Consider the following 71,056-nt stretch of genomic DNA (forward strand, 5'->3'; position numbering starts at 1 on the left):
TTTTGGACCACCGGCGAGTAAATTTATATTTACGCGTCTGGCTCGGATGGTGTGCTCGGAGGACACAAGGGTTTATACTGGTTTAAGCGGAATGTCCCTACGTCTAGTTCGTTGCTGCTAATGTTACAGACACTTGGTTTGCAGTAGGGGTTACAAACAGGCGAGAGAGGGAGAGGATCCCAAGTCTCCAGTGGACGGACTGAACAGGTGCTGAGAGCTCGCCTGCCGCTCAGTCGTGTGCTTGTGTCATGCTCTTGTGTCCAGATCCCCCCTTTTCATGGGGTGCCCTGCTTCCCTTTTTATAGGCAAAGGGAAAGCGTGGGTTACAGAGGAGGAAAAGGAGAAGAACAAGAGAGAGAAGAAGGCTTCTAGGGTTGCCGGGTCCTTCTCCTTCATGTGGGTCTCGCCGATCCTATAGATGTCAACAGGGATGGCTCCATGTCATGGCCCTATTCGTCACTGGCGCCATGCGCAGGCGTCATCTGCCGGTCATGGCATTCCACTCCGTCCCGACAGACATCATGGTGAACTAACGCGCATGTCAGTGTTCATACGAGAATTAGGCAGAACAACAATGGCACGCCCTACACTGTTCTTGATGTGAATCCTCAGGTCTGGCCCGCCATGGCCACAGGTTACATCGAGGCGCGCCAGCCTCTTCCCTGGCATCAGAGTTTTGACCCAGGGCCATACGCTTGGACTTGGAGTGGTTGGAGGCGGTATGGGACCCCGTCGGACGAGATAGAACCCACATCCTCGAGGTCGGGCGAGACGAAGCCCGTGACCTTGGGCGAGACAGAAACCACGTCCTCGGGGTCGGGCGAGACGAAGACCGCACCTAAGGGGTTGAACAAGACAGAGCCCGCACCCAAGGGGTTGGGTGAGATGGAGCCCGCAGCCTCGAGGTCGGGCAAGATGGATCCCATGGCCTCAAGGTTGGGCGAGACGGAACCCGCGTCCTTGGGGTCGGGTGAGACGGAGCCCGCACTCAAGGGGTCAGGCAAGATAGAGCCCATGGCCTCGAGGCCAGGCGAGACAGAGCCCGTGGCCTCGAGGTCGGGCGAGATGGAACCCATGTCCTTAGGGTCAGGCGAGATGGAGCTCGTACCCAAGGGGTCAGGTGAGATAGAGCCCGTAGCCTTGAGGTCGGGCGAGATGGAGCACGAGGCCTTGGGGTTGGGCGAGACCTTTTAATAAGTCTCGAGCCATTCGGGGAAGTCAGCGTGGGTGCTAACTTCCTTGCTTTGGGTATCCCTAATATCAATACCCGATAGTAGCCCCCGAGCCTGCGGAGGAGTAGAATACTCCTTTGAAGGCTTTTTCAGATGGGAGGACTCTGAGGTGCTTGGCCTTCTTTTTATAGCCCGTAGCATGTCCTGGTAGGATGGCGATTCCCTTTTGTCGTGATCGGTCTTCTTGGGGGCATGTAACCGTAGGATTTGGAAGGTTAGAAAGATTTTTCTTGATTCTGGTCCCCTAGGATCCGATCAGTCCGCCATTGTACTATGACCGCATGTTTGGTCTTCTTGCAAGTCCAATTTCCCTCGAGCCCCCAGCATAGCAGGGGTCCGATCGAGAGTCGGCTCGTCTTTGTGATCATCATCCCTCAAGTGTTTTTTCGATAAAACGGAGGGACTGAGCCCTGCCATATTTTTCCTCGATGGACGAAACATGGTGCTCGGTGAGCTGTTAGCGGGCTAGTCTGAGTGGGGCCCCAACTTCCCGTTCAGGAGGGTTCAGCATGGGTCAGCTGGTGACCAACTCTAGATTCTCAGTGGCTAATCCATATAGTTCTCGGGTCCATTCGACCAGTGCTAAGGGCTCGTTGCCTTTCTTCGAGGAAAAACCATGAACTAGAACCAACCAAGACTCGAACGTGGGCCAGGATGCCCACAACGCTTGTGCGCCTAGGTACTAGCACTAGTGGGCTCATTCCTTTCCACCCCTCACTCTAAGGGTGCCTCAAAGTGGCTGTGACTCCATCGGAGGGCCAGCCTTCGAACTCCTAGGCCTAAATGGGCTATAGGAGCATTTTTAGCTCTGTATCCCTCCTTAGCTGTGACGGTTCTCGCGCCTGTCTATACCGATGCCGAGCTGGACGACATCGAGAAGGAGATGGCCTCGCTGGCATAGGACTTACCTACTGAGATAGAGGATGAGATCATCCCCCAAGAAATTAGTTAGGTAGATAAGCAAGGCGACGAACTTGTAATAAGTGGACAAGCTCTTAAATTTCGTTATGGCCTAACAGATTTTTAGCTCTTCTCCCCTTTTTGTATAAAAAGGTTAATGCGTTCTGACCCTTTCCATCGTTAAGGCTGTAAAGCTCGAGGTGCGGGTAAAAAAACTCTGATCACATTGGTGAGCAAAAATGCCATAGCCGTTGGGGCATAGGTTTCTTGCAGTCCGACCAGTTTTACTCAGCGTTCATTTCTGCAACCCTTGCTTCTAGATCTTAATGTGAGAAAGGGTTAGGCACAGAGAATGTTTGTCGGGTAGATATACTCTTTAATGCGTTCTGACTCTTTCCGTAGTTAAGGCTAAAAAGCTCGGGGTGTGGGCAAAAAACTCTGATCACGATGGTGAGCAAAAATGTCGTAGCCGCTGGGGCGTAGGTTTCTTGTGGTCTGACCAGTTTTACTCAGTGTTTGTTTCCACAACCCTTGCTTCTAGATCTTAATGTGAGAAAGGGTCGAGCATAGAGAATGTCTATCGAATAGATATGCTCTTATCAGCCCTCGAGTGAGGCCTGACCCCTTGCCGTTGCCGGGGTTAGGTGTCACTAAAGATCGAAGAGTCGATAGCGAAACCGATAAGAGAAAGCGTGCGTAGATTAAGGGTAAAAGCGACGTAGCTGTTCGATGTTCTAGGCATTGATGAAGACTTTGCCATCGATGTTCTTGAGCTTATAGGTGCCTGGTCGGAGCACCTCCATGACGATGTATGGTCCCTCCCACGGTGGAGAGAGCTTGTGGTGGTTCTTGTTGCGCTGGACGAGGCAGAGCACCAGGTCCCTGACATTGAAGGCCCAACCCCGTACTCGATGGTTGTGGTATCGGCGCAACGCTTGCTAGTACTTGGCCGAGCAGAGGAGGGCAACATCATGCGCTTCATCTAGCTGGTCCATGGCATCCTTGAGGGACGCCTTGACTCCCTGTTTATCATACGCCCTGACCCTCGGTGCTCCATAATCAAGGTCGGTTGGGAGGATAGCCACGAAACCGTAGACCATGAAGAATGACGTGTAGCCGGTGGCCCAGCTAGGGGTCATCCTTAGGCTCTAGAGCACCGTGGGAAGCTCTGTGACCCATCGTCTACTAAACTTGTTCAACCGGTTGAAAATCCTAGGCTTGAGGCCTTGTAGGACCATATTGTTCGCACGCTTGACCTGCCCGTTCATGCGGGGGGTGCCACGACAGCCCAATCGACGCGGATGTGGTATTCATCGCAGAATCAGAGGAACTTTTTTCTAGTGAACTGTGTGTCGTTGTCCGTGATAATTGAGTTTGGGAATCCAAAGTGATGGACGATGTCCCAGAGTTGCTTCGTGACAATCGGCCGCGTTCGGTCCTACATGACCGGACTCGCCACAGAGTCCGACAAATTATTTCAGAGATAGAGAGCGACCAAGACCACACCAGACATATCCGATGCCTACGTCCAGTCGTGACCTTAGCGTCCGGTCCACTCTGCCTACGCGTGCCTAAAAGTGAACAGTGGCTAAGTCATGTTCAGTCATGTCCCTAGGCCAGTGTCCGATCAAATCAGCTATCACTGCCGCGCTTCTAGTCACTAACCGAACGCTTCTGGTCATCTCGGACCAAGCGTTCGGTCACACCCAGTGACCCCATCTCTTCTCCAAACTCCGTCCCTTGCAAAAATGTGTTGACTCCACCAAGTTCCATCACTTGTGCACATGAGTTAGCATTTCACAAACATGTTTTCCAAGGGATGTTAGCACACACTAGGTCCTAATGCAACTACAAGTGTTAAATCACCTAGTGGTACTTAGACAACCTTATTTGTGTTGAGATTACCCCTCTTAATAGTATGGCTATCTATCCTAAATACACTCACACCCTCTACGATGTCTTGAGTGCCAAAACAAAACCTATTTAATACCTTTGCCTTGATCAACACTTGGGTTTTGTTTTCCTTTCTTCTTTTCCAAGTTGGAGCTTGATTACCATCATCTCATGTCCATCTCCACCTCCATGGACTTCATCACCATGCTCCATCACTTGGCATGTACCAACCTTGCTCACATGACACTCATGATAAAGGTTAGTACTTAGGTTTCATCAATTAGCTAAAACCAAATTAGGGCTTTCAGACATGAGTGATTGCATATGAATTAGTCTCATATGGAAAGCTTGTTATATCAAGAATTATGATATGAGATTGTGTATCCATCAAAGGACAATGATTTGGTTACCTAATCAAATTGGTAGTGTTCATATCCAAGAAAGGAAGAAATTAAAGATTGATTGATCTCAAGATTTATATCAAAGAAGATATTCAAGTGAGATTTAGAATACTGAAGAAGTGGTCTTTAATGTGTGCTCAAAGTTGGTTCAAATCATTATGTGGCTTTGGGATGGATTGAAGGTGAAGATAGCAAGGAAAGGACTTCAAGGGACTAAGCAAAGGTGAAGGGCAAGCGATGGCTTAAGCGCCGATTGACCAAGGATAAGGTGAAGAAGAGAGTACTTGCATTGAGTCTTGCACAAATCAAGCTATGAGAAGTCATATCGTGAGGAGGATCAAATCATTATTATATCATAAATGGACATGACTTGACTCCATGGATGGAACTCACATATGTTTTGAAATGGTTCAAGTCACAAGATCAAGGCGTGGACTTGCTCAAGAAGAATGAAGCAAAGATAGTTGCAACCCATATAAAGTTATATTATGAAGAATGGCATACGAAGACTATTGCAATCTCAAGAGGTTGACATGTATTTTATCTTTGATCTTGAGTATAGGTATGTTGTAGTATCAAGAGGGATACAACATTGAGTGTGTTGACAAGTCTTGGTGCTCAAACTAACTAAACCCAAGTGCTAACTTGAGAGAGATACCTATCACAACACTTGCACATTGTGGTCTTGGAGATTATTTTAGTTGGGACGGATAGCCCTCTGAATAAGCTTTTAAAAAATTCCAAGATCATCAAAATCAGAGTTGGAAGTGAGAAGTTATAGTTGTTTTAGTTGGGTTGTGTTCCGATTGGAAATCCTGAGCCCTAGATGGTCAGAATTTCTAACCATGGTGCTCTGGTTAGCTTGTAGTTTCTGGGTCAAAAATTCCAAACCCTAGTCAGAACTTATGAACTGCTATTGACTTCTCTCATGAAACTCTTTGCACATATTAAAAATCCTTATGGTGTCAGAAATTTCGAGCCCTGTCATAATTTTTGAACATGCAGAGTAACAACCAATTTTTGGGGCTTGGGTATTTATACCCCTTCTTCCCCTCACTCCATTCAGCTCCTTAGAACATGAAGAACAATTCCATATAAGCCATAGAAGCTCTCCCATCTCCCTCTTTGTGAGGATTGATTGATTCTTGTGACATCTAGAAAGTTGTGTGTTTGATGAGAGTAAGAGAGAGCAATCTCACCCTTAAGCACTTGTGGAGCTTGTTCATCATTGTAGGTCGAGATGGCGACTAGAGGGGGGAATAGTCATTTCTAAAACTTAATCGTGTCGGTTAACCGAAACAAGTGTAGAATTAAAACTATCGGTCTAGCCAAGACTACACCCCTCTATCTATGTTCTCTAGCACCTTGCAAAGATCCTAATTAAGCAACAAAGGTGCCGGGCTAACTAGAGCTCACCTAACCAATTCTAGGAGCAAGGTCACACAAACCTATGCCACTAGTATTTCAAGCAATGAGGGAGCTCCTACACATACTAGTAAGAAAAAGCACAAAACCAACTAAGCTCACTAGCAATGCTCAATAACAAGGCAACCAATGCCAAATTAGAGAGCGCAAATACTTAGCTACATAAACTAAGCAAAGTGACTAATAAGGTTACACAAACTAAATTAGCCACGCAAGGGAGCTACTTCTATGCTACACAAGCAAGAAGGTAACTAGTGAGCTACACAAGCTAACTAATTACAAGAGCAACTACACAAGCACAATATATATAAAAGTAACCACAAGCTTGTGTAAGGGGATTGCAAACCAACGGGAAGAACAAGGTTGACACGGTGATTTCCTCCCGAGGTTCACGTGCTTGCCAACACGCTACGTCCCCGTTGTATCGACCGCTCACTTGGTGGTTCGGCGGCTAATTGGTATCACCCACCAAGCCACACGTCGGGCACCGCAAGAACCTACCCCAAAAGTGAGGGTAGCTCAATGACATGCTCAACTAGAGTTGCTCTTTGTGGCTCCCGTGGGGCGAGCACAATGCCCCTCACAAAGCTCTTCTCTAGAGCACCGCACAAGCTTCTTACGGGCTTCGACGGAGACCACTACCAAGTCATCTAGGAGGTGGCATCCTCCAAGAGCAACAAGCACCACCGGCTTGCAACTCGATCACCTATTAACACTCGATGCAATCTCACAATTCAACGCACTAGAATCACACTCACTCGTAATCGATTCGCACTCTTGCAAGCACAAGTGAGTTAGAGGGCATCCAAGCACTTCTACACAAGCCACATAGGCATGAGGGTGCTCTCCAACTAGCCCAAGGCTGACTACACACTCCTTTTATAGCACCAAGGGCTAAAATAGCCGTTACCCCTTCACTAGGCAAAGCGCGTACCGACCGAACACGCAGGTCATAACGACCGGACATTGAAACCCAGTGTTCGGTCACTTACAGAGAGGTTCCAGCGACGTTTTTCAGCGACCAGACTCTCCCAGCGTCCGGTCGCTTCTGGACACGCTAAAAACACTGACTAGACTCGTAGGTGCTGACCGAACGCTGGACCCTAGCGTCCGGTTGTTTTTCGCTTCAGCGTCCGGTCACAGACCTTTCAGCGCTAAAATGGCTATAACTCTTAGCTCTGAACTCCAATTTTGATTATCTTGGACATTTTTGGAAAGCTTACTCAGAGGGCTACACATCCCATATGCATACTTGATCCAAATCATAATGGATCAAAACAATATTGGTGCTTACTTAGAGTACACCGAAAAACCTTTTTCTCTTCTCTAAGTTGATTCACGACAACTCTAACTTCTTCTTGTAAGGAAAATGGACCCTAGGCCCATTTACTCTGGATTTTGGTGCTTGATGACCAACACAACCAAATTTAGACTAATGAATTTGCAAGTGATTGTTTTGTAATTCAATAGGATGCAAGACGTGACTTAGACAAAGGCAACGTGATGATCCGATGATCAACACCTCAAGCAAGACCTTAGGAGCACAAGAGAAGACCCAAGATATCAAGCAAAGTCCAAGCACGAAGATAAGAACCAAGTCGTACGCAAGATCGTGAAGAAATGAGCTCACAAAAGCGATCGGACGCTAGCAAAAGCGATCAGACGCTGAACCGGACGCACCGGTGAAGAAGCTCGGCAAACTGGCGTCAGCAGCAGCGACCAGACGCTAGATCGGACGCTGGTGGCAGATCGACCAGACACAGGATAGCAGAGTTCGGTCAAGTACAGAGAGGTTCTAGAGCGGCGAAACTACGACCGGACATGTTCGGTGGCAGGTGACCGGACGCTGGCAGCGTCCGATCAGTTGATCATGGATCTAACGACCAGGACGACCGGACACGTCTAGTTAGGATGATTTCAGCGTCCAGTCAGTAGCAGAAAAGCGGGATTTTATCCCCAACGGCAACTTTCTCCATGGGGCTTATAAATAGACCCCCCTACCGGCCATTTGGAGGTGTGGAGCTGAGGAAACATACTAAGGGTGTTGATACACCATTTTAGTGATCTCCACCTGCATAGAGCTTAGTGATTCATTAGGTGATTAGCGTAGGTGCTTTGCGAAGTGATTAGGTTGATTAGACCATCGCTCATGCGCTTACTCTAGGTTTAGGCCTAGTGTTTAGTGAGGTTTGCATACCTTTTACCACTCGATGCTTGCGCGCACCATTGTTGTACATTAGAGGGGCTTGAAGTCTTGTGAGATCACACCAACCGCGTTTATGGTGTGGCCGCCACCGTGTACCAGAGGGAACAAGGCCCGCGGTGTTTCAGTCGGAAGCTTGATAGTGAAGACGGCGGGGAGCATCCGGGAGAGGCTTGCCGGAAGGCGAGTCAGAGACCCACTTGCGCGTGGGGAAGACCCGAGGCTATCCATGGAGTTACCCGACCGGGAGCTTGGCCCTTGCGAGGGATTCCTTGCGAGGGGCTCCAACAAGGACTAGGGGGAAGCTTGCGTACTTCTCGATACCTCGGTAAAAATACCAGAGTCATCGATAGGAGTTTGTATATCTCTACCTTGCTCTTTAGCTTCCGCATTTACATTGATTACTTTACTACGTTTGCGGTAAAGATAGCAACACACTAGCAAAACCATAGTTGCACATCTAGACAGTTTATCTATTGCATAGGTTTTGCTAGGGTTAGAAAAAGAGGCCATAGTTTAGAGTTAGATTTTTTAAGTTGCCTAATTCACCTCCCCTCTTAGGCGTCACGGTCTCTTCAATTGGTATCAGAGCCGATTGGCTCAATTTGGACCTTTGGCTTAACCGCCGTTGAGCCGACGCTATTTAGAGTGGTTGGGATGAATACCGCTAGGCCTCCGTACTTTGATAGCACTAACTTCCCATACTATAAAGCTAGAATAGCTTGCCACCTTGAGACAGTTGATTTGGGTGTATGGAGAGTCACTCGTGACGGGATGAAACCCATCAAGAATCCCGAAAACCTCACAAAGAGTGATAAAAAAGAAATGCACTTCAATGCTAGAGCTAAAAATTGCTTGTTTGAATCACTTAGTATGGATGTTTTTAACCAAGTATTCACTTTAAATACGGCACATGAAATTTGGTTAAAACTCCAAGAGCTCCATGACGGCACAAGCAATGTCCGTGAGCAAAAACATTGTCTAGCAAAGCAAAACTATGATTCATTTACTATGAATGATGATAAGCTTGTTCGTGATATGTATTCTTATTTGAATCTAATTATCAATGAGCTCCATTCTATAGGATTATTAAAGCTAGATGATGCAGACATCATGAGGAAGATCATCTCCGTGCTACCATAAAAGAAATATGCAAGCATCATCACCATCCTTCACAACATGGAGGACTTGAGCAACATAACCCCAGGCATAGCCACTGGCAAGTTAGTGGCATTTGAAATGTCACGTAAGATGGGTCAAGAAGAAGTTTTTTCATCAAGCAAAGGCAAAGCTCTCACTTGTAGCGAGAAAAAGAAGATGAAGGGCAAGCAAGTTGAGATAAGCTCAAGCTCAAGTTCCTCAAGTGAAGATGAAGAAAAAGATGAGGACGATGATGATGATGATGAAGATTCAAGTGATGATCAATCTTCCTCCTCCACCTTCGATCTTGATGAAGAATTAATCAAAGTGATCAACAAGGTGGAGAAGATGATCCAAAGGCTCAATGTCAAGGGTGTGCCCATCCAAATTCAAGATTTCATTTTCACAAATCAAAGAAATGGGCAAAGAAAGAGAGGATGCTATGGATACGGCGAGTTGGGGCACTTTGTGGAAGTTTGTCCAAACAAGCCCACACCCAAGACAAAGAAGAATGCATGTAAGAACCAAGCCCTCACATCAATAAGATCATGGGATGATTCTTCAAGTGAAGAAGAACCCCATCACAAGAGGCGAGGCCATAAGCACTCATCATCAAGCTCTTCTCGTGTGTGCCTTATGGCACGAGGTAACGAAAGCTCTTCCTATAGTGAGAGTGATAGTGATGATGATATGTCTTCTTATCATGAACTTGTGCAAGAAAATCTTAATTATGCTAAAGCTTGCACTAGTCAACAAAAGAAGCTCAAAAGTTTAAAAGAAAAGCTAGATAGTTCACAAAAAGCATACAAATCCTTGCTTGAACAATATGAGAACTTTGCTAATCTCAATGTTGAACTATCTACTAAAATTAAGAAACTTGAGACTAGTGCAACAACAAATGCATGCACAATCAATGATGAGCAACTCTTAAAGAAAAATGAAAAATGAAAAGAAAAGTTAGCTAGCTCACAAGAAGCGTATAATAGTTTGCTTGCTAAAATGGAAACCATGTGCAAATATTGTGATGAGCTAACTAATAAAGTTGCTAATCTTGAAGTCGTTAGCACAACCACCACCAAGGTATCTAAAAAGAAAAGTTCTATCTTTAACATGTCTAAAAAGGATGCCTCTACTTCTTGTAATGATTTATGTTTAGACTCACCTTTATGCAACCAAGTTTGTGTTGAGAAAGTTGTTGTAGATACATGCACACAAGAGGTTGCAAAGGAGAATGAGCAACTCAAGCAAGAAGTAGCTCGCCTCACCAAGGACTTGACTCAAGTGAAAGGCAAGGCGAAGCAAACCCAACTTCATCAAGATAACACCATCAAGGGAGTGAAGAAGCTTGATGAAGGACAAACCATGGTTTGTTACATGTGCCACAAGGAAGGTCACAAGTCCTATGAGTGCAAGGTGAAGAATGGGGGAGGAGCAAAGAAGAAGGAGAAAAAGCAAACAAGCAAGCTCTCCAACACCTACACCAACAAGGTGGACAAGAAGGTCTCCACACCTTATCTCTTGAAGAAGAAGAAAAATAACAAGGTGGTGGCCATCAAGGTGAACAAGCAAGCCAACAATAGGGTCAAACGCTTTTGGGTGTCAAAGGAAATTATTTCAAACATGAAGAGCACCAAGAAGGTTTGGATCCCGAAAGGGAAGTGAGAAGTCCGTCGGACTTTGGGGAATTTGGAGACTTGGCAAAGTATGGGTGCATTTCATGGGGTGCATCATGATGGACAAAATTATTGCCAAGTGGATTAGTGAATACTATGGATCCAAATTCCCCTTCCCATGTTAAGGTAACTAGATGTTATCACTTTTTAATTGGTACATCTTGCAATTAGATTATCCTACAATTGGTATCTTTAAGCATCTAGTCACTCTTCATGCCTAGGTTTGCATTTGCATGCTTATATCTTTTGTCATGCATACACTAGGTATATCTTATGGTAGGCTTGCTCGGTCTCATTTTTAACCCTTGGAGCAAACCTACATGGTTTAAAATTGCTTAGAAGCACGGCACATAGCTTGTCTTACTTTTGTTTATCCAATATGTGCCAAAGTCCAAATTGTAGATAATTTCTCCCGAATATCATTTTTGAAAATGATTCTCACATTCATGAGATGTCATCTTTCAAGTGGTATTTTGATTCTAAAATCAATGTGCATGATTCCTACAAAGTATTTTACATTTGTGTGCACAAATTTAGGGGGAGGATTACTCTACAAGTTGGATGCCTTGAGACTAACACCGTTTCAAGCTTATCATGTGTGTAGTAGTCTCATTGCAAAGAAAATGGAGTCCCCAGAGCTAAGCATCATACTTCAAATATCCACCACCAATTGCAAGTGGTAGAAATCAATTTGGTTTCCACATGTGGTATTTCTAAATCAATATTATCATGTTGATTTCATTTTGATATTTATATGCTTTCTCCATGCGTTATATAGATTAAATTCTCTTGAGCAATAACTTGCTAATTGTGCATATACTTTGCCTTCTATCATATGTATGCATATATTTAGGGGGAGCTTAATCTATATAATGTGAGAGTCAAACTTTGTGACCTATTCCACTTCACATACAAAGGATCACAAAGTTTGACCCTCCCTTGTGCTACTAATGTCCTCCTTTTGGTGTTTGATTCCAAATGAGGAGAATTTAGAGGACCAAAAGCAAGCATTAATAATTTACAAGTGGTAATGGTTCGAGAAAGGGATGATAGTGGATTATGGATTAGCCTATGTGAAAGGTCCTTGTTTGGTTTTGGTAATTGAGTGACAACTTAGGTGGACTAATTATGTTTATGTGAGATACACAGGTGATTAGTCCACAGGTACATGTGTGTGAGCAACATATGCCATGAAGGTGAAAATGGCTTGGAGATGTTGCAAAGCTCACACATATGATGATGAAGGAGCTTAAATGCACATGAGACATGACATTGAGTCATGTGATCAAGGTGGAGAAGATCAAGACAAGACTTGGCTTGATGGACCGGTTGCAAGCGTGAAGGGCAAGTTGAAGGCTTTGGAGTGATGGACCGCATGGCGGTGAAGCTTGAGCAAGACTTGGCGCCGATGGACGATGGCAACGGTGAAGAGCAAGTAGAGTCAAGATCGATGAACCAATATGATCATGTGATGATATGAAGTGGATCATATCATTGTTGATCGTGTTGGTGCATGTGTTGCATCGACATTGAAGGAGATGGAATGGAATGCACAAGGCAAAGGTATAACCTAGGGCATTTCATTTCACCGGTCATAGGTGTGTAGAGAAGTTTATGACCGGGTTTAGGATAGATGGCCGTACTATCAAGAGGGGCAAACTTGTTTGCATATCGGTCATCTAGTGCCACTCGAGTGATCTAACTTTGCATTGTCGCTAGGATCGAGTGGCGTGGCAAGTTGAGTGGCTAACATCCTTTGGGAAATAATTGTGAAAATGCTAACACACATACACATGGTGGTGTACACTTGATGGTGTTGGCACATTTACAAAGGCGGCGGTGTTTGTAGGGGTGAGATCGGTGCTTTCGGGAAAATGAAATGTCTATTTTCTATTGCGCCGGATGTAAATTCTTGTGGTTAGCACACTTGAGCAAGGGTGAAGAGAATGGAGAAGATGCTGGCGTCGGTCAACTGACCGAACGCTGGATCTAAATGCACCGGACGCTGGTAGGCTACGTCCGGTCGCGCTGACGTGGAGTGTAGCAGTAGCTAGAGAGTGACCGGACGCTGGCTGCGTCCGATCGCGTTCGACCGGACGCATCCGGTCATGCTCGGGAGCTTACTGGAAACGACCGGACGCTGAGGATCCAGCGTCCGGTTAGTTATAGCTGCTGCGTCCGGTCAGGTCAAGTGACCATTGGAATCGGGACACGTGGTCGTCTGCGAGCGACCGGACGCTGAGGTCCAGCGTCCGGTCAACACGACCAGAGCGTCCGGTCGGCCCGACCATTGCCCAGTGAAGGGGTAACGGCTAGTTTAGCCCTTGGGGCTATAAATAGAAGTGGCCTTCGGCCATGGCTAGAGCTGAGCACCTTGGGGGAGTTTGTGTCCATGCTTGAGAGTGCTTGGGAGCCCTCCATCTCACACATACTTGATAGCGATCAGCCAATTGTGTGAGTGAGCGATTCTAGTGCGATTGCATCGTGAGGTTGCATCGAGTGGCACTAGGTGATCGAGTTGCAAGCCGGTGGTGCTTGTTACTCTTGGAGGTTGCCACCTCCTAGATGGCTTGGTGGTGGTCTCCGTCGAAGCGCGCAAGAAGCTTGTGCGGCGCTCCGGAGAAGTGCTTGTGAGGGGCATTGTGCTTGCCCCGCGGGAGCCGCGAAGAGCAACTCTAGTAAAGCGTGTCATTGAGCTACCCTCACTCAAGGGGTAGGTTCTTGCGGCGCCCGACGTGCGGGCTTAGCGGGTGATGCTAATTAGCCGCCGAACCACCGAGTGAGCGGTCGACACAACGGGGACTAGCGTGTTGGCAAACACGTGAACCTCGGGAGAAAAATCATCGTGTCAATCTTGTTCTTCCCGTTGGTTTGCATCCCCATTACACAAGCTTGCAATTACTTTTATACATATTAAGCTTGTGTAGTTGCTCTTATAATTAGATAGCTTGCGTAGCTTGCTAATTACCGTCTTGCTTGTGTAGCATAGAAGTAGCTCCCTTGCGTGGCTAATTTGGTTTTAGTAACCTTGTTAGTCACATTGCTTAGTTTGTGTAGCTAAGTATTTACGCTCCCTAATTAGGCATTGGTTGCCTTGTTATTGAGCATTGCTAGTGAGCTTAGTTAGCTTTGTGCTTTTGCTTACTAGCATGTGTAGGAGCTCCCTTGTTGTTTAAAGTACTAGTGGCATAGGTTTGTGTGACCTTACTCCTAGAATTGTTTAGGAGAGCTCTAACTAGCCCGGCACCTTTGTTGTATAATTGTTATCTTTGCAAGGTGCTAGTGAACATATATAGTGGGGTGTAGTCTTGGCTAGACCGTTAGTTTAAATTCCGCATTTGTATCGGTTAGCCGACGCGATTAAGTTTTAGAAAAGACTATTCACCCCCCTCTAGTCGCCATCTCGACCCTTCACTATGTAATGGGGATAATTTATAGGAGGCAAGGCTTAAATCCATAATACCACATGGGGATATTTGAAAGGGCAAGATAAGTTTTTATATAGTCTTACAAGTAGTATATTTTAGCATCATATAATCTTGCCCCTTGCATTGCATCCAAGCAAGTAGGTAGTTTTTTTAAAATTTCAAAACTTTATTATTTGCTTGCATTGGTCGTGTTGTCATCAATCACCAAAAAGGGGGAGATTGTAAGGAAAATGAACCCTAGGCCCATTTACTCTGGATTTTGATGCTTGATAACCAACACAACCAAATTTGGACTAATGAATTTACAAGTGATTGTTTTATAGTTCAATAGAATGCAAGACGTGACTTGGACAAAGGTGATGTGATGATCCGATGATCAACACCTCAAGCAAGACCTTAGGAGCACAAGAGAAGACCCAAGATATCAAGTAAAGTCCAAGCACGAAGATAGGAACCAAGCCGTACGCAAGATCGTGAAAAAATGAGCTCGCAGAAGCGACCAGACGCTGGCAGAAGCGATCGAACGCTGAATCGGACGCACCAGTGAAGAAGCTCGGCAAACTGGCGTCAGCAGCAGCGACTGGACGCTAGATCGGACGCTGGCAGCAGATCGACCGGACGTAGGACAACAGAGTCCGATCAAGTACAGAGAGGTTCCAGAGCGATGAAACTGCGACCGGACGCGTCCGGTGGCAGGTGACCAGACACTAGCAGCGTCCGATCAGTTGATCGCGGCTCTAACAGTCGGGACGACCAGACGCGTCCGTTCAGGACAATTTCAGCGTCCGGTCAGTAGCAGAAAAGCGGGATTTCATCCCCAACGGCTACTTTCTCCATGGGGCTTATAAATAGACCCCCCCCCCTACCGGCTATTTGGAGGGTGTGGAGCTGAGGAAACATACCAAGGGTGTTGATACACCATTTTAGTGATCTCCACCTGCATAGAGCTTAGTGATTCATTAGGTGATTAGCGTAGGTGCTTTGCGAAGTGATTAGGTTGATTAGACCATCGCTCATGCGCTTACTCTAGGTTTAGGCCTAGTGTTTAGTGAGGTTTGCATACCTTTTATCACTCGGTGCTTGCGCGCACCATTGTTGTACATCGGAGGCGCATGAAGTCTTATGAGATCACACCAACCGCGTTTGTGGTGTGGCCACCACCGTGTACCGGAGGGAACAAGACCCGCGGCGTTTCGGCCGGAAACTTGATAGTGAAGACGGCGGGGAGCATCCGGGAGAGGCTTGCCGGAAGGCACGTCGGAGACCCACTTGCGCGTGGGGAAGGCCCGAGGCTATCCACGGAGTTACCCGACCAGGAGCTTAGCCCTTGCGAGGGATTCCTTATGAGGGGCTCCAACGAGGACTAGGGGGAAGCTTGCGCGCTTCTCGATACCTCGGTAAAAATACCGGAGTCGTCGATGGAAGTTTGCATATCTCTACCTTGCTCTTTAGCTTCCGCATTTACATTGATTACTTTACTACGTTTGCGGTAGAGATAGCAACACACTAGCAAAACCATAGTTGCACATCTAGACAGTTTATCTATTGCATAGGTTTTGCTAGGGTTAGAAAAAGAGGCCATAGTTTAGAGTTAGATTTTTTAAGTTGCCTAATTCACCCCCCCTCTTAGGCGTCACGGTCCCTTCACTTCTCCTTTGCAAATGTGTCAACACCACCAAGTGTGCACCACCATATGTATGTGTGTTAGCTTTTCACAAACATTTTCTAAAGGATTAGCCACTCAACTTGCCACACCACTGGATCCTAGCGATGGTGCAAAGTTAGATCACTCGAGTGGCACTAGATGACCGATATGCAAACAAGTTTGCCCCTCTTGATAGTACGGCCATCTATCCTAAACCCGGTCATCAACTTCTCTACACACCTATGACCGGTGAAATGAAATACCCTAGGTTATACCTTTGCCTTGCGCATTTCATTCGATCTCCTTCAATGTCGATGCAACACATGCACCAACATGATCAACAATGATATGATCCACTTCATATCATCACATGATCATATTGGTTCATCGATCTTGACTTCACTTGCTTTTCACCATTGCCTTCATCCATCAGTGCCAAGTCTTGCTCAAGCTTCACCGCCACGCGGTCCATCGCTCCAAAGCCTCCGACTTGCCCTTCACGCTTGCAACTGGTCCATCAAGCCAAGTCTTGTCTTGATCTTCTCTACCTTGATCACATGACTCAATGTCATGTCTCATGTGCAATAAGCTCCTTCATCATCACATGTGTGAGCTTTGCAACATCTCCAAACCATTTTTACCTTCACGGCATATGTTGCTCACACACATGTACTTGTGGACTAATCACCTGTGTATCTCACATAAACACAATTAGTCCACCTAGGGTTGTCACTCAATTACCAAAACCACACAAGGACCTTTCAATCATTTGGTGAAGCGTTAGTTACTCTTGGAGCTTTGCTCCTAGACGTCTTAGTGGTTGTCGACGAGTCACCAAGGTGTGGTGCACGGCCGAAAGTTTGTAAGGGTTGGCCTTCCCATTGAAAGAGGAAAGAAGACTCCTTAGTGGAAAGGTGGAAAGAGGTCGCTTTGGACCTGGCCACGAGTTTACCTTTGTTGGTCACTCATGGCTTCCACAGCAAAGACGTACAACTCACTTGGTGAGGCCCGAACTTCTGTAAACAAATCGAGTGTATCATTTGTGTTCTTGTTGTTCATGTTTACTTTTAGGTGATTCGCTCCGATTCACTTGTTCTTGTGTTTTTGGTTATAGGTTTTGCAAGGAATCAACTCACTACATGTCTAGCAACCTATGGTAACAAGTAGAATCATATATATATATAGGCGTAATCTTTGTCAATTTGAGATTTCACGTTTCCTAGGTTCAGAAATTTCGACCCGAGATCAGAATTCCCGACCTTGGGAGGTTCAAGAATTGTGAGCCTGGTAAAAAATTCCGAACCTGTTCGCTGTTGCAGGTTTTATATTTTCATGAAACGTCTATTCACCCCCTCTAGGTGACATCTCGATCCTTTCAGTAAAGTATTTACCCGTCCATGAGCATACCCGCGGGTAAGATTTCATACCCACACCCACGCTCGACGGGGTACCCGCCACGTATATTCGAGAGAGATCAAATAATAAAATTACAGTGATATAAAATAATAAATTATATAAAACGACACAAATATGTCAATCTCACTCATGTAGAGTTCATTGGGACAATACACATTAGATCACAACAAAGATTTATAATTGGGTCCTTCAGCTCTTAAAAATAACACAACACAACTTAAGCAAGAAATAAAGTAACAAGTCAATAGCTCACACAGTCACTATATTCAGCAATTCATGAAAAATATCATCTTTATAGTTTGACAAGCTATGCATATGCTACAAAATACATATTAAATGAGCCAGTCGACATGATATGCATATGACATAATTTACATATATCCATATATATTCTCAGATTGCGGATACCTGTCAGGTACCCATTAATAAAATTTGATACCCGCACCCTACCTGCATCTTTGTGGATACCCGACCCTCATGTATCTACTGGTGAAATTTCGTGCCCATATCCACACCTATCCTGTATGAAACCCGCGGGTACGATTGTCATCCCTAGTTGTGATTTTGAAGGTATATGATATAGTTAATTTTTTTTGAAAGCCTTCCGGCAAAGCTTTATTGATTCAATAATGTAGCTGTATCGCTTACAAGTAATTGGAGGATAGAGCTAGGAGGATCATCTATCCAAAAAAAAGAGCTCTTTTCTACCGAAGCTAACCTTGTTAATTCATGGAAAACTGAATTACATTCTCTATTACAATGGCTAATGAAAATAGCAGCAAACTCTGGTTAACAATACCAATAAATTGGAATCTGAACCTCAGCCCTCTGGATATGATCCTGCAAGCCAAAGCAGATTTTGATAGTGTCATCTTTAAGGAAATTATCATAACAGCCTGTTGGGTCATCTGGACCACAAGGAATGCAATCATTTTTAATAATGGTCAGATTAACTCCAATGATTGGAAGAGGCAATTCAAGAACGAACTTTGTTTCGTGTGTTCCAAAGCCAAGCCGGCCAAGCAAGCTTCACGTAGTCTATGGAGAGATAGCTACATGTAACTTGAGAGAACTTTTCTTTTTGGGCCTAGCTGCCTTGTATTTTTCACCTTTTGTTTTCTTTGCTTGCTGTACATACCATTCTTTCATTAAATGGAAAATAAACAAAATGGTTAGGGGACTCCCCTGCTGATTCGGTCAAAAATAGCAGCAAACTCTTCCCAGTACTGTCAGCACTCGTCATAGATTGTAGCTGCCGCCGTAGCTGAGACCTCCTTCCTTCATCGTCGTGACAAGTTCCAAGCAGTCGGCCTGAATCTCCACGCGAGAGCAGCCAATTTGTTGTGCTAGCAAATGACCATTCCTGAAAGCAAAAGCTTTGGCCATAGCCGCGTCCACCATGTGCGGAATATAGTTGTGTGCTGCTGCGATGAAACCGTCAGCTGCATCTCTGATAACAGCTCCGGTACTTCCTGCTCCCTTAGCATCATTATAAGCGGCATCAACGTTGATCATTAGAAAACCCTCTGAAGGTTTCTTCCAATTCTTATTAAGCAGTCTGTTTCTTCCCCGCCAACGCATAATTTGTCGTGATTGCTGCTATTGAAATAGCCGAAGGATTCTGAACATCCTACCCATGAACTAAGTTGATTAATTCTCTATGAGAAGGTAGAACCACATTAGAACGCAGAGTTGCTATGGTTATGATTTATGAATCACACTACCACAGCAAGGGTTCTATACTAGATATTGACATGTTGAACCAGGGCGAGGACAATGGACGGAGCCAGCTTTGGTGTGTTTGGCGGAATAATTAACTTTTTATCATACTTATGAGGTGAGTGGTATATAAAATACCATGTCAGTGCCACGTGTTATGGTGTCATTCGTAAGAGTGGTAAAAAATTAAATGCCCCATGTTGACATGATCGTGTTTTTATCTAACCTACTAGGCAAACGACAATCCACAATAATTAATAGTATGAATAAAATTTCCGTAGACCCTGGGTCCAAACTCCCTCCATGCGACCACAGGTTGGTTATGCACCTCTCGCTTTTGTCGGCAGGAGTTCCTGACAATTTGACTAGGCCGAAGGCCGTATCCATTTGAGCACCATGACACGTTACCCCGTGTCAGCCGATCCATCGTGCCTTATGGACTTGTTGACAAATGGGCGAAACCCCTCTAGCTTTGTTGAGTTCTACGAATGTTTGTATGAGAAATGAGTTAGTCCATCGTCTTCTTATTTCTCACTTTCTTTTTATAGTTTGTGAAATGGAATGAGTTGATGCATCGTCACCTTATTTCTCACAAACTGATAACTATACTAGTGTGAGGAATGAAGTCACACCAAATTTAATTTGAAGAATGGACTTTCTTGGCAAAAATGTGCCAACAAAGAAATTGGGCTAATAAGTTCCTAGCATCAAGGATATATTGGAAAATATTTGGCGCGACAAAAATCAAAGCCGGACAAAAATTGGGCTTTGCCCTGCCCAAAGCCCAAACCGGCCAGGCCAATTTCCCTGCAACCGTTCAAACCAGCCAGGCCTGGTTCCCTGTTAAGTGGCTCGACCAGAGAGCCAGGCTCCATGAAAACCGACCTTCCTGCCTATCCCGGGTCGATTTGTAAATCGATTTTGAATCTATTTTCAACATGGGAAACTTAGAGATTGCATTTTGGACTTTCTACTGGGATAAGACCACCCTCTCTATTAAACATGAGGATCACGGCCAATTGAGGAATCCAATTTCCGATTATCAAAAAACACATTAAGCCCTAACTCTCTACCTTGTTCGTCATGTCTCTCAACAAGATTTGGCAACGTCCTAGGTGGTCTAGGTGACTTTAGGACAACCTCTACGTGCTCCTCTCCGATGAGTCTTCCTAGGAGATCTTCAGGAGTTTACTATGCGAAAAACTGGCTTCAAATCAGCCTAACCGGCTTGTTGATTGGTTGTCAATTCCCTACGTTCTTGCTGCAATCAAAGTCGTGTGCAACCTTGAGAGTGCAAGTCGTGCTATTGTGTGACCCAATTCGATGTCTTCAGACTTATGAATCAAATCTTTCTTTTTTGCCAACGAACTGTTTGAAGATGCAAGACATCGGCCGTGTGTTGAACTCTGTAATTGCATGAATCAAATTTCTTCTTTTTTTGCCAACAAACCGTCTCTCATCGTGCTAGAAAAGAAACAACGCATTCAGAGAATTCGATGCACGATGCTGTATCTTTTATTTACAAGAAGAGCCGTTGTGGCTACGGAGATACTCATTTCTCCTATTGCGACGTTACACTGTGCAGGCTGCAGAGCATACAGCCCTGACTTGCTAAGCTATTTGGATGCAGTCGTTCAAGACATGCACGCCATTCTCGCTCATCTGCTGTACTTCCGAAGGCGATAAGATCCGAATGCATCTCACACAGTTGATGAACTCCCTGCCAAGAGGTAGAAAGAAGCACAGTAAGGTTAATCTGTGCTGGGAGCAATTCAGGAACCAATGCATACACTATAGTTATTATTTCAAAAACGAACAACAATAAGTGCAAAGAAGGCTTATAGAGTACTTACTCCCATGGATCGTCTCCAACGAGAAGAACGTCGTTCTCGTAGTCGACATAAACAAGCTTCCAGTCTGAACTGCCAGGATGTTCCAGTTTCCCTTGGAGTCCAAACATGCATGCAATGGCTGACCTCAACTCATGGTAATCTCTGAACCGTGTGACGTCAATAGATCTTCCAACTGATCCTAACTTTTGAACCTGTCATCATGGAAAGCAAGATAGCATAAGCTAAAATAAAGACTAAGGAAAAAAACACATCGTTTCATTTTAAGAATCATTCATTTTAGTGTACCTTTGTATATGTCCGGACCGGTGGTTTCATTGGCTTCACGCTTCGATCCATGCTGTACTCGGCCGCTGCATCCATACTGCACGAAGGTGTTCCCATGGAACTGTTGTGAATCTCTTGTAGAGGCAAGGCTTGGCATTCTTTCATGTTTGACAGTTTTGAGAACGCCCCTGCATCAAAGCTCCCTGTTGCCAGTGGTTGAGAGCATGATGAGTTGTTTATATGGATAGCTTCCATGTGCAGGCCACTTAAGGATGCACTATGACTCTCCTCTGAGAAACTCATCTGCACATAGGAGTTGGATGTGCTCGGCAAGTTGCTGCCGTCGTGTTGAGCATCCAAATGTTGCATCTCAGGCGACATAAATGTCAGTGTATTTATATCAGGACTGCTGATGAACTCTTGAATGGAATTAGGAAAGCACTCAGACAGGCAAGAGGTTTGAAACGTCTCCATGCCATCCGTATTCATTGTGGAAGGTATACCTTCAGACGGATTAAAAATGTTATCCGATGCGGTAACTGATTGAATGCCATTGGAGTCTTGGTAGTAGGAAGGCGGAATCATCCAATCCAGGCCCTCAAAGAACTGTGAGAAACACCCTTGGTTTGGGAACGAGCTGACGGACTTCCCTCCATCAGGTGACTTTGATGATTCTAACTTCGGTGGTGAAAGTAGTTCATGCTGTTCAACCTGCTGAACTTGGAGCTCTCCCGCAAAATCACCTCGTGTAAGTGCACCAGATGAATCTTCATTATTCCCACAGGTAGCTTGTTCGGCTCCACAGTCAGCCGATGTTGGTTCTGAACCATGCCTCTGCTTGTCACAAATCTGAGAAGGTACTGAAGAAAGCTCAGATTTATCTGAAATGGTTTTGTGAGACGAGCTCTTCTTGCTCCTTCGAGTTTTTGTTCTAGGCTCACCCTTGTTGTTTTGATCTGAAATGCTTTGGCTTGAGTATGAATCTGTACTTCTTGGCCCTCTTGGTTTAACATTCATCTCCTGTGCAGAAATTGAATCAATAGCTGGCTGAACTTCACAGCTTACTTGATCACCTTTCTGAATATTAAGAGTATTCAACTGCTGCTGGGCTTCATTCGGAGGAATGCTTTCTTGCTTCACTGAACCAGTGGAAGCACCAAATGTCGATGGAGGGAAATAGCTGTGCTTAGCATTTTGAATAATGCTGGAAAATGATGATTGTTGGCAAGCAATTGGACTCCCGAGGTTCTGGCCAGATTGATTGAGAAGCAGCAAAGCTAATTCTGAGCCCATCCCTGGCATGTGTTGCAAGTTACCGAAAGAATTTCCTTGTGCCCTTGGAATTGATGACATATTTACAGATCCAATTTGTAGGCCAGCAACTGCAAATGGAAAAGGCAGAAATTGTTTCAGCTTACTGCTTGATCCTAAAGAAACCTACAGAATGGTAGAGAAGTACCTCCATAACTAGGAAGACATTGCCGCTTCGAATTCAATGGAGAAGAGAAAACCATGTTCTCTGGAGTTTCGATATCCCATAAACTAACTCTTTCAGGTCTTTCTCCATACCCATGTTCATCCCATTCTACCTGCAAGTTGCGCCATTTTGAGTTTGGCCATCGCATCGGGTCATAGTCGCTAATTCCCACAATTGTACCTGTGCATCTGCAGTATAAAGCAGTTTGGTTTGAATGGTTATGGTGCAGAAGTAGTCAACATATAGTAAGCTGAAATATGATTCTACAAATTCTAATTTAAATGGCACAGTTTACATTCAACCCAAAAACATAATTTTTTTTGAGGATGCATGAAAAGGTTTAATTTATTCTTTCTGAAAAGCTAAGGTTGAAGACACATTCCAGTAATATTTTGTTTTTGAACCTTAAAAGCATGTTCATTCACCTTGAGACTAACATTCATTTCAGATGATGCAGTTAAATTCAGAGCATATATAATATATATAGAACCAAAAATAGAAAATGCTACCTACATACAAAGTACAGAGAAGACAAACCTGCGCTTGATTGACTCTTCTGTCTCAAACATCATCGCGAACCTCATTCCGACTGATGGTTGCAGATATGTGGCCTTATTGTACCTTGCAAGAGGAATCACAAATGGCGATGGGCTTGTCCTATAGAGATATCAAGAACAAATGAATGTAAATATGCCTACCAGAACAACATACTAAATAACAAGTCAAACGGCTATATAAATTACATACCGAGGATTGTAGTAGATAGTAAATGAGCCACCACTTGATGCTGCATGAGCTGCTGCAGCAAGAACACCTATGTGCATACTGTCAGTAGACAGGACGGATGATGACAAAGCCGGTTGTTGTCGGGTGGCCCGCCTAACACCCACAAGGAGCTGTGACTTCTCATCCCTGCACCAACATTTTTCTTTCATTGGTGGCTTTGCACTGTAGAAGATTTATTATGTGGCAGATTATAACATGCAAAGCTAATTTTAGACTGAGTAAGTTCAGTTTTGGTGTCACTGTGGAGTAGGCATCAGTTGTTGCTTTCACAATAGCATTGGCAAATATTAGCACAGATTGGTTCATAGCTTGTAACGGCAGCATAGGCCTTGATAAACTATGAAGTTAAATTTAATTTGGTGGCTAACTAATAGGTAAGGCAGCAAGTAACATACAAATACACATGGTATTTACTTCATTACAGCAACATAAAACTAAGTCAACGAGAGATTTTATATGGTAATCAACTGTAACCCCTTGATATGATATCACTTGAGAAGTGTTATATAAAATGTAAGAGATTTAGTTTTTTCAACAGTACAATCTGCCTTTGCTTGAGACAAAGAATAGACTTATACATGTTACTCAGTTTAAATGCTGACCTGATAAATAAGACAGAGTCCCCAGCTTTAAGCCGCTTCGCTCCAACAAAAAGACTCCATCCGGTTGTTAGAAGATGACGCTTTGGCTGGCCTGAAAGGAACATCAACGAAAGGAAGTCTTAGACAAGGGGACCAAAGATATCTTGCACTTTTTTATGCAAGAAGACCAAGACAGACAGTGTCCGACCCTACCACGATAAATGTGACGGAATGTCCACATGTTATCATGCAAATCTCGAACGATAAGCTCCTGATTAGGAGGCTGCATTGAGTAATCCTGGGGGTTGAAAACATGGGTATGAGCTGAAGCTGAAAAAGAAAATAATCAACTATGCAAAAAGTAAGTCAGACAAGAGTCTCGTACCAACTGCGGAAACAATTTCTCTGCAGCTCTCCGTGGCACTGAGAAACCACCATGTGTACTTGTGTCACTTGCGGTTAAATTTTTGCAGAAATATTCAGTGGGATGCTTGCTTTTGGTATAAGCACCAAGAGTTGGAATTGGGAAGACGTCAGTTTCCTGGAATGGTCAGCAGGATTAAAAGGTTCATCAGCTTCTCGCAATACCATTTCTCACATTTACAGGTGCTTTCTAAAGGCAGCGCATGTTACTACAGTGCTTTCTGTTGGTAGCTACTAGAGGCAAAACTGGTGTGCACTTTTGTATGAAAAGTCTCGAATTACATATTTTCAGACAAAACTCTGAAACTTATAAGCAGTGCATCAATGCAGCATCGTTCACTTACCGTGTGTACTGGTTGCAGGGTCATCTGGGCATAAATCTCATCAGTTTCTTTGTCAGCCTGTGTAAGTCAAGCATTAACTGTTAGGGAATAGGCAATGGACTACCCAAACATTAGGAACAGAACTAGTATCATTCACACTTACATGCAAAGTGATGTTGTGCACTTGGCATAGCAGCTGCGACGGGAGACTCGGGTAGTTTGGGATGCGAGAGTTTGGTATCTTTTTAGTGGTAGCAGCAACCTACAAAAGAACAGCTTCAGCATCGACAGTTCGAAGAGCGAGCACTTCTGGAGTTAAGATGATCAGCGAGCTAGTATGTTTGGGTCATAATCCATATGCAGCACAGCAGTAAAAAGATAAATTGGTGCCCACAGGTCATAATCCATAGTATGCAGTGCAGCAGTAACATTTTTTCAAGCACAGAAAACACAGAAGCTAATGATACTGCTCGCAGTATATTCAGAGCCTGTTTGGTTTATAGGAGCTCCTAAAATTCCTGTCACATCGAATGTTTGATACATACATGGAGTATTAAATATAGACTAATTACGAAACTAATTGTTCAACTTGCGACTAATTTGTGAGACGAATCTTTTAAGTCTAATTAGTCCATGATTTGACAAGGTGGTGCTACCGTAAACACGTGCTAATGATGGATTAATTAGGCTTAAAAAATTCGTCTCGCAAATTAGCTTCTATCTATGTAATTGGTTTTGTAATTAATCTATATTTAATGCTCCTTGTTAGTGTCTAAACATTCGATGTGATGTGAATTTTAGGGGCGACTAGATAACCAAACACCCACTCAGAATCCTCGCTTCAGATATTCAGAATCCAATCCATTCGAACCTGCTCGCTGTGCCCCTGGGGGAAGTAGTAGACGAGGCTCCCACGCTGCGGCAAGCACACCAGCGGCCCCGCGCACGCGTGCCACAGCTCGGAGTTGATCATCTTCTTCGCACCTGACGGAAAGCAAGCACCGGGAATAAAGAACTCGCATCACGCTAAAACGCGTCGGAGAAATGCAGAATTCTGCATGAGCAAGCGACACTCACCCTGCGTCTCTCCCATGAGCTGCATTTCGTCGAGCAGCGCCGCCGCGTTCCTCAGCACACCCGACGTGGCCTTCTCCTGCGAGGACGCCATCATCTCCAGAGGCGCCGCACCAGACCGAAGCTGAAAAAAGAAATCCGCGGTTTTCTTGATGCCGAGACACCCGAGGCCCCCGACGAATCCAATCTCGGTTCCCAGCAGCTTATGCGCGCTTCATCATTGATGGCTGAGAACTCTACCACGCCTGCATGCCACTGTGAGACAGGACGAGCGTGTTAATTAAATGGCAAGCAAGGTGTTGCTGTTCGCGAGCAGCAGGCAAAGAGGAGGGGAGTAAAAGGCCAGGTGAAGAAGACGGCCCCAACCCACCCAAACGCATTCGCAGTCGTGGTACTACTACTAGCTGCTAGTGCCTAGTGCTGCAAACGATGGAAGCTAAGCTGTGGGGTTGGGTCCCCATGGCGACCACACCAGGACCCAGCCTTTTCCCAAGAAAGCAGGCGGCTTTTGTGTCCTCACGCCACGCAGTCGCAGCGCAGCGCATGCCATGCCCTCCTACGGCTACGAGGCAGTAGGAGTAAAGCCCAGCAGGGGCACAGGGCTAGTAGGCCTACCGCCTACGAATGCGCAGAGTGGAATGGCGCAAAGAATCTCGGTCATCAGCTAGCTCTAGCTACGTGCGTGCTCGAATGAACTCGACGGCGTGCACGCCACTTGGCGCCCGGCCGGCTCCACCTGATATGCATATGCTGAGAGCGGGCCGGCGGCCCCGTCGTCGCGAACCTGCTACGGCGCCAAGCTGAAGCATGGGCGGCCGGCCTCCCAGAGACCCGGAAGACAACATGTAGCTCTTCCCTTTCCCCAGGCGGTCAATGGCAGCAAGCAAGCATGGCCTCAGGAACGGCAACTGAGTGAGCACGAGCAGAGCTTTGCATCACAAGCGGCCGTGACGCATCAAGGACCGCTGCATTGTCCGTTCAGTCGAACTCGAAACCAGCAAATAAACCATGAGAAAAGAAGATAGCTCTACCCGTTATCAAGTGGAGGATGAAACCAAACCGGGAAAGTGACAAGGGAGTGCGTGTGACGTGAGACAAAGAGAGTGGGAGAGGGAGAGCAATGACAAGAACGGAAGCCGCACCTCGGCTTGTCTCCTCGCCTGGGACTGGGGAGTGGGAGGGAGCGCGAGCGCGAGCGCCACACACAAGGCAGCACAACGCCAACGCTTGTTGGTCTTGATGAACTGTGAAGAGCGAAGGCAACCAGCGGAGACGAGCAAGCCAAGCCCCAGCTCCACGCCCCGATAAATAAGGCCGTCTCCGATAGGGGATCCATCGCGGAACATAATAATATCTATACCCACTAATAGACTACCGGAAGACCCATTTTAAATATTAGAAGAGGATCTCTCTCCTAACGACTTATTCGTGAAAAGAGTTGTCTTTTGTGTTTATCGTTAGAGAAGACAAAAATAGATATTAAATATTTGTCTGTAGCGCTATCCAAAAACGAATATGTCTTGTATTTTAGGTCGTGGCTGTGGGAGCCGGCCTAAGCCAACCGCCCAGCAAGCCCTCTGCCTCTGGTAAAAGGGGACGGGCAAAGCGGGCGGGGGAGGGAGGGGGGATGGGGCAGGCGATCGAGCCCGTGGCACGGCACGGCACGCCGGGGCGGGGAGCACGCGGCCTGGGACTTGAGGACCGTGGACTGACTGATGGTGGCGGCGTAGTGTGAACAGTGGACGCAGCAGCAGCGGCAGCAAGGTGGTGCGTGTCCGGTGCGTATGGCGTGGCGTAGGGCTCGTAGCTGGCTAGCTAGACGGGCGCGGCAATGATACCATCATGTACGCGCGCGGGGTGGCCGTGCTCCGTGCTCGCCTTTCCTTTCGTCCCGTGCCTTTTTTCTCTGGCTGTTGCGTTCATCGCGATCTCTCTCTCTCTCTCTCTCCTCTGCGAACTGCGATGACTGCTCGAGTGGCGAGTAGTGGTGACCGCGCGGCTTTGGGCTAAAGATGCCGGCCTTTCGAAGGGAGCGATGCCATGATGCCTCATTTGCGCAGGCATGCTTTGCTGCCTGCCGATGCCGGCCAGCCAGCCAGCGTGCAGCGTGTGAGCGGGCAACGAGCGTGTCCTCCGAGCCCAGGCCACAGCCTCTCTCTTTCTCGCCCTTCGGTTCCTCCCCTCCTGCCCTGCGCCGCTGCGCGCGCTGCCTTTGCGTCTCTGCCCCCGTCTCGATCCCCATCCCCCACACCACATGTCAGCAACTTGGCGAGGCAGCAGACGGGGAGAGAGCAGTGCGCGCGCGTACGTCGTGCCTACGCGTGCTGCCAAGCGCGAGGCGCCACGCCACGCCACCCCCCCCTCGCGCGGTCGAGGACTCGAGGTGGTGGTGGATGGGATTTGATGGGACTATGGGACGGAGCCGCGTAGGGAGTCGTCAGGCTCAGCTCAGGCGTGGGTGGATCTGCCCTGCCCGTATCCATCCATTCAGTACGTGTCGGTCCTGGCGTGGACCGCTACACCCCGCGCGCGGCGACTGACCGATGGCCGATGGGGGTGAGGCCTGCAGCCCCGGCGGAGACCGCCGGACGAGGCCACCTCCCTCCCTGTTCAGTCGTGGCTGACGCGGCTGCGTCGATGGTGACCGTGTCAATGTACACACGCGCGCGCATGCATCATGCTGCATGCGCATTGTGCGTGCCCGTCTGCTGTACTAGCGTATAGGGTATCCAGCAGGTCGAGGCGTGTAGCCACGCAATACGTACTCTACTCCTATACTCCTACACTACAGTACGTCTTTGGCCTAGAAAGTGTAAACCGCATACGGACCGGACCAATGGATGGATCATAATGAGATTCGCGAGTGTGAAGAGCTGAGCTCGCTCTTTCCGCAGTGGCCGATAAAAAGTCGCTTTTTCACCTTACTTCCCATCGTCCCAGTACTCCTCCCAGGCCAGGAGATCAACATGCGGCATCATGCGCATCATCGCTGTACGTGGCTGGCGTGGCCTGTGATCTCCCCGTAGAAGGGAACAATGCCGATGCCGATGCGAATGCTTCGACCCCCAAATTATTCCGTTTCGTCACACTTTGAGCCACAGCCGTCAGTGTGCTATAGTAGTACTCCCTCCGTCCAGGAATAAATGCACGTTTCCGGTTCAAAAATTTTCCCATAATAAAAGGTCATTATGAACTATCAGCAACAGCTAAAACCAAGGCAATAAAAAATTAATTCATGTCAACATAAAAAAGAAAAAAACAATGGAAACGGCAGCTCCTCGTCTCGATCTCCCCGGAGGCTCTCCAGAAGCTCCTCGTCCCGTGCCTGTCTCCAGTCTCCAGGGGCTGCCCAGCGGGCCAGCACGGAGGGCGAGGCAGGAGAGCAGCAGCTGCAGCCCCGCTGCATCGATGGACTGATGTTCACCTAGCAAATATCGTAGGGATAGTTTTGTCATTTTAGCTCCGTCTTGGTATGCGTGCATAAACCTAGATATGCAAATATTATTGGACGGAGGGAGTACGCAAGAAAGAAAGAAAGGAAAAAGGTTCCCTGGCTTCGCTAGCTCGCCAATCCGCAAAAGGCGTGCTTGCTTGCTTGCTTGCATTGCATGCACCGTTCCTCCAGTTTGCAAAGCAGACTGCAAGGCAAGAGCGAGGATTTCTCTTGCACAATGAAAGTTCTCGCATGCAATGCAGCCATCTAATCCGAAAAGACACCAGGAAAAGCCTGAATGGTCAAGACTCGAGAGCGCCTTTTTTGACCTGGGCGTGCATCCTGTACGGACCCGGGGTGTGTTGGCGTGCCGCCGGCGTGACTCTCGAGTGCATGCGTTTTCAACGATGCAACGACCCTTTTCGCCTCTTACGCGTGTGGGAAAAAAAGAGTTGACAATGCTACTTAGTAGTACTACTCGTAGAACAACGCCAATCTAATCTAGTACACACCGCTTTCTAAACACATGTACTAAAAAGGAGAAGGATGTCATCGATGGCTGCAATCATCAATATTCCTACGGATGTTGTTATTATTGTATAGAGCGAATTGTTTAGCTTCCAATTTCCATTGCATTGAGAACTCGTCACTGCCTTTTGAACCAGCTTTGGCCTCACCTAACCGTGAAAAAATCGGTTCACCAAACAGTTCTTGGACTTTGGAGTAGGAGTGTATTTTACACAGCAGTTTTTCGCCCCCTTCAGTCATGTTTGTGTCCGCTCCAGTGCTTATCTTGACAGTTGACAGGTCATTACAAAAACTGGTGTTTTAAATCTTTACCCGTTTATTTTCGCACAAGCCGACTCAAAACCCTACCAGTATTAGTAGTGCACTGATTGGCTGGCCATGTGGCCATGTCCATGTGTTTTGGGTGTCCAAGCACAGGCAAGACAAAAACACACGGCCAGAGACAGTCGCCTGATGAGTCCGTCGTCGAGTCGAGTCGAGCAGCAGGGCAGGGCACTGGGCAGGCCAGGACAGGCCACCTCGGGGCAGACCGAATCCGATTACGATCCCGGCTCGCTGCTCAGCGCCTTGTCTCGGGCAGGAAGAAGCTCCAGCCCCGGCCCGTCCACTCGGTCCTCCGTCCGTCCTGCTGCTCTGCTCAGAGTCCGGCCGCCGAGACTGCCAGAGGACGAGAGCCGAGAGCTGAGCGCAGTCCCTGCACGGCTGCCGCACTGCACACACACGGGCACACGACGACGCCAACTGTACGTACCAGACCTCCCGGGTCGTCGCGTTGCGCGTCACCGCCGCCGCGACGCGCCAAGGCGTGACGAGGCCGCTCGGTGCGTCCGTACAGGCAGGTTGACAGCACGGCTCGACTGCCGCGAACGCTTGACGCTTCCAGGTTCCGGCCTCTGCCAGCTCCCGACGCGACGTCCGCCCGTCCGACGTCCGCACTCGCGAGCTGCTGCGGGCAGGACCGCAAGCTCTCCTCGGCCGCTACCGCAAATGGAGCCAGCGCGGCCTGCGCCTTTTGGGACGGCGCCAAGGATGGACATGGACATGGACATGGACGCGACGCTCCGGTCGCGACTCAGGGAGACCTGCTGGCCTGCTGAGCTGACGACCGCTCAGGTGCCCCTGCCGGAGCGCATGCAGCCAGAGCCCAGGCACAGTAGGCGGGCTCCAGATGGCAGTTCTTCCGCCCGGCGACGCTGCCCTCCCTCGCTGCAGCTGCATGGCATGGCGCATGCTCCGGCTGTCCGGCAGCGAGGCCAGCCACGGCGAGACGGGACGGGACGACGTGGGGTGGGGCCGGTGTGCAGGGCGCAGCGGGGGGCAGAATCCCGGGAATGTCGTGGTTTTCCCTCGTTATATCTACCTTAAAATCTGGGGAATTTAAGACCGAACCGGCTACCAAAAGAATACCAAGCCTGCAATTAGCACGTTTTCCCTCGTTGAGAACCAAACAAAAAAAAACAAAGTCAGTATATCCAGCAGACTGCTTTATTAGATATGATGATTATGATGTCTGAATTTTGGACGCGAGATTGAAGATTGCAAGAAATTAAACTCCTGCAAATTTCAACAGAGTACTATATGTTTTAAACTTGTATGCTGAGTGGACAGTTGCGACGCGTGCTCGCTCGATCATGGTAGAGAACTGGAGATCGATCGCCGCCTTTTCTTCGTGTGTGTGTGCTACTACAGTACCACCACTCTCTCTCTCTTTTTTTGAAAGACCCGGTACTACTATTCCTTTTATATGCCCCGTCGTCTCGTCAAAAGGAGCCACGCCACGATGGATAGACAACTTTGATGAACGTCAAATTGCGGCCTAGCTAGGCCATGCATGTACTCATTGTAACACCCCCGGTACACGGCGAATATTTTTTTAATTTTAACTCCTTTTTTAATATAATTTTAAATCTAATACTGTCGTTTTTTTTAAATAACATTTTTGGCCGCGTCTATTGCCCTGGCGCGGCCAAATGCTTGTGCCGCGCCATGCATGGTAGCGCGGCACAGGGCTGACGTGGCGTGGGCCGGCCGGGGGGGGGGGCGCTGACGTGGCGGTTCTTGCCACGCCACCGACCCTGGCGCGGCAGTGCCGCGCCCTGTTGCGTGGCGCGGCTGGACCAAACATACCGCACGAGCAGCCACACCACCTGGCGGCGGCGGCGTTTGGGCGTCGAGCGGGCGAGCAGGGCAGGGGTGCGTGCAGGCGGACGGGATCGCACACGGTATATATCTGGTCCTGCCGCACCACAGATTAGGGCGCGGCACTGCCGCGCCAGGGTCGGTGACACGGTAAGACCCGCCACGTCAGCGGCCCCCAGGCCGGCCCACGCCACGTCAGCCCTGTGCCGCGTGGCGCGGCACAAGCATTTGGCCGCGCCAGGGCAATAGGCGCGGCCAAAAGTGTTAGTTTTTTTAAAAAAAACCGACAGTGTTAGATTTAAAATTATATTAAAAAAAGGGGTTAAAATTAAAAAAAATTCTACACGGCACATGCTCACTCTACCGAAGGGTGGCCTCCACGTACATAGCAATCCACTTGCGTTTTTGTTCTCGCTTCGCGCAAAACGATTAACCGAAGATTACTATGCGTCCATGGCTCGGCTATTTAAGTCGGTCTGGTTGTCCTAAGATTCACAGTTTCGGACTAAAGTCTGGTTGCACAACATTCTGGGATGCTACAGTACTGTATATGCTGTAATCAAGTCGGTTTGGATGGGTTAGTGCTTTTTAAAAATCAGATTTTTGTAACGTACAGTCCGATTGGATCCAAATATGATCTTAAATAGATAAACAGTATGTTAGGCATTTTCCAAACAATACAACCAAGGCCCGATTCGCTTGAACTCATCAAACCATACTTAAACGATTTTTTCTTTCGCAACGAACCAGTCAAGTACCTTATCATCCCGAGAATCATCAGCCGGACAGCCCGTAGAATGATTCTGGCATGCAAGGATTCTCACCGAGCTTGGTTGGCCGAACCACGACTACGTACGGCGGAGAATCTAGCTACCAGTAGTACTATATATATACTTTGACGTGAAGAAGAGCAGAAGAAGAGAGATATAAAAACTTGAGTAAAGTGCATCAGCGCCCCTAAACTTATACCGCTGTGTTATCCTGGTCTCTACGTGAGTTTAAATTTTAGGATACTAAATGACTTCAAACAAAAAAAAATTTAACTACAAAGTTGTAGATCGTATTGAGAACTATAACTTTCATATATACCATATCAATATCCAAGATTGTTTGATAATTTTAAATTTCAAATTTCAAAATCTATAAACATACAATAATATTTTTGGACCCTAAACAGTTTTAATTTAAAAAACTTTTCAACTACAAAGTCGTAGATCGCGTCGAGGGTTTCAATTTTGATATAAAGTTTGTCTTCATTCAAGTTCATATGAATAAGTTATGAATTATTTTTTAATATAAAATTTTTATATCAACCTGTTTTGACTCAGATGAGACTCAAAAATAAGTTTAGAGACTGGGACGACATAACTGAACAAGTTTGATGACCTAAATGAGTGATTTGCAAGTTTAGGGACTGAAATGATACAACCAAATAAGTTTAGAGACAAAAAAAAAACACATATGAATAAGTTTAAGAACCTAAACAGTTGATTTATGAGTCTATGGACCGGAATGATATAGCGGTGGACCGCTGTGGCACTTCACTCTAAAAACTTTGAGCCGCCGCGGCACACGGCATGGAGAACAAGTACTTACACCTAGTATTATTATTATAGTAGTAGTATAGTCGTGTACCTAAGCGAAGTGGGGGCGAGACATTATCCCCGGGCGCGTCGCCGGTAATGATGAGCTTTTATAAGCCCAAGCCCTGAGCTCCAACCATTTTGTCACCCGGAAAGACGCGCCGCTTGCGCCAGGGGAATATACGTAGACAAGGCGCAGCAGCTAAACCCTGGAATCTCGCACATGATTAGGCTGCCAGGCCGCCTTGCGACGCTCTCAGTTTGGAATTGACAGCTGCCTATAAACATGGCAACAAGTAAAATCCGCACAGCACAGATACTAGCCCTAGATATCCATATCCACGAGCAAAAATCCGTGCCCACACCCGCACCCGTTAACCGTCACAGGTAGAAAACCACGTCCGTGCCCGCTATCCGCGGATATCACATGCCCACGGGCACACCCGTATACCCGCAAAAATGAAGCAACAAAGCACCCAACCATATCTTAATAGCAAGTAAGAAACAATATATCAAAAAATAAACGTCTATATCTCAACATTAGATAAAGTATGACACATTGACCATACAAGAGTAATCAAAAGTACGTCTACATTAGTGTATCTCAAGTCATCACAAATTAACACGAATAAAGACATACAACCGTATATAGACTTATAGGGTCATTGGCGCGGGTCTAGCGGGTTTACGGGTGCGGATATCATTTTTCCATGCCCACGAGCAAATATCCATCGGGTTTAGAATCACACCCATGCCCATGCCTATGAGCACAAACTTAAACCCATATCCATGCCCATCGAATTTTCTATCCGCGGGCACGCGGATATTTTGTGCCCGTTGCCATCTTTAGCTGCCTACTCCTCCTATATGTATAGTACTGTACTCCATATGCCTACGGTTCGTCATGGTGGAAACTACCAGCAGTTGTACAGTATTTCGTTACTTCCGTTCGGAGACGGAGACATTTGCAAGGCCCCTGAGCAGTGATGAAAACGGATCTGATACGGACAGATATCACTGATATTATATTTATTTTTATATTTCTATCCCGATTTGGATTCAAATATGAATAGTGTCAACTATGTCGGATAGGATACGATTAGATATCGACATCATAAATATGCGATTTGAGTATTCGGATATGAATACGGTATCAGATGTTGGATATCCAGACTTGGATACGGACAAATCTCAATCTCTCTAAACGGATTCGGTTTCGAATACGGTCGGAAAATATCCGTACCGAGAGTAGAGACGAGACGAAACGTGGAAAGCAAAGAACGGATTGCCCAAGCCCAAAGGGAAGGAGTGGAAGGGACGGCCGGCGGAAAAGGGAGTATTTTGTTTGTTGGCTTGCGTGCGACCCGACGCCCCGTTCACCCTGCCCTTTTGCGGTTTCGCTCCGTTTTGCCGACGGGAATCTGGGACGAGACGACGGTGCGTGCCTGTGCCTGTGACTGCGACGCCGGGGGGGGGGGGGGGGGGGGAGCGCATGGGCCATGGGGTGGGACGCGTGCTCGGTTGTCGCCACATGACACTGCAATGCGGTGCGCCTGCCCTGCCGGCCTCGTAGTCCGAGCGCGGCCACGGCGAGACCGCGAGAGGAGAGGAGCCGGGTGGGTGACCGGATGGGGTATGCATGCATGGAATGATCGGTCCATTGGTCCTCTGGCCGGCGTCCGATCCGGGCGCGCGGGCCGAGGAGCACGCGCGCTCCTGCGTGCGGCGGGGAAAGGCGGAGCGGAGCCCCGGGGGGAGGAGGCCCGGATCGATCGATCGATGGCGTTGGCGGCCTGGGCTCTAGGGCCATCATGCTGGGCTTCAAGGTCCTGGTGGCGTGGCAGTGGCACGGGCACCGCACGGATGGGACGCCCGCTTTTAGGGGCCATTTTCTCCCTCGTGGCCATCTCCTCCTCCTTCTCCTCCTCCGTGTCAGCCGGTCAGGGAATGCCCTTGCTACGGACTACTAGTACTGTTCTCTTCTTCCTTTTCTTCGCTGATGAAGCCTGAACAAAAATCTGGACGAGTAATGGCGGCACTGTGGTGTCCACTTCTGTATGTATGCTACTGTACAGCGTACTAGGAGTAGGTGTGCCCGCTCGTTGTTGCTCGTACGTACGTTTCTTCTTCCTGCCGGCTCGAGGAGCGTCACGAGCCTGAGCCTAGCGGGTTTACAATAGGTGCTCATGCCATGACTGACGTACAGTACCGTTAAATGGAGCAGAAACACACAGCCCGCCATAGTAATGACTTCATTTTCCCAGAACAAGTTAGTAACCAGGCACCTGACCCAGTTTTTTTTTTTTTTTTTTGAGTGTAACTAGTTCTGTGACGTGTGGTCCTGTGTCCTGTGTAACAGGGAGGCCCATGGCCATACAGGGAAACTCGAAAGGAAAAGCGAATAGAAACCTTGGTGGATCAAAGATGGGCCTTCGGGCTCGTACCAAGATATCGACCCAATATGTGGCATACGGGCCTCCACGACTAGACTGTCCGAGCCGTCTTTTTCTTTTCTCTTAAAATCACGAGGAATTCCAAACCACGAATACACGAGTCCAGATTGGTTATTAGTTTAAAAAAAAAGGAGAGTGTTTCTCATAAAAAAAAGAAGGAGAGTCCAACAAATGCCCCAAAACGGCGACTGACCCCCCGGCTCCGCACAAGTCTTGTTTCCTCTTCTTTACAGGACTGGATTTTTGTCAGCCTGCAAATTCCACTCCCTACACCACCCACACTACTGGATTCAGGTCGGCAAAGACTAAATTGCACTCGGCAAAAAATACACGACAAAAAATTGATCGGCAAAGCTCTCTTTGTCGAGAGCCCCGGAGGCACTCGGCAAAGAAAAGCGACCGTCACGGCGCCGGCTCCGTTGACGGTCGCTTTGCCGAGTGCCAACTCTGCAGGCACTCGGCAAAGATTTTTTATTTTTTTTAAAAAAAATTCTTTGCCGAGTGCCCTCTATCCGGTCCTTAGCAAAGATGTTTTATTTTTTTCTTCTAAAAATTCTTTGCCGAGAGCCCTCTGGCCGGCGCTCGGCAAAGTTTGAATTTTTTTTTAAAAAAAAATTCTTTGCCGAGTGCCCTCTGGTCGGCACTCGACAAAGTTTGATTTTTTTAAATTCTTTGTCAAGTACCATGGTCATGGCACTCGACAAAGCTGGAAAAATGGTTTTCCGAGCGCCCATATTTCCAGCTTTGCCGAGTGCTGTGACTATGGCACTCGACAACGGAGTTCTTTGTCGAGTGCAACACTCAGCAAAGTGACCCAAAATGGCAATTTTTTTACATTCCATCATGACAAATAAATTCATACAAGCATATATCACATATATATATATCTCATCCATCACATATATATCTCATCCATCCACATATCCATCCGCACATATCACATACATCACAATATATATCACATATATAATAATAAGTGCTCAAGTCCATCCAAATAAATCCACAAGCCCATCATAAGTTCATCAAAGTCCACAAGTGCATCACAAGTATATCACAAGTCCATCACCAAGTGAACAACAAATGAAAAAATACAACGTGCACTCATCTCGGCCACTGCGACTGTGGTGAAGGCACAGCTCTATCATTCGGAGGTGCATGAGGTGGATTATTCGAACCACCGTCAGATGGAGACTGCACAAAGGAGAAAAGATTGCATATGAGATAAAATTATTTGGATAGTTAATCTAGAAAGGTAGAGGCCATACAAGTAAAGCACAAGCGAAAGTAAAAAAACTTTCATAAGTAGCTGTAGCTGTAGGACACGGAGGCGGAGGTGGAACCAACAGCCCAGCTGGCAGAGAGAAGCCCAGACGTTGCCCAAGCCCTTGTAGGAACTCCGTAATGTCCGTTAGCCTCTGCGCCAGGGCCTGCCGCTCGGCCCGCTTGGCCTCCAGCTGGGCCGCCATCCTCTGCTGCCCGGCCTCCATCTCCTGACGTTGCCTCATTTATTGTTCCAGCCGGGCCTACAATATTTCACTCCAATATTTTAGTAATGCAAAACTAATTAAGGTGTGTAAAGATCAATGTATGACAAGTAAAATAGGAATAACCTCGAGTGCGTCGACCTGATGCTATGCAGCGGTCGGCCGTGTGCGAATGGCCGAGCTCTCGCTCATGTTCTATGCTCGGATCTAGGAGAGAGAGAGGGAGTAGAGGCCATGTCGATGACGCCGTCACCAAGCCAGAACCGCCCATGCTTCTTACCTTGCCCCTCCCTCATGACGGCCTCTCCATCGAAGTCCTGGGTGCTCAGATCGTGGTCTGGCCCATGGAGCGACCTCGCCACCTCAGTGTACTCACCGATGCGGGAGTAGATGCTCAGGTTCGTGTATGCCTTGGGCGGGTCCTCCAGGTTGAAGGAGACATCGGACGTCGCCTTGCCCTTGTGGGCCATACACCATGCCTGGAAGTCCGAGCAAGCCTAGCCACTATGTGACGCCGACTGTGAGAAAGACAGCACGATGATTAGAAATCAGGCAGAACTAAACATCACAATAGATAAATGAATTCACGTACCCATGCTTATTTGTATCCGGTGAGGCTGCGGCTGCCTTGATGGTGTGCTGGACCTTGCATCTGCAAATGATGGTCCCGGACATCCCTATGCATCTTGAGGTACTCCTCCATGAACCACCTCTCCACCATCATCGCCCAGCACTCGGGATACGCTTGGCACCACCATGGAATCATCTACACGTCATCAAGTATTGGACATATAAGAAGATCAAATTAAACCAACTTAATCTCAAAACGAATCAATATTGATGTTCTTCATTTACCTCAAGGTACTGCTTCTGGGTTAGCTGCATCTCTCTTTGCGTCTTTCTTGGTTTTCCTCTCTCCAAGCTTCGACCCGTAGTAGGTTACGATGGCCTAGATGCGCACCTCGTGATGTATGTCGGTGACGAGTTTTTTTATAGGCTTTGGTAGTCACCTGCTCCGCCCTGGCCTCAAATCCCTTCTCGCATCTGTAATAAGTCTACATACAAAAGCGATGTATCCATTCATTATTTCAAGAAAAGTCCAATGAATGCGACATATTGAGCAATGTTGTGCGTGTTGGGAGTATGCCCTAGAGATAATCATAGAGATGATTATATTGCCTTGTATCCATGATATATTATGAGTTCATTGAATTTCCATTAAAGACAACATGTATCGATTAGCAATTATGTGAATTATTTGTGAAACTCTTTTACTTGTATGGTTATTCTAATGTTGTCCCTGGTCAGAGTTCGTGTGAGAACACACATGAATAATGTATCAGCACATTATTAGTTGATGACTATGTTTCACAAGTCATAGACATGGAAATGTCAAACTAATAATGTGGGCACATGTATGACATGGGGCTAGACTGACCCAACGTGAGATGTCGTTATTATCTCTATTCACATCATGTACGTTATGTCCTTAGACATGAGATTGTTGTATGTATTCAAGATGTGAAACGACCTACTCAGGAACTATCAAACGCTACTCCGTAACAGGGTAGTTATAAAGGTGGTTTTTGGGTTTATCGGGAAACATGCTATGAGACATAGACAATCAAGATGGAATTTGCCCCTCTATATATGAGAGAGATATCACTAGATCACTCTAGTGATTAGATCAAGAAATGCATGACCGTGCTTGGGTTAAGTGTTAACCTATGAGTTGGACCAAATATCATGAGGCAAGGGAATAACAAGTATGTGGTTTTATGGTGGTTCGTCTGATATGATCTTTGCGTACACATAGGAGTTGACATGCCTTGCTAGAGGCCGCTATCAACTAATGGCTGAGTAGGAGTACTCGGGCCATGTCTATGTGTGCATGAACCCATAGGGCCACACGCTTAAGGGGATGGAAGCCTAATTCAGATTGGATCCGAATTAGACAAGGCTTAGGGTTACTAATAGGCCTCCAACTCAGGAGCTCATTAGGGACGCCTATAAATATGTGGGGTGGGCAATAGGGCTAAGGAATCCACGCCTTTTGGCAGCCATCGTCGCCCATCCTATGCCCGTGCCTGCTGCTCCTCGCGGACATAGCAGTTCTGAGGCGCAACGCTTCCTCCCTGTACGTGTGGATACCTCGAAGGTGCTACATCTGGAGCACAAGGACGAACCGCACGAAGGGGACGAACGAACGGATGACCTCGCAACTACACGGCACTGCTACGACGCGTTCGACTACGTCGAGTCGCTTCCGCTGTACCTACGCGTCTAGTGGTAATCCCGTGATCTATAACTAGCAGTAGATCCTGGTTTATGAGGTCAAATTTTTGTTTTCTGGCTAGCGTATCATCCTCATAACCCTTCAGTGGTATCAGAGCTGTTACTGCGTTGTTATAGGGTCGGATGAGTGTGTATGGAGATATACGCGGTTGTAGATAAGTCTCTGATCATGGTACGTGATTTTACCGTGTTGGTCTTGTAACGATCTACTCGTACCGGTCGGAATTTCGCCATCCGAGTTAAGTGATACATGTAAATCCAATCATGGCAAGATGGAGATCAATCAGATTGATCGAATCGAACCTAGGTAAAGAGCCGAGCGCATGTGATGCGCAATGGTGATATATTGGATCTACTGCCGAGGGCCGGGGTGTAAGAAAAAGTGCTGTTCGGTAAAACAGCCATAACTTTTGCATACGACCTCAGATTGAGACGAATTCTATATAAAAATTGTAGAAAAAAAATTTACATCTGATTCTCACCCGCTTTGCTGATTTCGCTGAAATTAGATTTGCGAAAAACGGCCAGGAAGATGGTGTTTTCAGCGTTTTAAGATTAGACGTCGGAATCGGTTAACTCTGTTTTGCAGGAATTTGTGACTGGTATAGTCCTTATGTGTATGTGATGCATGTATGTAATTAATTCATGGCTTACATGTCGTGAGTATGACAATATGGCTGGAGCCACTAAGATATTGTCAAATTGATGTAATGGCCTGCGTGCCAAACTGTGATGACGCCTTCGCATGGGACCAGTGACGAACATGGTTGCGACCCTGGAAGTCTTCTTCTCTCTCTCTCTCTCGTTCTTCTCCTTTTCCTCCGCTGTAAACCACGCTTTCCCTTCACCTATAAAAGGGGAAGCAGGGCGCCCCATGAAAAGGGGGACGAAATCAGAATACAAGAGCACGACACGAGCACATGGCTGAGCAGCAAGCGAGCTCTCAGCACCCGTTCACTTCTTTCACCAGAGACTTGAGATCCTCTCCCTCTCTCGCCTGTTTATAACCCATACTGCAATCCAAGTGTTGGTAACACAAGCAGTAGCGAACTGGACGTAGGAACGTTCCGCCCGAACCAGTATAAACCCTTGTGTCCTCCGAGCACACCATCCGAGCCAGACGCGCAAATACAAATTTACTCGTCGGTGGTCCGAAAACACGGACAATTGTGTTTTCATTTTTTCTGGAAGCCACCATGGTAGCTACCTGCATTAGTGATCCCAACATACTTTGAGTTGAAGCGTGGTGGGATCACACAGTTTGATTCTCACTCTCTATTTCATGAGTTTGGCATCAGTTGTTGGGTACTACTTGCAGAGATGAGACCTATCAGCTCTATGGTGCTCCTACTGTCAATCTTCGGACATTCAGCAAACATGTTGGTTTTGGATGGCCCTGTTACTTTGGTTGGCATATTAGATTGGTGCAAGTCCCCTAGATGTTTCCTACTGTTGAGCTCTATTTGGCCAGTTAAAAAGAAGCGCCAATTGCTTAGTTCCAGTGTGGTTCTGAATCTAGAGGATTACAGCAACATGAATATGCTTACTTTTAGGGTTCATTCTATATCGGTGCAACTCTCTTGGCTGTCATCTATTTGGGCATGCAGTTCAGTGGTTATGTGGTATCACCTACATCTATCAATCTCTGTTGGTGGTTCTGATGATTCTGATGGAGTCCATGTACCCGCTGCCTACAAGGTGCTCAAGCTGCAACATCAGTTAAGTCCACAAGGTGTGTTTGTCAAGTTGGAAACACTATGGGCACCATCGGCATGGATATGTTTAGTTGGGTCTAGAGCCACCAAAGAGGCAGTGATAAGAGTGGTTCTATACTCGGATTTAGCTCACTGCCAGATAAATGAGCTAACAGCTGGAGGTTATTCACTGATTAAAAATGTTGCTAGGAAGGACTCAGGTGCTGAATGGGTTTCATTTCAGAAACTATTTGTACCCTCCTAGCAGAAACATGCTTTGCTCTTTAGTGATCGTCTGCTCCAAGAAGCATACAATGAAGATTTACATACACCTTGGGACCCAGACGATTCAATGTTTTAGCATCAGATTGGGAATGAACCAAGACACAAGGATGTAGGGATATCAGATACTCAGGTCTGTTGTGATGCCGAATTGCTTCTCGGCATTATGGACTTGCAGTGCCATGGGATCCTGGTGGTACCGAACTGTCTCCATCGGCTTGGGGGCAAGTCGAAGCTCAAGGAGGGAGGAATGTTAGGTATCACCCTTGGTTGGGCCACCATATGGGCCTAGGCCTGGTCCTAGTCCTAGTTGAGTATTGCCTAGACCTATGGATGTCATCTACAAAAGCGTACGAGCAGCAACTGGAAAAGGATCAAACAATTATCAGAAGAAACCATCTCCTACCTACTGTTCCTCTTCCTCCTTCCTCTGGGACTGCTCATCTTATTCCTCAAGCCTCTATCTCTCTCTATACCCGGTTCCCCTTCATTCTCTACTCCGACCTCCCTCCCCTTGAGGTCCTGTACCCTAATTAGCAGTGAATCAAGTTATCTGTGAACCAATATACTTGGGGTTGCTAACAGGAAGACTATCCCTCTTCCTTGGGAGATTTCTCGTAAGGCAAGGGGCGTTTGCCGAGCAGATTGCTTATCTTTTTATCCGCAGGCTTTGCTTGGGCTATTTGGACTACAAGAAACAAGATGACTATTGAGAAATCATTTCTCAAAGCTCCTACTGATGTGTTATACCACGCGGTTTTGTTGATGCAGAGGTGGAGCGTGCTATTGAAGGAGAAGGAGAAGGAACACATCAATCAAGCATTGGAGTCGATCCCGGGATGGTTGCTAAAGTTCAGACCTACTACTTTGATGGCAACTGATGTGTTTGAAATTTAGTTCTTTTGTGTCGAGGAGATGTAATGCTGCTGGTATCCCCAGTGAATTTGAGTTTAAACTTGTGGTGTGGAGTTGTAATGCTGTTGGTAACCCTAGCGTTCCATGTAACTTGTTGCTTTCTTAAAAGAGTTTAATCTCGTTTAAAAAACAACACAACACAAATTTAAAGCAAATTATACCCGCTGAATACTAAATTAGGCTATCGAGTCAATTCTGGTAAAACTATCTAGGTCGGTTTGCCAATCCGACTAAAGCGGTTTTGACAGGTCTAAGTTGGAGTTTGGAAACATGCATATTTCGGTATCGTAAATATTTTCTAATGGGTATGATCGATTAAGGGTATCTACTAGTCGATCGAAATCAATCTACATCTACGTTTTAATGCATTCCAAACCCTAGCGTTGTCAAACCCATATCTTGTTGTCCTCCAAGTTTCTTGACTTGAATTATCGATGTTCCAGGCGACCATATGACTCTAGAACTAACCCTAGGTGCACCCTTCCCGACGAATCCTTTTCGAGAGGTGTTTGTAGGATTTTGCAGCCAACTCAACTAGGCAAACTCGGCTCGGCCCGACCCGAGATCAATGGGTTTGGCCTAGGTCGTTCACCTAATTGGTTAGGGCCTAAACAGAGGTATGACTGTCCAGAAATATTTTCTTAGCCTGAACCTGGCCAAAATATTATTTTCATTTATTTTTACACTGAAAACTCAGGTGCTGGACGCTCAGGCCTGGCCCGAACCTTCCCACTAGGGAGGCCTGAGCACGAAGTCTAGGCCCATAACTAGTTGGCCTTTTTGCAGGCCTAACTTTTGCTCAGGTTTTCTCGGACGCGTTGCAATTTGCAAGGTGTTCTTCAATCTGAGCATGCCAAGCTTATTCTCGTTATCTCGTATCTTCATTGGACCTTTCCGACTCTTGACCCTGACCCGGAATTCATCAACAGAGAAATTCTGATGTTAATGTGGAGACTCTAGCTAATATACTTGCCAAAGCTACATTATTCAGAGCATTAGATCACAAAATGGCCTTGTTAGGTTGTGTCCAACAGGAGACCCATCATGAGACTCAAATCCAAAATAGATCTCCAACAGAATACCTATAGCCTTCAACAGAATACTTATATGGAAGACACATTTTGGGTATCAGGAGAGGTATAACCCAAATCTGAGTATCCTCTCTCCTGGAGACCCATTTGCAGAAAGAGTTCTCTTTTAGGGTCATGTTGCTGGAGAAGCTCAAAAATAGATATTGAACTCTTTGTCTGTTGTGCTACCCAAACATAAAATAGGTGTTATATTTTGAGTAACGGTTGTTGGAGATAGTGTTAGGTAGTACTGTGCCACCGAGAGGACTACTATCCATCCATACATACATACGGCATAGGGCAGCGACAATGGGACGGACATCCTAAAGCTTTATTTTGACACACATGCATGCTTCACTAACGTGATGGTTGCCGTCTCATATATCTATCCAGCGTCATCCACTCATCCGACAGGATTCTGGAACAACCACGGGCGATTAAAGTGGAGCCACACGGTAGTCTTCTTCAACGTTGATGCTTGCCGTCCCTAGCTCCCAGGCCTCGAGCTTGGACACGGTCACTGGGTGAGCTCCGTTGTTGAACAGGTACAGGTGGCTACTGCCGCCTGCTGCCACGTGCTCAGGGTACACTCGGGCCGTGATGCACGTCCGGCCCCCGCCTCCGAAGCTCTCGATGACAGAGTGGTCAATCTGTTTTTTTGGTCAACGTGACGTGACGTGAGTGTCACCTTTGTTAATCCTCAGGGATGTACTAGTACTATCACAAAGCTTCAACTAGAGAATGAAGACAAGTTTTCTGCCGCTGCCACTGAAAATCTCACCAGTGTTCTCAGCGATATTCTCCTGTCCTTCTCCACGTCCACTCCAACGAATCCTGCATAGACTGGCTTGTGCACCCCCTCTTTTGTCGATGACCTGTACTTCCATATTTGCAGCAAAAATGATTGCAAAAGATAGTTGTTTTTATGTTTGTTTATTAGAATCTGAATTGGTAAACAAACAGGGGCGTTTGGTTTAGTTTGGCAGAGTTGCATGCAATATATACCTTGTCAGATCGGCACACATGAGGACCTTGTACGTGCCACCGTGCCGGAACACCCTGAAGAAGACGGTGGTCTGCTCCAGCATGTCGCCGGACGCCATCACGACCAGCCCGAACGGCCCGACGCCGCCAGGGCCCGGCGAGGAAGCGTCCTTCTCCGCGCACATCTTCTGGGGATCAAGCAGCCACTTGGGGTCCAGCTCCTCGGCATACTCCAGGCTCGGGACCTCGAACACGACCTCCACGTCCGCCTGCAGGGCCTCGACGCCGGCGATCTCGCGCAGGCCGCCGGAGCCGATCTCCGCGCCCACCAGCGCGACTCGCCCCCTCCGCAGCGTCTGGATCTCCTCCACCGGCCACTGCACCAGCTGCTTCCCGTCGGCGTCCAGCCACAGCGCTCTCGGGAACGTCTGGATGCCCGTCCAGTCCTTGCCGACGTCGTCGGAGCGGCTGTCCGTCTCGTCCAGCCACGCCCACAGCACGCGCCGCTTCTTCCGCGCGTCGAAGAACGTCTTGGCCCCGAACAGGTGGCCGTGGTCGATCCGGCGCCAGTTCCGGACGTCGTGGTCGCCGTCCTCCACCGGCGCGAACGTGTCGGCCTCGTCGTCGTACCGCCCCACCACGTAGTAGTCCTCGTCGGCGGCCTTGCTGAGCTTGAGCACGTGCCTCACCCCGGGCCCGCCGCTCGCAGTCGCCGACGTGTCGAGCCCCTCCGTGCCGCGCTCCGCCACCGGGAACAGGTCCGGGCACTCCCAGACGGGCACGTCGGGGGACGCGTGCAGCGGCGCGGGGTTCCGCTCCCAGTGGACGAAGTCCGCACTGCGGTACACCACGGTGGAGCCCACGCCGCCGACCTCGGCGACGACGGCGAACCGCCAGAGCCCGTCGCGGCCGAGCCACGCCGTGGTGGGGTCCCGGAAGTTGTTGCGCGTCACGTCGGCCGGCTGCGGGACGACCGGATTGCAGCTGGGCTTGTGCCACTCCCGCAGGAGCGGGTCCGACGGGTTCTTGGGGAACGCCACGTTCTGCACCTGCACGTCGTTGGCGTCGCGCCCGGTGTAGAGGATGGCCGGGCGGCCGTCGGCCAGCGTGGTGGCGGAACCCGACCAGCAGCCCTCGGCGTCGAACGGCGACGTCGGGTCCAGCGCGGTGCCCAGGAAGGCCCAGTTCACCAGGTCGCCGGAGACGGAGTGGCCCCAGGAGAGCTTCCCGATGCCGAACAGTGGGCCGTGCGGGTTGTACTGGAAGAACAGGTGGTACATGCCCTTGTGGTACAAAGGCCCTGCCACACAAGCACTCGGTGTCATTTGTATGAAAAAAAAAAATCCAAAATTTAAGATTAGATCGAATTGTTTTAAGAGTTGAGACTGAATTTTGTCCAAGATATCGAGCTGAGAACCGAAGAACAGGTGACACTATTGAGTATTGCCAGAGAACTAGCTACGAGATACTCCTAAAGAAGAATGCGTACCATTTGGATCTGTTCAGTTTTATCCACACACCACGTGTTCCAGCAAAATCAAGAGACGCACATATGCAAATAAAAACAGAAAGAAAAGTCAGTTTGCTTCTTCTTCCTGGTTTCTATGGTTCTGACATGATCAAGCACAGATCCTGCGTACCGTTCATCCAGTTCTTGGCAGGCTGGAAATGGTACGCAGTTCGGCCATGGCGCAGGCTCTGCTTCCCGTTCATGGCGCGAGCCGGGGAGAACGATTGGAGGAAGAGACGAAGAACAGAAAGGCGAAGGTGAAATTCCACACCATTGCCATGGCTGGATCAGGGTGTTTTTATAGCTAATAGAAAATATGGATAGCTTGGAGATTGCAGAAGACTTCAGCCGCAACTGTCCTCCAAGTCTCCGAGTTTAACACTTGTTTTAGACTTGGGCACTTGACTCTCTTGCATTAGTGCCTAAGCATGCTTAGCGCCTTACCCAATAACAAAGTAATGCTAAGCGGATGGGGTGCTGAGTCATTCAGGTGTTGTTTACTTGGTGGAACACGCTTTCTTCTCCATAATACTGATGAAACGTCAGGATCAGAAAGCTCCTCGCATTTTCGGTAGGTGGACGGCTATTTTTTTTTTCTTTTATTTACAGAGACCATGTTGGAGATGTGCACGCTCAACAGATATCATGATCATCACACCATTGCTTATGTGCAGTTCTTACTAGCTCTAGGAACAGAGACACACATGGCCTCGCATCTCGCATTTTTTGTTGTGTGAAAGTCTTCAAAATACAATTAGGAATTTTCTGGTTACATTTTTTCATTTTATGTACCATTAAATCCAATTTTTGGAAGCTTCTAATATATTTTTGTGACGCTGAAATATTTTATTAAGATTTCTCATGTCCCAACATATCTCCAGAATTATTCTTAGAATTTTTAGATGCTTAAGACATTTTTTGTTTTAAAACCCCTATTAGGTGTTTTTCTTGAACTAAAAAGGACGAAACCACCTTAAAAACCATTTTTGGCCAGGTTACGGAGGTGTTTTAATTCTAAATTGTAAAATATGTTTTGTTTTTTTTCTAAATACATAAGATTGGTTAATTTCTCAAAATAAAAGATGGAGATGGACATTTATTTTAGGATGGAGTGAGTATGTCTATATGCATAGAAAAATCGATGTATTAAGAAAACAAAACGTGTTAAACTTTTGTACAGATGGAGTATGACTTAAGAAAGGGGCAAGTTGTCTGATGTGCTCAAGCAAAAAACTTCGATTCCAGAATAGGTAAATGCTTACACACAGCCATCCGATCGTCCAGATGCCGCAGTTGGGCTGCGACACTAGCCCAACTGCCAATATCAAATCCTCTTATCCACTCATCCTCTTCAAAAGGCTCTCCACCGCAGCGCCACGACAGCGCTCCACTGTGCCACCTCGGCGTTCTTCACGGCGTCCGGACACCGGTCACCGGTCGACATCTCCATCGCGCCCCACCGTGGCTGTCCATCTTCCACCCTCTCCATGGTGTCTCCTGCCCACCGCAGCCTTCTCCAGCGCGCGGTCCGTCTTCTCCACCGGAGCAACCCGCCACGGCCTTCCCCACCGGACCTGTCGTTGCCTTCTCCATCGGAGCGGTGAGCTCCGCGCCACCGCGAGCCTCCATTCCCAAGCAGCAAGGAAATGTTGCACTGAAAGCGCTTGTTGCAAACATATATTTTAGGTGTTTCGGATGTATGTTGGAAGTGTTTCGTATTGGTGTTGCAAAAGTAGATCGGGATATTGCAAATGTTGCAATGGCTATTCTCACATATGTTTCAAATGTATGTTCCAAATGTTTTATTTGTATCATATGTATGCTGCAAATATTTTCATCTAGATGTTGCATATACATGCATGTTGCAAGCGTATTTTTAAGTGGTTTCAGGTGTTTTCACACGTCTGTTGCAAGTGTTTCATCTGGATGTTGCATATGTTTGCAATGGTTTTCAAGTGTTTTTCAGGTGTTTTTGCAAATGCTTCGCACGCATGTTTCAAGTGTTTCATCTGTCTTCTTTGTACGTTGAAACTGTTGCATCAGGATGTTTCAAAAGTAGATCATGATTTACACATGGGATGCTCGTGGGAAGCCTTTGGCGACGCGGGCCCGCTGCTGGGGCGCTCGTCCGCAAGCCCGACGTGTTGGGGTGCTCGCTCGCTCGCTGAGAGGGTACCGTCCCCGACGCTAGCGTCCTAGATCGGACGCCCGGCGCTAACAAGTCTGTTGCGAATATGGTTAAGCTGCTAGGCCTACTGGCGAGCCAGATCTGTGGAATTCATTTTTTTCCTCCTCCCCAAATCAACCAGTATGGATTTCTCAACGTGTCTTATTTGAAAAATACAATCTTTTTCTTTCTCTCCCAGCCCCAGGCAATCAAATCAAACGGACCTCATATTATCAACACATAACCTGAAGATAATTAATAGGATTCACTTTCGTCTTTAGATTGAGACATAACCAAGCCGTCATCCCCAACAGCATTCACGGTCGCTGCGGCGAGCTCCCATGCCCTCGAGCCTGGACACCTCCACCGTGCCCGTGCCATTGTTGAACACGAACATGTGGCTGTTGCTCGTCTCTGCGTGCTCAGGGTACACTCGAGCCGTGATGCACATCCGCCCTTCAGCTCCGAAGCTCGCCACCACCGAGTGATCAATCTGTGTAGATTCCAAACAAACTGAGCAAATCGCTGAAGAACAGTGCAGCAAATGAATCACCAAAAAAAACTCACCAGGGTTCTCAATTTGATGCTCTCGTGCTCGTCAATGTCGAAGTCCACTAATCCTCCGTACGGCGGCTTGTACACGCCGGCCTTCGTTGTCGACCTCGTCAGGTCGGTGCACACGCAGGTCGCCGGAGGCCATCACGATGAGCCCGAACGGCCCGACGCCGCCGGGCACCGAGGCGCCCTTCTCCCCGCACAGTTTCTGCGGGTCCAGCAGCCAGCTGGCTTCCAGCGCCTCGGCCTCCGCCAGGCTCGGGACCTTGAACGCGACCTCCACGTCCGCCTGCGAGCCCGCGACGCCGACGATCTCGTTCATGCCTCCGGCGCTCAGGACCGTGCCGCGGCGCAGGCCGACGCGCTTCCTCCGCAGCGTCTCGATCTCCTCCACCGGCCACTGACGCAGCTGCTTCCCGTCCTCGTCCAGCCACAGCTTCCTCGGGAACGTCTGCGTACGTCGCACAATCCAGCGAGCGGTGAGTGAGTGTGTCAGAGACTGATCGGGGAAAGCAAGGGTGCCGGCGGGGACCTGAACTCCGGACCAGCCCTTGGCGACGTCGTCGGCCTGGCTGTCGGACTCGTTGGCCCACGCCCAGAGCACGCGCCGGCTGTGGCGCGCGTCGAAGAAGGTCTTGGACGCGTACACGTGGCCATAGTCCAGCCGCCGCCAGGCGAGCACGTCGTCGCCGCGCTCGGGCTCCGCCGGCACGAACGCGTCCGCCGCGTCGTCGTACCGCCCCACCATGTAGTAGTCCTGGAGCGTGTCCATCACGCTGAGCTTCAGCACGTGCCGCACCCCATCGCCGCTCGCCGACGCGTCCAGCCCTTCACCGTCGTCGTCGCCGCTCTCCTCCTTCACCGGGAACAGATCCGGGCACTCCACCATGCCCGCGGCGCGCGAGGCGTGCAGCGGCGCGGTGGTGGCACGCTCCCAGCGGAGGAAGTCCGGGCTCCGGTACACGAGCGTGGAGGCCACGCCGCGGACCTCGGCGGACACCACGACGGGCCACAGCCCATCGCGGCCCAGCCACGCCGTCGAGGGGTCCCGGAACTTGTCGCCGGGGACGTCGGCAGGGAACGGGATGACGGGGTTGTAGCTGGGCTTGTCCCACTCGCGGAGGAGCGGGTCGGCCGGGTTCCTGGGGAACGCCACGTTCTGCACCTGCTCCCCGTTGGCGTCGATGCCCGTGTAGAGGATGGCCGGGGTGCCGCCGGGGAGGATGGTGGCGGAGCCCGACCAGCAGCCGTTGGCGTCGAAGGGCGACGTCGGGTCCAGCGCCGTGTCGAGGGCGGCCCAGTTGACGAGGTCGCCGGAGACGGAGTGGCCCCAGGAGAGGTTGCCGATGTCCCACAGCGCGCCATGCGGGTTGTACTGGTAGAAGAAATGGTACATGCCGTTGTTGTACATCGGCCCTGTTCATAGTAGGAGTATAACACCAGAATTAACGTCGCTTTGTCATTTATTACCAGAAGTATATCACCATGATCTGCAGATTCAGCAGCTTAAGTGTTACACAGACTGAACACTGATAGACAGCATAGCCAATCTTTTTTTTTTTAGAAAGGACGGCAAAAGCTTTGCCGCGATTTCTATTAAGAAAGAAAAAAGGCAAGTGTCAGCCCAGTTTTTTGAATGAAAACTGGATCAGAAAAATCATACAACTGAGGAGAGTGTCCCACTTATTCTGCACAACTTTGGCACAACTGTCACAACTCACGGCACCACTTGCAACTTGGTCGAATCGACCCAACTAAAATCAAGTACTCAACTATCAACAACTTGGCCGAAGAACCTCAACTAGGAAAAAACAATTTAGAGCACCGAGCACCATCACCCATGGAGCATCGAGCCCCGGCAACCTTGGGGAAGCGTCATTCCACAGCGGAACTGGATCGCCTAGCAAAGCCTTCAAGAAGGAAATGACGCCAAGAGCATCGACAAGCTAGCCTGTTGAGGGAAGGTTTTCACCTGCAAAATCCAGCATGTAGGAGGAGAGGAAGAAAAGGATGCCTCCAAGGAGGGCACGGCGTTTGCAAACATCGTCGTCCAAGCTTTCATCCCGACCTCATGCAACCTCCATATCGTCGTCGCCGGAGACCAAACCCTACTAGGGAGGCAGGGTGTGGCGATGGCTCAGCAGCAACCCCACCCGACCGCCGCCCCAAGGGACGCCGGTCAGGAGAAAGTGCCGGGAGAAGCCCATCGAGACTCCGCCTCCCGCCAGAACCGGCAAAGCCGGCCAGAAGCAAGCAGAACCGGCCAGCTCCGCCACGGAAAACCAACCCGAGGAAGGGGAAAGGCAGCTGACAGGGAGAAGAGGGCCGGGATCAGAAGAAGCCCCAGTTGCCCAGCCCACCAACGTTCCAACCCCCACCAAGCCAGTCCCGCCTCAACCACGCCACACGGAGCCTCCAGCAGCCTCCGCATCGAACTGCCGCCGTTAGGTCGCCCTCGTCTCCACCGGAGACGATCCGGCCCAGGGACCGCCAGAGACAGCATCAGGGATGGCGGAGATGCAACAACCCCCGCTTGGCACCGCCAGCCGCGCCACCAAGGAACTATGGGCGTGCCAACGCCAGGCCACCGTCGGCCGACGCCACCATGGCGTCGCCGGGGCACGCCCTGCAAAGCCAGGGCCGGCTACGCCACCACGGCGCCGCCAACGAGAGCTGTCGCCGGGGCACGCCCTGCAAAGCCAGGGCAGGCCACGCCACCACGACGCCGCCGCCGAGAGCTGCACCACTGCCACCCCCACGCATCGTAGATCCGGACGGCCGGAGCACGTAGGCTGCCCCACCACTCCGCCGTAGCCGCCTCCCTCCACCACGCCGCGGAACCGCGCGCGGGCAGAGCGGATCCGACCAGGGGGACGCCAGATCCGGCGCAGTGGCCCGAAAACCTGGCCCAAAGGGCGCCGCGGACCGAGCCACCGTCCCCGACGCCGGTGGAGGCCGCTGGCACGACCGGGAGAGCCGCTGGCCTAGCCCCCCGGAAGAGCACGCCGAGGAGCCCCGCGGGAGAGCAGATGGTCCGGTGATTTTAGGCACAAAGGTAGAGACCTGCATGGTTTTGTTAGCTGAATCATCTCAGTTTGATGTTTTCATGTTTCCTTTTTTTGAAAGATTGTTGTGTTTTTTACTCCTGAATTGGAACAAGATGATTTCTTTTCAGTGTTGCAGCTAATCCACTCATGCTATAGAGCAGGCAAGATTTATGCGAAAAAGTCTTGAGATATGAGACACGGCCGACTCCAAAAGCAGGTCCACGGTGGCAAGCACACTTGGCACTCCAATCTACCCTATCAACGTTGGCCACACGTGCATCTTTCCATGGTTTGTTTGTCCCTTTCTTTGTCTGCTTTCTTACCGCCTATGGATAGGTTCATGCTGCTGACTATTACTGGTACTTACTATATTCCTCCCAGGATGTCATCCAGACTAATTAATTGAGTTTAATCCGCGCGATTCAATTTAATTAGATACACACGCGACATGATCAAGCGACACAATTCAGCTTCAGCGGAGCAAAGCAAATTCTACATCTGCCGGGGTATGAAAACCAAGAACAGAGCACCAAGAACATGAAGGAGTCAGCACGTACCATTCGGATATGAGGATCGCCCGAGACGGCCAAGGAAATCCACCGGGATGAGCAGCTCGCCGCGCGATCGGACAACCACACGAATCGGTTCAGATCATCTGGTTCGGATCGAAGCACTAGCATGCACAGCGGCTAGAGAGGAGAAGTCAGCGCGCTCACCGTTCTGCCACCTGCCAGTTCTTGGCGGGCTGGAAGTGGTAGGCGGCTGCCGCCGCCGCTCTCGCTCGCGGTTGTCGCGGGCCGAAGAGCAGATGACGACGACGCGAGGAGGCACAGGTGGAAGGCGACGGCGGCCAGCCGGAGCCCCGCCATGGTCGATGCGGGACGGGAGCGAAATTGCTCTGCTCCAGCTCTGCCTCTTCTGACGAGTCCCGGGTGATTTTTTTTTTAATTTTAACGCTTTTTGAAAACTAATTTGCAATACGGTCGGGTTTTTTTAAAACTAACATTTTTGGCCGCGCCTATTGTCCTGCGCGTGGCTAAATGGCTGTGCCGCGCCATGCATGGTGGCGTGGCAGATGGCTGACGTGGCGGCGACCGGAGTCGCTGACCGCTGACGGAGCAGGGCCTGCCGCGCCACCGATCTTGGCGCAGCACTGCCGTGCCCTGATCCGTGGCGCGGCAGAGCCGAATAAAACCGACCGCCGCTGCCCGCGTCCGCCAGTGGCCGAGCAGCCGCCGTTGCCCGAGTAGCGCAGCAAGGCCGCCTGGCCGTCGCGTCCGCCCGCGCCAGCCCACCACCGAGCACGCCGGCCGCCGCGGCCGCGTCCGCCCGCGCCAGCCAGCCCGCCGCCGAGCCCCCACGCCGGCCCGCCACCCCCTTCGGCCACGCACGGCGGCTGCCCGCCGAGGACTACGCCCGCGCCTCCTGGCCCGGTCTAGCGCGCTGCAGCGAGGTACTTCCCTAATAGGTAGTAAAATTATTACAGTATAGTTAGTAGAGTTAGTAAAGTTATTTAGTTTAGTTAGTATAGGTAATATAGTAAGTTACTATAGGTAGTAAAGTTAGGTAGTTTAGTTATTACAGTTATTGAGTCTAGTTATACATTGGATTTAGTCTAATTAGTTGATGTAGTTAGCCTTGTATAGATGTTAATATTAGATTAGTTAGTACAATTATAGTTAGAATATGTATTAATATTACTATAGACATTACGTACGACGATTTCGACGATATGATGAAGTTTCTTTTAATGCTTTTGTAGATGCATTGTTGTGTTAGAGTTTTGTATGGAGGAAGTGTTAGAGAGAAGATGGTATGTTTGAGGATATGGAAGAAGAATTAGAATGGTTTGATGAACCTCCTAGCTTCAACGACCTTTATGTCCGTTTGAATGCAAAGTTTGACGGTGATTTCACACTGAATGGGAGGTTTGATACTGGGAAGACTATGGCACACTATGTCATCATGCCCTTGCACAACCCTGCTCACTGGTCCCGCTATACTAGGGTTATCCAAGGTTTCAATGTGCCCATGGCTGAGCTTGGCAACTAAGGTCCAAGAACGTATCTTTCATGGGCGTTCCGAACTATTGGGATGTCAGCATGACGGATATGGTAGTTTGTGATACCGGTCTCCAGTTATGTAGGAATTCATTGTATATCTATGAGAAAGAAACCCTTAGGAAGGGGATGATATTCAACATAATGTCAGAGATGAAACTCTTCCTTCAGGACTATGCTGTGTACCACCATAGACCGTACACCGTCACTCATTCGGACCAGGAGTTGAGATACCACGTGATATGTAAAAACGGTTGTATGTGGAGGTTAAATGCACGAAAGAGACAGATTGATGGCAAGTGGAGGATAACTAAAGTTGTCGAACCCCATACTTGCCTAGACAATAGGAGGAAGGAAAATCATCAGCAACTCACTGCACGTTACCTTGTCCGTCGTATATTGGGGCTCATTGATGATAATAACGACATCTCGGTGTCTTCTTTACAACAGTCAATATCTGGATTCGCTAGGTACGATGTGACATACGGAAAGGCTTGGCGTGCTAAGCAAATTGCTCTAGCGATTCGATGGGGTACTTGGGAGCAAGCATACAACAGGGTGCCCCGCATCTTATGTGCAATGCATCACTACAACCCTGGCTTGAAATGGTTTGTGGACACCGGAGGGATGTTTTTTCGGAACCTATTGAGGCATGTCCTCTATCGTGTGTTCTGGTCGTTCGCACAAACGGAACATTGAAAGCTCTAGTTTGGTTTTGGTTAATTGATGAAACCCTAAGTGCTAACCTAGTTTATCAAAGTGATTATAAGATAGGTATCACTATTCCAAATGATGAAACAATGGCGAAGATCATGACAATGGTGATGGCATGGTGATGATCAAATGCTTGAACTTAAAAAAAAGAAAGAGAAAAACAAAAGGCTCAAGGCAAAGGTATAAATAGTAGGAGCCATTTTGTTTTGGTGATCAAGACACTTAGCGAGTGTGATCACATTTAGATTAGATAGCCGTACTATTAAGAGGGGTGAAAGTCGTATTGAAACACGATTATCAAAGTGCCACTAGATGCTCTAACTCATTGCATATAAATTTAAGATCTAGTGGAGTGCTAACACCCTTAAAAATGCTTGTGAAAATATGCTAACACATGTGCACAAGGTGATACACTTGGTGGTTGGCACATTTGAGCAAGGGTTAGAAACTTCACCGGCAGAGTGTCCGCCCGTAAAGTGCGGACAGTCCGATGGTACCACCGGCGCCCTATACAAAAGAGACAGGGGTTCACAGAGTGACCGAACGCTGGTGGTGCAGTGACCGGACGCTGGGGTCCTGCGTTCGGTCAGTGGCAGCAGTGAGTGCGCGGTTTCGGTCTTCGACCGGATGCTGGCGCTAAAAGTGACCGGACGCTGGCAGGGTGTGTCCGGTCAATGCTGACGTACGCTGACGTGAGGCGCACAGAGGAAATGTGGAGTGACCGGACGCCGGGTGAGTCCGGTCGAGCATGATCGGACGCGTCTGGTCGTGAAATTTTGCGTTTGGAACCTTACTGGAAATGACCGGACGCTGGGGTCCTACGTCCGATCACTTTCTAACTGACGCGTCCGGTCGTCACTTGACCGTTGAGATCGGGCGATCGGCGTTTGAAGCCGATGACACATGGCAAGCATCGGGCGACTGAACGCTGGGGTCCTACGTCCAGTCGAACTGACCGGAGCGTCCGGTCACCCCGAGTTGTGCCCAGTGAAGGGGGTACAATGGCTCTATTTCGTGGGGGCTTCTATTTAAGCCCCATGGCCAGCTCAAGCTCACTCTCTTGGACATTTGCATTGACATAGCAACCTTGTGAGCTTAGCCGAAGCCCTCCCACTCATCTCCATCATTGTTTCATCATCATTGTGAGATTGGGAGAGAATCCAAGCGCATTGCTTAAGTGATTGCATCTAGTGGCACTTGGCATTCGTGTTTCGCTGCAGGATTCACTCGTTACTCTTGGTGGTTGCCGCCATCTAGACAGCTTGGAGCAGCGAGGATCGTTGAGCGGAGGTTGGTGATTGTCTCCGGCTCTGATCGTGGTGATTGTAAGGGGTCTTGTGCCTCCCCGATGGAGAGCCGAAAGATAACTCTAGTGGATTGCTCGTGTCATCGAGTTACCTCACTTGTGGGTAGGTTCTTACGGTGTCCAATTGTGTGGACAAGGTTCGTGCAGCACCTCTTAGCCGCCGAACCACCAAGTGTTGGTCGACACAACGGGGACTAGCGTGCCGGCAAGCACGTGAACCTCGGGAGAAAAATTGGCTGTCTCTTGCCCTTTGGTATTCTCTTGGTGATTGATTTAGTATTTATCTTGTAATTGGTTCACTCCTCTACACGGCGGTATAATCACCCTACTCACTCATTTATATTCTTGCAAACTAGTTGTGGTAAGCTCTTTAGAGTAATTAGAATTGAGAGCTTGCTTTGTTATTTTAAGTTCATCTAGTGGAGCTCTTTAGAGTAGCAAGATTGAGAGCTCGTAGTGAGTAGTAACATTGCAAGTTGTGTGCCTAGTAATGATTGCAACTAGAATTGTTGGATAGGTGGCTTGCAACCCTTGTAGAGCTAGAGTAAGTTTGCATTTCGCTATTTGTCATACTAATCAAATTGCTCTAGTTGATTTGTAGATTTTTAAATAGGCTATTCACCCCCCCTCTAGCCATATTAGGACCTTTCAAACATGCATTCCAGTTTTGTCGGCCAGTCGTACTTATTGATGGCACTTGCTGGAAAGACTAGGGCATTGTTCGCGCTCAGTCTGTCAGTGTCGTCCTCAGCCTCCTCCGCCTGCAAGCCCGCCTCTGCTAGAGCGATGAGCTCGCTCAGTCTGTTAGTGTCGTCCTTAGCCTCATCCACCTGCAAGCATGCCTCTGCTAGAGCGATGAGCTCATTGAGTCTGGCAGTGTCGTCCTTATCCTCGTCCCCCTCATCAGACAACACAATCGGTGATTCAACGGTGCGACCAACTCGCTTTCTTTGCTTATCTAACTTCTTTTCCTCGTACCTTGCACGAGCCACCTCTGCAACATGGTCCTCGCTGCATCCAATCCCTTCATATATAAAATGCAATCAGTTAGCAATGCAACTATATTATATTTAAAATCAGGCAACAGAAAAAAGGCTTCGAAGTACTCACTGGCACATAATGAAACAACATGCTCGTTCAAGACCTGTATCTGTACTCTTGTCTCCTCCCTTGCCTCCTTCCTTGCCCTCTCCTCCTCTAATGTCATCCGTCTCTCCAATCCCCATTTGACAAGCCCAACGTCGATCGGGTTACAAATACCGCGCTATCTAGTAAACTCACGCATCTTGTCTTTGTGATGTTTAACAAAAAGGTTGATGTAGTTAGGTCCATATCCCCTCTTTCATGCAATTACTTGCTTCCCCTTCAGTTCATCCAAGAACTTAGCTTGACCATCATAACATTCCTACCTGTATTTCCTAGTGCTCTGTTCAAATGATAAATTATATCATATATGTCTTAGCAAAAGAAACAAAATATGATTCCATGGTTACCACAAAAATAACCAACTTTATCATAGTCAATCATATGACCGCAATAATGGCCTATTCCAAGCTTCGAATGGACTAGACCGTAGTTGGATTTAACACCACATTCGCACTTGACTGGCGGTGCTTTGTAAATTAACCTTTCTTTCTTCTTTTGCTTTGCTTTTGGAGGTTCTTTGGGCCATTTGTTCTTAGGACCATACAACCACTCCTTGAAACGACACTTCGCCATTGAATACACCTAAATAACATGACATTAGTACATGACTCATATAGCTCAATATTTCAACACATACACTTTGCACTTACTTCATGCTTGTTTGGACACACAAACTCCAACGTATTGTCAGGGTTTATCATGGCTCGATCTTCGCAATGGCACAGAGGAGGTTCCTCGAGTCGTCTAACTATGGCTAAGTGCTTCTCCTTAGCCGTCCTTGGAGGGGGTTAGGGGGAGGTGGAACCCACTGCTCGAAGTGCTCTCGTGGATGTCGCCCTCTCCACCAATCATCGAAAAAGAGATACCTGGGGTCAAACTTATCTGCACCGTCGATCCACTAAAAGAAAAAGCACCTCTCATGGGCCTACACAACAAAATTCCAACAAAATATTAGTAACCTAGTAATACAAATGAAGAAGAAAAAACATATAAAAACAATTACTTACATTAAAACGACTGCACGTGTAGAAGCAACGAGCCGCTGTGTCTGGATGTCTCAATTGAAACACGTCGGTCGGACGACCACAGTCACAATTAGGGACAGGGAGTTCAGGAGGGACGGGGCATCTTTGCTAGACTTGTCGGGGTACAATTCTCTAGGACGACCCTGTTTTCGCCATAACTGCTCCCGAAACATGTCTTCCATCTAATAAAACGGTTCAAATTAAACATCAATCAAAACAACGCAAATTAATGTAAAATATAATCATTTGCAATGCAACTAAAATAATATAACCGACAATTAGAGCAACAAAAATATACATGATAAACATACTTCTAACTAAATAATTAACCTTAACATTTACAAAATCAAACTAATATCTTCCATAGACTTAGCTCGCATTCATAATATACCTATCCACCATTCAAACAAAAATAAAATGTGCGTCATTACCTTACACGAGGACGAGGAGGGAGGGAGATGGCTGGGGAATGGAAGGGAAGGGAGGCGATAATGGAGGGCCGGGACTAGCCGCGTCGGTTTTATTCGGCTCTGCCACGCCACGGATCAGGGCGCGGCAGTGCCACACCAAGATTGGTGGCGCGGTAGGCCCTACCCCGTCAACGGCCAGCGACTCCGGTCGCTGCCACGTCAGCCCTCTGCCGCGCCACCATGCATGGCGCGGCACAGGCATTTGGCCAAGCTAGGACAATAGGCGCGGCCAAAAATTTTAGTTTAAAAAAAACCCGATCGTGTTAGATTTCAAATTAGTTTCCAAAAAGTGTTAAAATTAAAAAAAAAATCTCTCGGATTAACATATATAGTCTTAGAAGCTTGTTATTAACAAGTTGAAGACTTGCCACCAATCACCATGTTGAAGTGTGAATTGCTATTAGCCATGGAGTGCTTATTCCTCGGATGCACATGGGATCATGTGTTGCGTGGGCGATCCAGATTCCATTTCCATCCCTTTGTTGCTGAGTTTTGAGCTCGTAAAAACTACTGCTTGGGTTTTCTCATGATCCGATCCGGCCGGGTCAAGGCCATTTCTTAAAGGTCGCCACCGGCCAGATGACAAATCCACATCGTGGCTTAGCAACGGGATCTACTTCTATTCCAATGCAAGCGATCCCTTCTTCTTCAACGCAAAGTTACCTGGGTAATCATCTAAATCTAGGATACGAGCATATGGAAATGGAACTATGGATGTAATGTTGCACGGGTATCTGATCTGGATTACTGGCGGAACTAGTGGTGTTGTTTGGTACTGAGTTTCTTGTCAAATAATGCATAGGTTGCTTCTAAATCTGGCCAACTAGGACTAGGAATCTAGGATAGATGCTGAACAGCTGATGAGTACCTTCAGGAGTTGTTAAACTTTGGTAGAGCCCACTTTTTTTTAAGCAACATGGCAAACTTTATTAGTTCAGGATAGTTACATCATTTGCTAGGAAATCAATAATGAAATTAGGGGGCTCATCGTCCCAAGTACAATTTTGCTTTGATTGCACCGCTCTTCTTGCTAAACTATGTGCAGCTTGATTCACCTCTCTATTACAATGTTCAATCGTTATATCCTAAAAACTGCTCCATATAATATTACACTCGTCATGTAAGGCTGCCGCCGAATTTGCCGTGAATGCTCCATCCTTCATTGTTTAGACGATCTCCATGCAATCTGGTTGAATAATTAGCCGGTTGCACCCGATGTGCTGCACTGGCATCAAACCTTCCTTCAAAGCATAGGCTTCTGCCATCGGCACATCCACTAAGTGTGGCACAAAGCTGTGACCAGCAGCTAAGACTCCCCCAATGCAATCTCTTATGATCACTCCCACATTACCACGCCCCCCATCCTCATCAAAAGTCACATCAACATTCACCATCACTTTACTTTCTGGAGGCTTCATCCATTCCTGCCATAGCTATGAACCTTTCTTCATTGTTGCTTTATAACTCTTCGTTAGCGGCGTAATAGATATGGCTGATCTTGATGGTCGTTGGATAGTATCTCCATGAACATATTGCCGCTACTCCCACCAAATATACCAGCGAGCAGTAAGCACCAATTCTGCTAAGCCCACTTTAATGTTCTATCACACGATCTTGGTCCTGTGGTCTCTGTGTTGCTCAACTAGTTGTCTGGGTTAAGTCATTGACTTAACATGGATGATTGTTTCTTTTTGGATTTATTCTAAAATTTAATTTAATGACCCTCAGTCATTCGAAGGTGCTCGTAATGGAGTATATGTGAGCGTGTTAAGAAAGATGGGTGCACATGCATGCATGTAAGTGTCCACGCCCCATATTGTGTTTTTGAAAAAAAGAGTTGCACAAACAACTAGTACAACTAAAATAACAACTTACAAGAGACAATTTAGCCAAATAATGACAAAAATGTATGTTGAATAACAACTTACAAGAGATAATTTAGCCAAATAATGACAAAAATGTATGTTGTCTCAATGACAATAAAAAACCAAACACCTAAAATCCGGGGGTCGTGTCATGCAACAAACAATAGGATAATTCAACGGAAATGCTCGGTGTAGGGCGTCCAGCCAAAGCGCAGCCGTCCGAATGCCTCCTTTGCGGGCTTTCAGACGGGCAGCTCAAACACCCCCATGCATATTCCCCACTCGCGACGAGTTTCTAAATTGGCATTTCCCCTCACCTGACCGTGGTCGCGGCCGTGTCCACCTCGCCGCGGAATCCTCCACCACGCCGCTCGCCTCCAGCGCGCCGCCCTCCTTCACCACACCACCCACCTTTCCCGCTGACCATACGCCCCACCACGATGTCTACATGCTGCGCCCGGTCCACCGTGCCGCTCCATTCTGCCCCAACCTTCGCTGATCGTCTCCACCGTCCCATCCTCCCGATGTGACTACCTGCATCGCGTGGCCTACCATCATAGGGAATGCGATGGTTGCCTATCACCCCAACCCTAGTGGTGCAAGTACGACGCCGGTTGCTTGCCTCCTGCCCGCTCCTTCTCCACCGCGACCAAACGTCGGTTTCGAGTGATGCATACAAGATTAGGCCGGGATGTGTCGCCCGTCAAGGGTGACTCACCCAGCAGCACCGACAAGGAGGCAGATGCTGGGCGAGGATGTGGTCACAGGCATCTCGCGGTGAGGAAGGTCCCCAACAGCAGGGCACAACGGGTCTAACAGTGAGCAATGTCCCTAACAGCAAGGTAGGACAAGCATCTTTGTGCAAAGGACGAAGCAACATCTCTATGAAGAAATCTCCAATGAAGAAGGTCCCAAACCAGGAAGGTATGGCGTCGAACATGTAGCTCCTGGGTACCTGAAGCATCTCATATGCACATTTTTAGAATTCATAAATACAATACACTGGATGATAGTGTGTTCAATATATGTTGGTGGTGCTTGCTAGGCAGTAGATGCATATGTCCAATGACTGTAGATATTGAAGGAATATAATTGAAATCTTGAGATAAGATATGCCATTACTCTTTACTGCATCTCCAATGGATTTTCTGTTTAACATATATGATCAAATGTATGTTGATTCCAGCTAGGGCTAGTGTTGGATAGCAACTTTGAACATGTATGCTAATTCCTGTTAGGGTTAGTGTTGGATAAAAACTTTGAACATGTTTCATTATGATGTCCTGTGTTTTTTCACCATGATATGTCCAGTGTTTCATGCCTTCTTCATATTTTTTTTTGCAACAATCAGCTATAGGGCGTCTATATATTGGCATGTTTCATTTTTTAAATGTGATGTGTTATTGGCACATCCATGCTGTCCACCTGCGTGTTGGAACATGTAGCAACTTGTGTCTACTTTTTTTATGCGTTATTATGAACTATGTACCCCAATTTTCAGATTTGATTTTAATATGTTGCTTCTTTATCTTTTTTATGTAGGAATTAATGCTCCCAAAACCAAAGGCAAAGGCAATGGAGACCCCTTCATAACAAGATTTCCAGTCCACATGATCCGTGACCACGAGTTCAGTCAAGATCAGATAGGGTGGATTGACGAGGCTAGTTTTGGTGCTTTACTTGCCATGTCCGAGTTTTCCATCCCTGTGAAGCTCGTTGCATGGATTATGAAGCACATTGATATTGATTTGAGAGAGTTTAGGCTCAAACATAAAGTCATTGTATTTGGCAAGCAGCTTGTTTACAACATTCTTGGTGTGCCTAGCGGAGAAGAGCCTATCAAGCTTACTTCCATCGCCGATCAATATGAAGCATTCTAGAAGATTCGGGAGCCTTTTATGGATGGATTCAAAGGGAAGTGGCCCAAGTGCATGGAGGTGTTGACTAAACCTAAGGACAAAGACTCTTTTATGAGGGCATTCATGTTGCTTGCCTTGGGGTCTGTACTCTACCCAGGAACAGATAATGCAACCACCCCATGGTACTTGTACAACTTACAGGATGTCTCTAAAATCAAATCTTTTGACTGGGCTAGGCACATCCTTGATAAGTTCATGAATCAAGTCCGAAAGTACCAGACTCATGATCCTAAAGCTGAAGGTGCTGCCGCAAGCCTCTACCTTGGCTCCTGCCTTGCTATTTTGGCGGTATGTTCATTTTTCTCTTTTATATTATATTCTTTTCTGTAGTCCCATTGCAATAACTTTGCTAATCTGTTTCATTAGTACCACCTCATGTGTTGCAATAGCTATCTATATATGTTTTTGTACATAAGTTTCCATATACTTTAGCCCTGATTTTCTACTGTTTCATTGGTACTACCTCATGTGTTGTAGTAGCTATCTATATTTGTTTCAATACATATGTTTTCATATACTTCAGCCCTGATTTTCTACTATTTCATTGGTACTACCTCATGTGTTGCAGTAGCTATCTATATATGTTTCAGTACATATGTTTCCGTATACTTCAGTCATGATTTTCTACTGTTTCATTGGTACTACCTCATGTGCTGTAGTAGCTATCTATGTATGTTTCAGTACATGTGCTTCCCTATACTCCAGCACTGATTTTCTACTATTTCATTGCTACTACCTCATGTGTTGCAGTAGCTATCTATACATGTTTCATTACATGTGCTTCCATATACTGCAGCCCCGATTTGCTAAATGTTGGGCCTTCATGTTTTTTGGGTTGTATGTAGATTGCGTACATGGACCACCTTGACATACCTGCTGATCGGGCTACTCACAAGATCAATTATTCTATCCCATGCATTTGCCATGTCACCAACAATGACTTTAAATTTGTTGAAAGTGTTGACAGGAGTAGGCTGCAGCTTAATGCATATGGGCGGCAACCTGTGAGTTTGATGCTTTTTTTATCTTCATTCATCTTTGGTCATTTCTTTTAGTCATTATGTTATTTCTTGACATAATATATCTTCATTCATTGCTAGTTCTGAACGACCAGCCCCTACCCTACCCCGGTGCCCATGACTGGTTACATTTCACCCCCGCCGTCAAAGCCTGAAAAAGAGGCCATGGGGCCACCCCTGCCGCCAATGCCTGAAGAAGAAGAAGAGCCCGTGCAGCCAAGTCTTAAGGACTGGTTGGATTGTCCAGGCACTTCCAACCGTCGTCCAGTTGATACTCCTGTGGTTGCCATTGAGGTGATTTTGTCGAAACCCTCTCATAATTTCCATACATGTTGCACAATATGCATTCATATGTTGCAATGTAATTTCCTCCATGTTTCATTTACTCCACTTCATATGTTGCAGTGTCATTTGCTATATGTGTCAGTGACCCTATTTTATATTACGCAAATATATATATGTATATATATGTTTGCAATTTCCTATGTTTGACATTGCATATATTATTTTATTGCAGTCCCTTCCTGAAGAATACCAAGTTCTATTGGCTCAGCATAATTCTTTGGTGGAGAAAGATTTTGATGAGCTTCGTAGGCAATGAAAGAGCAAGGAAAGGTGATCATGGCAAAGCGTGGTGCTGAGTTGGCTTCTAAGTTGATCCATCTAAACAAACGTCTGAATGATGTTGCTGATTTGGCAAGTAAGATGAGCTAGCTGAAGAAACCTTCCAATGACAATGCCAACATGCATCCTCCACCAGATCCAATAGCTTCACCTGCTGAGTCACCCAAAAATCCATCTAGCCCACTAGAGAGTACAGGACATGCAAGTACTTCTAGTGCACCAACCCCAGCAGAGGACAGAACAGATGAACCAACTCCTTACCCTCCACCAATCCGACCAGAGGGGAGTACAAAAGGTCCAATTCCTTCTCCTCCACCAATCCCACCAGAGGAGAGTACAAAAGGTCCAGTTCCTTCCCCTGCACCAATTCCACCAGAGGAGAGTACAAAAGGTCCAATTGGTTCCCCTCCACCAATCCCACCAGAGGAGAGTAAAAGAGGTCCAGTTCCTTGCAAGCCATCAGTCCCTTCATGTGTACATGATATCCCTTCATTCGACCTATTCAAACCTGATGAACCAGAGTTCGAAGATATCTGTGGAGAAAGATCCAGAAGCCCTATGCCTACTGGTAAACACTCTGATTTTTTCATCCGTCTCATTTTATGTGTTCAAATGTGGCTTCTTTGTTTGACACATCATTTTTTCTCTTTTTGTCTTATATTCTTTTGTAGCCCCATTACAATAACTTTGCTAATATGTTTCATTGGCACCACCTCATGTGTTGTAGTAGCTATCTATCGGTGCAGAAAGTGACCAACACATAAATATTTGTAGTTTTACCGTACGTTGTGATCGGATGTGGCCTAGCACTCAATGACACAGGGTTTATACTGGTTCAAGCAACATGCCCTACGTCTAGTTTGAGTCGGTCGGTGACTTTATTCCTGAGTCCAGGTGCTCGAAGTTTGTTGTGGGGTTACAAACAAGAGGGAGAAAGATGGAGGGTGCAAGAGGTCCGGTCGGACCCAGGACCGAAGGGTCAAGAGTGATGGGAGCTCCTACATGCGCTAAGTATCCGAGTGTGTGCTCTGTGTAGCTTTAGAATGTCTAAATCTAGCAGAGGGTGAATCGATCGTTGGGTGTTCGAATTGTTCGAGAGCCCTTGGAGTTGTCATCGATGTTCTCTGTGTTTGTGAGATCGATCGTGTGTGTCCTCCGTATTGGGAGAGAGCGCATCCCCTTTTATAGATGAAGGGGATGGCCTTACAAGCTAGAGAGAGAGTACGTCTACCAAGTCTTGTTGCCCACGCCATCGGGTACAAGATGATTGTAGGCACCCACAACACTGTTTATGCCAGACGCATGCGGGAGGTTTTTACCGCATTCACCATGTATTGCAAATGACAGCGCCCATAACACTGTCGATGCCTAGACGCATGTGGGGGCTTTTACCGTGTTCGCCTGGTATGGGAATTGATGGCGCCCACAATATTGTAGGGCAAACGTCGGCGCCCACAACACTGCTTGGGTTCTGACATGCCTGGAAGGTTGCAGGGTACCCTTCTGACATGTCCTGTCGGTACTATCCTACAAGTGTATAGGGTATGGTTCTTGGTATTGTGGTTGACTTGAGTGCCCTACCTTACTTGCTCTACCCGTTTCTTGGGTCCTTACCGAGTGGGTGTCCCTAGTCGGTTGGTCTTAGTCAGCTCCGACTATGCCAATCGGAGAAGATCTGTAAATAGAGGTTCGGTGCATCCCCGATCGGAGAGGCGGATCAGAGTCGGAAGCGAGCGCCATTCCTCCTAGCAAGGCCTTTCGGTTGAAGAGGCGGGCCAGAGTTGGAAGCGAGGCCTTCCGGTCAGAGAGGCGAGTTGGAGTCAGAAGCGGGCGTCGTTCCTCCTAGATAGGCCTTCTGGTTAGAGAGGTGGGCCGGTGTCAGAAGTGAGCGCCATTCCTCCTGGCCAGGCCTTCCAATCAGAGAGGCAGGCCAGAGTCAGAAGCGAGGCCTTCGTGTCGGAGAGGCGGGCCAGAGTCAGAAGCGAGCGTCGTTCCTCCTGGCTAGGCCTTCCGGTCAGAGAGGTGGGCCAGAGCCGGAAGTGGGCGTCGTTCCACCTTGGCCAAGCCTTCTGTTCAGAGATTGAATCGCCCTTGTGACCTGTCGTTAGGTATTTGGGCCTGCCCAGGAGTTGCGCGTCGTTCGCAACGTCGTCTGTTGGGCTGAGCTTTTCCTAGGAAGCAAGTCCATGAGGGACCTCGGGTTTATGAACCCGATAGGAGCCCCCGAGCCCTAGGGCGATTTGGGTAGAATAGTCCAGGGGATTTTTGTCTTTGACAGCAGGTGCGTGAGAGCGCACCAGCGGGTGTAGCCCCCGAGCCCCCAGGCGATTTGGGTAGAATCGTCTGTGGGGTTTTTTTGTCTTTGCCAGCGGGGGAATTTTTTGTTTCGACAGCGGGTGCATGCGAGTGCACCCACAGGTGTAGCCCCCGGGCGATTCAGGTGAAATCGCCTAGGGGGTTTTGTAAGTGGGCGTGAGTGTGTGCACCTTGGTGGGCATAGCCTCATCTTTCTAGTTTCTGACCCATCGTTTCTAGGAGCGTGGTCCTAGGCATTTGGTCATGGCCGAGGGACAGGGCGAGACGGAGTTGTCAACCAGGGTGTCGGGCGCTCCAAGGGGCAGCCGAGGGATCGGGCAAGACAGACTCACGGACCAAGGCGTCGGACATAGCTGATGGACAGAGGGATCAGGCGAGTCGAACTTGCGGACCCAGGCACTGGGTGCAATGAGAGATCAGGCGAGTCGGAGTCACAGATCAAGGCACTAGGTGCAATGAGGGATTAGGTGTGTTGGAGTCATGGACCCAGGCATCGGGCATAGCCGAGGGATCAGGCGAGATGGACTCGTAGACCCAGGCATCGGGCATAGCCAAGGGATGGCTGAGGGATCGAGCGAGATAGACTCACGGAACTAGGCGTTGGGCGCAGCCGAGGGACAGCCAAGGGATCGGGCGAGACGGACTCGTAGACCCAGGCATTAGGTGCAGCCAAGGGACAACGAGGGATCGAGTGAGACGGACTCGCAGACCCAGGCATCGGGCGTAGCCGAGGGATCAGGCGAGACAGACTCACGGATCTAGGCACTGGGCGCAACAAGGAATCAGCCGAGTCGAAGTCATGGATCTAGGCGCTGGGCGCAATGAGGGATTGGGTGAGTTAGAGTCGTGGACCCAGGCACCGGGCGCAGCCGAGGGATCAGACAAGATGGACTAGTAGACCTAGGCATCGGGAGCAAGCTTTCCTCGAGCGCATGGATGGCCTCCGGGCTCTAGCCATCGGCACACCCGCTGCAGATGGTGGCGAAGTCCAGCTCTGGGTGGTGCGTCGCCAATGATGTTAGCACCCTCGATGTTCCATAGAACATCTCGTCGGAGATGAGGGCCCGAACCTCATTCGGGACCTCCGCTAATCGAATGGCGGGCGTGCCCAGCAAACCGCAAGTACGGCGGCGGTGGTGTTGGGGGTGATCTATGTGAGAATGGCGGTTGGGTCAGAGGTGACCCTTGCAGCCCCTCCCCCACCGACTACGATGGAAGAGGAGAGGGAGACCGGGCTCCCCGCCTCGCCAGGCAGAGGGCCACATGGCTCACCCTCCTAGTTGGAGCCAGAGGTGTTGGGGGGAGATGCGACTAGGCCAGAGGTGGAACATCCACCTGTGGGCCACGAAACTGAGGTAGTGGAGGTCTCCTCCGACGGCGAAGCAGGTGACGGGGTGGAGCCATCGGCGCCATCGCAAGAACTGGTGGTGGTCCAATCGTCAGCTGGTCCTTCTAGCGGGCTAGGGGCAACCGACTTGGTGTTTCCCTACCCCAAGGACCTAAGAATGGTTCAGTTCATCCTTTGAGATGAGTAGGAGGATCAGCTCTGGGATGTGCTTGGGGGCAGAGGACTTACGATGGAGTCTGATCTCGCCCAAACCAAGGTGAAGCTGAAGGAGGCCCTAGAGTGGGTCAAGTCCGTCCAGCAGGCGGTCATAGTTGACCTACCCCGTGTCGTAGAGGTGAGTTTTCTGCGTTCGTCCTTGACTCCTTGGTCTTTTGTCGGTTGCCCCAGCATGCTTACTTCTCATCTTGCAGGGTTTGGAGGAGATGTCGAGCCATAAGTCCTGTTTCCTCCGGATGGAGCATGCCCGGATGGAGCGAAAAGCCATGTCATCGCAGTGGGTTGCTAAGCTCGAGTGCTAGCTAGAGTCCGCCCACTGTGAGTCCCAAGACCAGGCGGCGGAGGTGACGGAGGCGCGGGTGGCAGAGCTGCTCACGGCGGAGCGGGCGACCGTCGCTGAGCGGGGGCTTGAGGCGGCGAAGGTCCACCAGGTGGAGACTAAGGCGGCTCTCCAGAAGTCCTTGGTAGGTATGAAGGTGGTGCTCCAGGGTTCCTTGGAGGCCCTAGAGTCAGAGTGAAAGGCCCTGGAGTCAGAGCGGAAGGCCCGATCAGAGGTCGACCAGGAAGTGCTCGCGCTCCGGGGCCAGGTGCTCTGGACGGAGGAGGCAAATGCTTGGCTCCACGGGCAGGTGACTTGGCAGGAGGAAGGGCTCTCCATCCTTAAGAACACCCACCTTGTTACATACCTTTTCCGCTTTTGGTTGATGTCTTTTTTCCTTTAACTTGCTTCTGAGCTGGTCATCCTTCTTCCAGAACTGGGTGGAAAGGTTGGGTCGCTGGAGCAGGACCTGGAGACAGCCAGGGCGACAATTGGCTGGAATGTGGAGGCACTAGCCAAGTCCCTTGAAGTGCGACGTGCTCTCAAGGGAGAGCTTGACCAGCTTTGCAATGTCGCCTAGGTCATCATCTCGGAGGTCTTTGGGTTGGCGCCAGGTACCAACACGCCAGGCATTCGACTAGTGGAGGTCCCGAGTGAGGTTCAGGCCCTCATCTCCGATGAGATGTTCTATGGAACATCGGGGGTGCTGACATTGGTGGCGACGCACCGCCTAGAGCTAGACTTCACCACCATCTGCAGCAGGTGTGCCGATGGCTGGAGCCCAGAGGCCATCCACGCGCTCGCGAAAAGCTTGCTGCCACACGCACAGTTGGTGGCCGAGCAAGTCTCTGCATAGTGGGTGATGGATGTCCGCCATGCAAACACAGCCGATGGCGCGCACCAGGAGGCCATCGCCCAGACTACGGATGGCGTGGAGCCCGGGTTAGAAGCGAACGTCGCCCTGCCTCTGTCCGAGCCAAGTGTCGTCCAGCCGGAGAGCGAGCAACCCCTACCTTCACCGGTCGCACCATCAGCCAATTTTGCTGGGCAGCCATAGTCGGAATTAGAGTAAAAGTAGTTTAGTAGATGTAAAAGTTAAGTTCGTGGGGTAGCTCCTCTATGAATAGTTTGTATTTATGAATACATCCTTTTTGTTCTGTGATGAATCACATTGTTCGGGGAAGCTTGTCCCATCCGTTCCTTATTTTTACCTTAGCATAATTTTGTTTTTTATTTATTCTTTTTCACACTTGCCCGTTCATCCCATAGGCTGCAACCTTAAGAGCCCGACCATGGCCCATGAGGCTCAGCTGCTCGTAACCATAGGTAGAGGCAGGGTGCGATCAGTCGGAATATTTAAAGCAAAGTTACATAAGGTAATTAAAGAAATAGATACCCTTTCATTTGGGTAGAAAGGTATTTACCATATGATAGTAAACAAAAAGAGAGGTGGTACCACACCTCTGTGGAGCCCCCAAGCGACCCAGGCCGAAAGTGTTCGGGCCGGGGTGCTCTGTAGGAGCGAACGTTGAATGAAAAAATGGTAAGACTGAATTTTTAAGGGAAGAAATGACGTAACTGTTCGATGGTCCAAGTGTTGGTGAGAACGTTGCCGTTGTCGTCCTTCAGTCGGTAGGCGCCCAATCGGATCACTTCGGTCACCGTATAGGGTCCTTCCCATGGCAGATAGAGTTTGTGCTTCTCCTTGGTCTATGGCCATGCGTCTCTCATTGTCGAAGCGACGCAGGCGCTGCTTGGCAGGCTTTGATCCTAGGATGAGGCGTAGTGTGTGTTCGACGATGTCCCACGATATGCCTGGCATGTTAGACGGTTTCCATGTGAAAGCATCGCGATTGGCGCATAGGAAGTCGACGGGCTCACATTTCTTTTTGGCTGAGAGTTGGGCCCCGATCTGCACCGTCTTGGTTGGGTCAGTGGGGTCGATCCCCATTGCCTTAGTCTCCTCGAGTGGGTGGAAGGCCATCGAGGGGGTTGGTTTGTTGTAGTCTGAGACTGCTGGGGTCGATGACTCTCTGAGCCGTGGGAGCTCGGACGAGTTGATGACGGCAGTGGTGAGCTTGAAATGCTCGCAGTCGCATGTGAAGGCGTGCGAGAAGGTGCTATCCATAGTGATGATGCCATTCAGACCTAGCATCTTCTACTTTAGGTAGGTGTAGTTGGGGACTGCCATGAACTTGGCGTAGCATGGGCACCCCAAGATGGTGTGGTAAGACCCCGAGAAGTCCACCACCTTGAAGGTGAGCACCTCCGAGCGGAAGTTGGCTCGGTCACTAAACATGACGGGCAGGTCGATCTGCCTGAGCAGGTACACCTGCACTCCTAGGATCACGTCGTGGAAGGGAGAGCTCGCCGGTCGGAGCTCTGACTAGGGGATGCGCATGGCATTGAGGGTGTCGACATAGAGGACATTGAGGCTGCTGCCTCTATCCATCAGTACCTTGGTGAGGCACTTCTTGTGGATGATGGGGTCGACAACGAGTGGGTAGCATCCTGGTCTGGCAACATGGAATGGATGGTCCCTTCAATCAAAAGTTATCGGAGAATCTGACCAGCGGAGGAAGGTGGGGACGGTCGTTTCGGCGACGCATGCCTCTCTATAGCACACTTTGTGCTAGCACTTGGAGTAGATGGCATCGGACCCCTCGAAGATCATGATGCATTCCTTGGGGTCAGGGAAGCCGTCCCCATCCTTG

At 48.3% G+C, this 71,056-nt stretch overlaps 2 protein-coding genes, 1 long non-coding RNA gene and 1 pseudogene across 7 annotated transcripts; all 4 read right to left on the reverse strand.

Moving 5' to 3' along the window:
• Positions 1–20,496: 20,496 nt before the first annotated feature.
• On the reverse strand, positions 20,497–27,169 carry LOC136493995 (auxin response factor 11-like). 4 transcript variants are annotated; one of them, XM_066490131.1, is made up of 14 exons: positions 26,999–27,169; positions 25,860–26,111; positions 25,654–25,766; positions 24,946–25,044; positions 24,804–24,860; positions 24,422–24,577; positions 24,253–24,334; positions 24,058–24,148; positions 23,417–23,581; positions 23,207–23,326; positions 22,652–22,857; positions 21,214–22,574; positions 20,929–21,119; positions 20,497–20,795 (listed from the first exon to the last, which is right to left on the reverse strand). In XM_066490131.1, the coding sequence occupies exons 2-14, from the start codon at positions 25,951–25,953 to the stop codon at positions 20,687–20,689; spliced, it is 2,844 nt and encodes a 947-aa protein (XP_066346228.1). In that variant the 5' UTR covers positions 25,954–26,111; positions 26,999–27,169; the 3' UTR covers positions 20,497–20,686. The 4 variants fall into 4 exon arrangements, with proteins under 4 accessions (XP_066346228.1, XP_066346225.1, XP_066346227.1 ...); XM_066490128.1 differs by having other exon boundaries at positions 24,250–24,334; positions 26,999–27,168; XM_066490130.1 differs by lacking the exon at positions 26,999–27,169 and adding an exon at positions 26,641–26,722 and having other exon boundaries at positions 24,250–24,334.
• A 10,637-nt stretch (positions 27,170–37,806) lies between these two features.
• Positions 37,807–38,461, reverse strand: LOC136493998 (uncharacterized). The gene is made up of 3 exons (XR_010768465.1): positions 38,332–38,461; positions 38,069–38,242; positions 37,807–37,994 (listed from the first exon to the last, which is right to left on the reverse strand). It is a non-coding gene; the product is annotated as an uncharacterized lncRNA (long non-coding RNA).
• Positions 38,462–43,500: 5,039 nt separating this feature from the next.
• LOC136493997 (beta-fructofuranosidase, insoluble isoenzyme 7-like) lies at positions 43,501–46,644 on the reverse strand. Of its 2 annotated transcripts, none has more exons than XM_066490132.1 (4): positions 46,357–46,644; positions 44,738–46,016; positions 44,514–44,607; positions 43,501–44,382 (listed from the first exon to the last, which is right to left on the reverse strand). In XM_066490132.1, exons 1-4 carry the CDS (start codon positions 46,427–46,429, stop codon positions 44,170–44,172), a joined length of 1,659 nt encoding a protein of 552 aa, XP_066346229.1. In that variant the 5' UTR covers positions 46,430–46,644; the 3' UTR covers positions 43,501–44,169. The 2 variants fall into 2 exon arrangements, with proteins under 2 accessions (XP_066346229.1, XP_066346230.1); XM_066490133.1 differs by lacking the exon at positions 46,357–46,644 and adding an exon at positions 46,206–46,303 and having other exon boundaries at positions 43,502–44,382.
• Positions 46,645–48,527: 1,883 nt separating this feature from the next.
• On the reverse strand, positions 48,528–52,879 carry LOC136493999 (beta-fructofuranosidase, insoluble isoenzyme 7-like; annotated as a pseudogene).
• Between the last annotated feature and the right edge of the window lie 18,177 nt (positions 52,880–71,056).

The sequence above is a fragment of the Miscanthus floridulus genome, chromosome 11 (genome assembly GCF_019320115.1).
Source record: "Miscanthus floridulus cultivar M001 chromosome 11, ASM1932011v1, whole genome shotgun sequence".
In the NCBI taxonomy this organism is placed as follows: domain Eukaryota; kingdom Viridiplantae; phylum Streptophyta; class Magnoliopsida; order Poales; family Poaceae; genus Miscanthus; species Miscanthus floridulus.

Coding starts and splice junctions, on each gene's coding strand:
- LOC136493995 (XM_066490128.1), bottom strand. CDS start 25,953: ATGATGGCGTCCTCGCAGGAGAAGGCCACGTCGGGTGTGCTGAGGAAC. Junction 25,045..25,653: donor CCCAGGGGCACAGCGAGCAG/GTTCGAATGGAT, acceptor GTTCTTTTGTAG/GTTGCTGCTACCACTAAAAA. Junction 24,861..24,945: donor TGCACAACATCACTTTGCAT/GTAAGTGTGAAT, acceptor TGACTTACACAG/GCTGACAAAGAAACTGATGA.
- LOC136493997 (XM_066490132.1), bottom strand. CDS start 46,429: ATGAACGGGAAGCAGAGCCTGCGCCATGGCCGAACTGCGTACCATTTC. Junction 46,017..46,356: donor TGCCAAGAACTGGATGAACG/GTACGCAGGATC, acceptor CTTGTGTGGCAG/GGCCTTTGTACCACAAGGGC. Junction 44,383..44,513: donor GAATATCGCTGAGAACACTG/GTGAGATTTTCA, acceptor CCAAAAAAACAG/ATTGACCACTCTGTCATCGA.